The sequence below is a fragment of the Zootoca vivipara genome, chromosome W, assembly GCF_963506605.1.
Source record: "Zootoca vivipara chromosome W, rZooViv1.1, whole genome shotgun sequence".
Lineage (NCBI taxonomy): Eukaryota > Metazoa > Chordata > Lepidosauria > Squamata > Lacertidae > Zootoca > Zootoca vivipara.
In genome coordinates, this window is record NC_083293.1 from 2758947 (window position 1) to 2830074 (window position 71128).

General features: G+C 48.9%; 2 protein-coding genes across 2 annotated transcripts in view; both read right to left on the reverse strand.

Moving 5' to 3' along the window:
* Positions 1–10591, reverse strand: part of LOC118084226 (protein Shroom4) — a gene marked incomplete at its 5' end in the record, with an annotated part of 26792 nt that extends 16201 nt beyond the window's left edge. The window contains 2 exon segments of the mRNA XM_060270082.1: positions 1–2089; positions 10323–10591. The exon segment at positions 1–2089 is cut by the window's left edge and continues 36 nt beyond it. Coding sequence (XP_060126065.1) covers positions 1–2089; positions 10323–10591 — 2358 coding nt within the window.
* A 3604-nt stretch (positions 10592–14195) lies between these two features.
* Positions 14196–35647, reverse strand: LOC132591457 (protein Shroom4-like). Its single transcript, XM_060270083.1, has 2 exons — positions 35458–35647; positions 14196–14455 (listed from the first exon to the last, which is right to left on the reverse strand). The coding sequence occupies exons 1-2, from the start codon at positions 35617–35619 to the stop codon at positions 14300–14302; spliced, it is 318 nt and encodes a 105-aa protein (XP_060126066.1). The 5' UTR covers positions 35620–35647; the 3' UTR covers positions 14196–14299.
* Between the last annotated feature and the right edge of the window lie 35481 nt (positions 35648–71128).

Here is a 71128-nt window from a genome sequence, read left to right on the forward strand (position 1 = left end):
CTCCTCCGAGAACTTGTGCTGTGCTGGGCAGCAGCAGCAGCAGTCGCTGCAGCGATTCCAGGCGTGCGAGTGGCAGTGGTGGGCCCCCCAGGGGCCAGGTGCTGCCGGCATGTTCCTGTGATGAGTTGCGGGGCACCGATCCCCATAGCAACAGGCTTCCCGGGCTGCACGCGGGCAGGGAATGGGGCGCCAGCGATCACAGTCTCCCCCGCACTGGGCCAATGGCTTGCAAAAGGCAGGCCCCTCTGGAAGGAAGTCCTGGTAGGTGTGGGGTGGCGGGGGCTGCGGGAGCCTGTAGGGCTGGTCCGCAGAGTGGCGGCGCTGGTCCCTGTGCTCGGAGCTGGCTGGCTGGAAGGAGTCCTGGGCCACCACCCTGGGGAGGGGTACACCCACGGGCCTGTTGTTCTGGCAGCCGAAGCCCCCAGAGGAAAGGGGTCTGCTAGTCTCCTCGAAGAACTTCCTCCGGTCGGCGAAAGGCAGGAGGCCAGAGTCCTCAGGGGGCGGCAAGGGGCTCCCAGAACCAGCCACCTGCTGGCTCTGACGGTGGGGCTGCAGCTTGTGCTCTGGTGACCACCGCCAGCGGCCCCCTCAACTTCCTCCAGGCGAAGGAGCTCCCTGTGGCAGAGGGACCTTCCACTTGCTGGGGCCGGGAAGACCACCGTCCGCTGCAAGGACACTCAGCTCGGAGCCCCAGTGCCTGGGAAGCAGCACTCTAGGCTGAGTCAAGCCAGGAGGCTGGCCCTTGGGCAAGGGAGGCGGAGGAGAGCGGGGTAGGGAAGGAGGGGCAGGGGGGCTGCCGGGGGGCTCCCCCGCCTCCTGGCTGGGCTCCCCCGCCTCCTCCAGCAGCAGAGCAGAGCCCTTCGCCTTTTGCAGCTGCGCTTTGCGCCACTGGATCTCGTTCCGCAAGTTGGTGGCAAAGCGGTTGCTGCGCCGGCGCATGTGGGCCGAGCGGTGCTGAGGCGAGCCCCCCTTCCTGGTGCCCGCGCTGCTTCCTTCCCCCTCCTGCCCCGCCTCTGCTGATACCTCCATGCTGGGCGCCTCCTTCAGGCCTGTGCTGGCGTCTCCAGTGGGCTGCAGAAGCGGGGAGGATGCCAGTTCGACACTCCTGGGTCGTTCTGGCCTCATGTGGCAGCGGCTGCTTGTGGAATGGGCCTGGGGGCTTTGCGCCTTTCTGGGGGAGTCCTGACTCTGCTGGGCCCCTGGGGTGCTCCTTTGCTCCATGTGCAGCGGAGACACAGTCCAGTGGGAGCCCTCCTGGGGGCAGGAGACGTTCAGAGCCTGCAGCTGGGCCGCCAGTAGGTGCTCTGGGGCACTGCGACGATGGCTCAGTGCTCCAGCCCAGCAGGCCTTCCAGTGGGGCGGGCAGGCACCCTCGGGGGTGCCTGGCTTGGTCATGAAGGGGTCCTGGCTGCCCAAGGGGTGCTCCCCACTGCTCTCCTCACCCAGAAGGGAGCTGGCCCTCTGGGCTTCCTTCTCCATGGGGGTGGGCTGGTCGGCATGAGAACTCAGCAGGTAGTAATGCTCTGTGGGCGACTCCTTGCCCAACTCGGGGTCCCTGCCTTGTACAGAAAGGAGCGTGTCTGAGGTCCAGCGGGCCTTGAGGTGGTGGGGGGAGTCCTTCCTATGGCCGCCTGCATCGGTTGGGGGTGGGTTACAGGCTCGCAGGCTGTCCTGCCTCACTGGTGGCTGGGGAGGGGCGGACACGACAGCTCTGAGGAAGGGACTGTCCTGAGGGCAGGGGGGGGGGGCTGTCCTGGCACTGGGGGCAGGCCGGCTGGGCAAGGCGTGTAGTCCCACCACTGCCGCCGCAGCTTCCCCACTGGTCTGCAGGTAGCGGGGGTCCGGTGGGAGGCCTTCAGGGACACCGCCGTCCTCGGACCGCAGGGCGGAGTCAGAGGCGTTGGAGCTGGCCGAGAAGGAGCTGTAGGCAGAGTCCCGCTTGTTGTGGTACATGGTCTGGTCGATGGGAGAGAGGCTGCCCTCGTAGAAGGTCTGCCCACCCTGGTCCAGGCTTTCCATGCTCCCGAGGGAGCTAATCTTGTCTGTGCTGCAGTGGCGAGCGAGGGGGTTCCAGGGCAAGGGAAGGTCACTGCGGGGAGAGGGGGGAATCCAGGGTGGATAAAAATCAATGATTTTTTAAAAAAAAATCAAAAAAATCAGATTTTTTTTAATTTAAATAGGATTTTTTTGATTTAAATTGGATTTTTTTAAAATAAAATGCTTTTTGAGGAAAATATATTACCACCCAAAGGTTATTCCATCATGAAATGAAGATTAGTTTTTTAATTATGTAGAATAAGGTTGTATATATGTTTAATTTTGGGGGGTAAATGAATTCCATTAATCCATTCACAATGTCATGCTCTTCCAGAGGTTTTTGTAAGATTATTGGGCAGTTTCTCTGCCTGCAAGATATTATCACAGATGCTTGGTTTACTTTTGCAGTTCTCAAAACTGAATTTGACTCAACAGAGATCACATGCCTCTTCTTCACAGCAAAAATGTTATAACATGAACAGAGTTGAGAAAAAGACCTTAATCCTATTGTTCTACAAACCTATGAATACAGAATCAACCCCTTCAGTGCTAAGTTTCAAGAGGTTCAGTGAATAGAATAGAAACAATATTTTTCTGATTGTTTGGAGTGGACAGTATTTAAGTTTTTCATGTGTAGGCTGGGCTGACAGTCTAAGTTTCTTAATATATATATATATATATTGTTCTTGTTCAGCCAAATTACTTAACAAACGTGGGTTTGTTTAAGCAAATAACATATGCTGTAATGTTATTGTTTCAGTTGAATAAATCTATTTAAATTGTTATTATTAAGGTAATGATTATTTTTCTCCTTCCTAAGTACAACAGAAAAGTTGTCCAAATACAGTATGAATGATTAACCTATTAAACTGGGGATAAAAAAACTAATATGAAAAGTTGTTATTCTAAAAATCTTAATCTACCAGCATATTCAAGTTATACCAGCAAGGATTAGTCTTTATGTAGAAAACTATGATTTAAATCAAGCCTTACTGACTAGTGATTTAAATCGTGATTTAAATCAGTTTGATTTAAATCCACCCTGGGGGAATCCCTCATTAGGAGGTTCTAGGCAAAAGTACCTGTTGCCAAGTCCCTTTCTTATTCATTTCTAAGAATATTTCCATACTGCTCATTTATTTAATTATTACATTTATTCACTTGAAGATCACAGGGTGGCTCACAACAAAATGGGAACACAAAATACGTAACAAAAAACCACAACCAAAACCCTCCATTGAAACGAATCGAGAAAATTGGTTTCCTCCCAAGAACTTTGCCCAAGAAGGGGAGACTGGAAAGTCTGACAAAGGATACTGACAAATTGGAACGTGTCCAGAGGAGGGCAACCAAAATGGTCAAAGGCCTGGAAACGATGCCTTATGAGGAACGGCTTAGGGAGCTGGGTATGTTTAGCCTGGAGAAGAGAAGGTGAAGGGGTGATATGATAGCCATGTTCAAATATATGAAAGGATGTCATATGGAGGAGGGAGAAAGATTGTTTTCTGCTGCTCCAGAGAAGCGGACACGGAACAATGGATTCAAACTTCAAGAAAGAAGCTTCCACCTAAACATTAGGAAGAACTTCCTGACAGTAAGAGCTGTTCGGCAGTGGAATTTGCTACCAAGGAGTGTGGTGGAGTCTCCTTCTTTGGAGGTCTTTAAGCAGAGACTTGACAGCCATATGTCAAGAATGCTTTGATGGTGTTTCCTGCTTGGCAGGGGGTTGGACTGGATGGCCCTTGTGGTCTCTTCCAACTCTATCATTCTATGATTCTAAGTAGCCAGTAGTTAGCATTTTCAAATCCAGGGAGGATTTCTTGCCTGAGTGGTTTCACCACTGCCTCCTCGAAGCGGGCAGGGACCACCTCCTCTCGGTTATTAACCACCTCCCTGGCCCAGCCAGCTGTCCCTCCCCTGCTAGTTTCTATCAGCCAGGAGGGGAAAGGGTCCAGAGTGCGAGTGAGTGCCCTGACCAATCCCAGCACCTTGTCCAGGTCTTGGAGCCTTACTAACGGAAACTCATCCAACACAACAGGACGAGACTGTGCTCTGGACGCCCCTTGAGATCCATCTGCTGTTAACAGTGGCGTCAAGATCCTGGCAGATGTAAACGGTTTTATCCGATGCTTTGCAACCCAATCACAGTGAGCTACTGTTAGATCCATCAGACTGTAAGACCCAGAAAAGCTTTGCCAGACAGTCTACTAGAGTTTTCCTCCAATCACGTTCCAGCTGTCACCCAGGGAGGAAACAAACTGAGAGAGTTTCAGGGGTGATTGTGTCAATGGGCCAAGTCACCCAGATGTTCCACAAGTCAGCCAGAACATCAGTCATATCAGCCAGAAAGTCCCCCAGAGCTGTCTAAAAGGTAAAGAAGGTAAAGGACCCCTGGACGGTTAAGTCCAGTCAAAGGCGACTACGGGGCGTGGCGCTCATCTCGCTTTTCAGGCCGAAGGAGCTGGCGTTTGTCCACAGACAGCTTTCCGGCTCATGTGGCAAGCATGACTAAACTGCTTCTGGCACAACGGGACCAACGGAAACCGGAGCACACGAAAACGGCGTTTGCCTTCCCGCCGCAGGGGTACCTATTTATCTACTTGCACTGGTGTGCTTTCGAACTGCGGATTTGAACCGCCAGCCTTCTGATGGCAAGCCCCAGAGGCTCAGTGGTTTAGACCCACTCTCTCACCAGAGCTGTCTGGAAACCTATTAGATCCATCAGCTTCCGAGGGCAGACCACCCTCATCCATCCACCACCTCTGCAGAGGGGGAAAGGTGCTGAAAGCCTAGACTTCAACAGGAAGTGATCTATGACATGGGATGGATGTCAACGTCCCCCAATTTCAGATCACCTTCTTCCTGCCAATGACATGTTGGGGCAGCCCCATGGTTGTCATGGCAGCCATGAAGTCCCAAGTGACCGCAGAGCCAACTGCTTTGGTACGGATGTTGAAGATTCCACCTAAACATTAGGAAGAACTTCCTGACAGTAAGAGCAGTTCGGCAGCGGAATTTGCTACCAAGGAGTGTGGTGGAGTCTCCTTCTTTGGAGGTCTTTAAGCAGAGGCTTGACAGCCATCTGTCAAGAATGCTTTGATGGTGTTTCCTGCTTGGCAGGGGGTTGGAATGGATGGCCCTTGTGGTCTCTTCGAACTCTATGATTCTATGATTCTAAGTCCCCCAACACCAGCAGTCTAGGAGTCCTCAACACCATGCCTGAGCATGGGTGTGGTTTTTTTTGCCAAAATGTCTTGGGCAGGCCCTGACAGCGCGTCAGAAAATTCAGAAACGGCAAAACCCAGCCTTTTGGCAGCTTGTGCACCCCTCCCCACTCCAGCCTGGAGGGCGTTAGCAATCCTGCCCCCTTTTACTCAGGCAAGAGGCCTGCAACTCATTACCTCCTCCCTGCTGGCAGCCAGGATAGGTCCCAAGCCACCTCCCTTCCTGAAGGAAGATGAGCTCAAACCAAAAAAAAAAAAGCATCTGAGGGATTGGGGGGGGGGGGGAAATGCCAGGCTGGAGAGCTTCAGCACAAAGCCACTGCCATGTCCCACACCCAAGCAAGGATGGTTGTGCCACAGGAGCAACTCCAGAGCCCAACCCATGAGCAAGCAGTGGGTGGGTGTGGAGGTGGCAGCAGGGTATCGCAACTAGTAAGCAGGGTATCGCAACTGCTGTTGAACTCCAGTCCAACCCCCTGCCAAGCAGGAAACACCATCAAAGCATTCTTGACATATGGCTGTCAAGCCTCTGCTTAAAGACCTCCAAAGAAGGAGACTCCACCACACTCCTTGGAAGCAAATGCCACTGCCGAACAGCTCTTACTGTCAGGAAGTTCTTCCTAATGTTGAGGTGGAATCTTCTTTCTTGAAGTTTGAATCCATTGCTCCGTGTCCGCTTCTCTGGAGCAGCAGAAAACAATCTTTCTCCCTCCTCCATATGACATCCTTTCATATATTTGAACATGGCTATCATATCACCCCTTCACCTTCTCTTCTCCAGGCTAAACATACCCAGCTCCCTAAGCCGTTCCTCATAAGGCATCGTTTCCAGGCCTTTGACCATTTTGGTTGCCCTCTTCTGGACACGTTCCAGCTTGTCAGGATCCTTCTTGAACTGTGGTGCCCAGAACTGGACACAGTACTCCAGGTGAGGTCTGACCAGAGCAGAATACAGTGGTACTATTACTTCCCTAGATCTAGATGCTAAACTCCTATTGATGCAGCCCAGAATTGCATTGGCTTTTTTAGCTGCTGCATCACACTGCTGACTCATGTCAAGTTTGTGGTCTACCAAGACTCCTAGATCCTTTTCACATGTACTGCTCTCAAGCCAGGTGTCACCCATCCTGTATTTGTGCCTTTCATTTTTTCTGCCCAAGTGTAGTACTTTACATTTCTCCTTGTTAAAATTCATCTTGTTTGCTTTGGCCCAGTTGTCTAATCTGTTAAGGTCATTTTGAAGTGTGATCCTGTCCTCTGGGGTATTAGCCACCCCTCCCAATTTGGTGTCGTCTGCAAACTTGCTCAGGATGCCCTCCAGAACCAGCTTGCTGGCCAGTAGTACACGTGAAAAGGATCTAGGGGTCTTGGTGAACCACAAGCTGAACATGAGTGAAGCTGAACATGAGTGATGCAGCAGCAATCTCCAGGCTGCATTTCCAGAAGTTGAGTGCCCAGGTCAAAGGAAGTCCTAGTCTCTATTTTGCCTTAGTCAGACCACACCTAGAGTCCAGTGTCCAGTTTTGGGCTCCACCACTTAAGAAGGATATGGACAAGCTGGAAGGTGTGCAGAGGAGACTGGCCAAGAAGATCAAGGGTGTGGAAACCAAGCCTTATAAGGAGTGGTCGAAGGAGCTGGGTATGTTTAGCCTGGAAACGAGGATATTGGGAGGAAATAGAGAGGAGATATCTGAAGGGCTGTCCCACGGAAGATGGGACAAGCTTGTTTTCTTCTGCTGTGGAGGGCAGGACCTGATCTCATGGATTTAGGGCAGGGGTCAGCAAACTTTTTCAGCAGGGGGCCGGTCCACTGTCCCTCAGACCTTGTGGGGGGCCGGACTGTATTTTGAAAAAAAATATGAATGAATTCCTATGCCCCACAAATAGCCCAGAGATCCATTTTAAATAAAAGGACACATTCTAGTCATGTAAAAACATGCTGATTCCTGGACCGTAAGTGGGCCGGATTTAGAAGGCGATTGGGCCGCATCCGGCCCCCGGGCCTTAGTTTGGCGACCCCTGATTTAGGGAGACCTTTCTGACAGTAAGAGTTGTTCGGCAGTGGAACAGTCTCTCACGAGAGGTGGTGGGCTCTCCTTCCTTGGAGGTTTTTAAGCAGAGGTTGCGTGGCCATGTGTCAGGGATGTTTGGCTAGAGATTCCTGGGGTCCCTTCTGACTCTACAATTCTAGGAGTCTAAGATACTCACTCTTTCTTTCTTTCTTTCTTTCTTTCTCTCTCTCTCTCCATCTTTTTCTCACCCACTCAAACACTTCTGTCTCTTCTCTCCCACACCCAAAGCCATCTCAAGGCGCATGCCCCCCAACTGCCAACCTACATGCAAAATTTATACAAAATGTGCTGTTAGGCGGGTCTGGAGGTTGGCCAGAATTAAGCAAGAGCTCGTTCTGGCAGGCAGCATGGGGGCGGGTGGGGGGATGCCATGCAGAGATTGGGAGCTGGGAGCCTTTGTGTGTAGCTGCCACCCCCTGCAGAGCCCCCTCTCCGGGGATGGAGAGATTCCTATAACTTTGCTTGCTTGCTTGCTTTTTGCCCTGGCATTTTCTCTGTGAAAACCTATAACTTTGGAAAGGCTGCTTCTCAAGAGTATAATGACTCACACCAAACAAGATCGCTAAAATATATAAGAGTGGAGATAAAAATTGTTGGAAATGCCATAGTAAAATAGGAGATTATATACATTGCTGGTGGGGTTGTGAAAAAATTAACAAATTTTGGGGAGAAGTTTATGAAGAACTGAAAAAGATGGTAAGGGTTACCTTTCAAAAAAAACCAGAATATTTTCTATTAAGTCTTCTACCGGAAGAACATTTTTCTTTATGGTTGAGCAGCAGCAAGAGTGCTCATAGGTCAAAAATGGAAAAAAGGAGAGGCACCTAATGTAGCAGAATGGCAGATAAAACTGGTGGAGTTCATGAATTTGGATAGAATGACTGCCGCAATAAGAAATGTCTCGAAACAAAGATTAATTAAAAAATGGGAATATGTTGATGATTATTTCAGGAAGAAAAATATAAAAACAGAATTAGTGGTTTGCTTAGCTTAAAGGATCACAGGGGATTTATAAAGGAAATGGGATAAGAAAGACATGTATAAAAAGATTCTTCAGAATAATGGTAACGCAAGGAAGGAAAGAATTTAAGAGTTAAGCGATGGGTTAAAGTTTGGAAGTGGGTTTTATTTATATACGAAATTTTGATTTATGTAACAAAAGTGGGAAGACAATGTATGGATTTTTTTATTGTACTGTTTTTAAAGTGATTCAATAAAGTTTATTTTTTAAAAAAAAATTAAAAAAAGAGTATAATGACTGTGGGAGGGAGAGGATGGTTCAGAAAGATGCCTACGCAATGTTTCCTGTCTGTTGGAAGAGCCAATTTAATCAAAGAATTGTAGGGCTGAAAGGTACCCCCAAGGGTCATCTAGTCTAACCCCCTGCAATGCAGGAATCTCGGCTCAAGCATCCCGGACAGATGTCCATCCAAGCTCTGCTTAAAAACCTCCAAGGAAGGAGAGGCCACCACCTTCCATCCCCCCTCTCAAACAGCTCTTGCTGTCAGAAAGTTGATGTTTAGTTGGAATCTCCTTTCTTCTAAAGTGATGTAGCTCCTTTAAAAAACCCAAAAGACACAGGAGGGAGGGTTGGGAAAGGAAGGAGACCTTCAGAGGGAGGAAAGCTTCCATGCCTTTGCCCTTGCCTTATACAGCTGCAGCAGCCCCCCCCCCTCCCGTCCCCCCTTTTCACACATCGGACCTGGGAAGAGCTTGCAGTACACACACCCTCAAGATTTCATTTGGGGGGCAGGGTGGTGGTGACTCAGCCTTGTTCAGGCACCGGAAAATGTCAGGATAGGAGCTTTCCCTAATGGAACATAGGTAGCCCCCACAGGCAGAGCCAGGGCTTGCCCGAGACATTTTGGCACCCGAGGCAAATAAAAAAAATTGTTATCCCCTGCTCCACGCCAGGGAAGATCCACGTCAGGAACAAGGTGGGAGGAAGAAAGATTGGGATCCCCCGTGGCCCATTGCCTCAGCTGCCCTCATGGGATGGCCAGCCCTGTCTTCTCCCATCCAGGTCAGTACCACCTACACTGACTGGCAGCAATTGCTCTCCAGGGTTTCAGATAGGAGCCTCTCCCAGTGCTACCTGCAGATAGAATCATAGAATAGAATCATAGAATCATAGAGTTGGAAGAGACCACAAGGGCCATCCAGTCCAACCCCCTGCCAAGCAGGAAACACCATCAAAGCATTCTTGCCTCTGCTTAAAGACCTCCAAAGAAGGAGACTCCACCACACTCCTTGGTAGCAAATTCCACTGCCGAACAGCTCTTACTGTCAGGAAGTTCTTCCTCATGTTGAGGTGGAATCTTCTTTCTTGAAGTTTGAATCCATTGCTCCGTGTCCGCTTCTCTGGAGCAGCAGAAAACAACCTTTCACCCTCTTCCATATATATTTGAACATGGCTATCATATCACCCCTTAACCTTCTCTTCTCCGGGCTAAACATACCCAGCTCCCTAAGCCTAAGATGCTGTTGGCAGTTGCCAACAGGTGCCTGCAGACCCCAGAGAAAAGCAACACAGCATGCCTGGCAGCAAGCGTGTCTTCACCCACCCCAATTAGGTTAGGGCAGGGGCTCCCAAACTAAGGCCCGGGGGCCGGATGCGGCCCAATTGCCTTCTAAATCCGGCCCGCAGACGGTCCGGGAATCAGCATGTTTTTACATGAGTAGAATGTGTCCTTTTATTTAAAATGCATCTCTGGGTTATTTGTGGGGCCTGCCTGGTGCTTTTCATGAGTTGAATGTGTCCTTATATTTAAAATGCATCTCTGGGTTATTTGTGGGGCATAGGAATTCGTTCATATTTTTTCCCCAAAATATAGTCCGGCCCCCCCACAAGGTCTGAGGGACAGTGGACCGGCCCCCTGCTGAAAAAGTTTGCTGACCCCTGGGTTAGGGGATCCGTCCCACCCCTTCTCCTCCAGAAGGAGGGTGGCAAATGGGATCGCCCCATGCACGCCAGGCACAGAACACTCACCTGTCTGTGGGCAGTGTGTGTCCAGCAGGACAAAGGCGAGCCCCAGAACTCCAGCCCACACGCTGCTGGGAGCTGTGGGGAATAAGCAGCTGAGGGGCCGGGACATGGAAGCCATCCCTACTCAAGAGGGAGGGGCTTCTTACTGGGCAGGCGTTTCCTGCCGCCGTCCCCCTCCTGCACGCCCCAAGCCAGACCCATTCCCATCCCCTTCCAGCCAGGAAGCGGTGAGGAAGTGATGTCCAGGGAGATAAGGGAGCCCGTGGAGCAGGCAGTGGTCATGTTGGAGGCCCCAAACGATGCGAAGGAACGGCAAAGGGGCTTCCTGGCTCTGTGGAGCAACAGGAGTCTTGGGGAAGAAAACATCCGCCCGCCCATCAGGCCTTCGTGTAGGCAGGGCCGGCCCAAACTTGAGGCAAGGTGAGGTGGCCACTTCAGGTGGCAAGATAGCAAGGACAGAAGATAGAATCATAGAATCATAGAGTTGGAAGAGACCACAAGGGCCATCCAGTCCAACTCCCTGCCAAGCAGGAAACACCATCAAAGCATTCTTGACATATGGCTGTCAAGCCTCTGCTTAAAGACCTCCAAAGAAGGAGACTCCACCACACTCCTTGGTAGCAAATTCCACTGCCGAACAGCTCTTACTGTCAGGAAGTTCTTCCTCATGTTGAGGTGGAATCTTCTTTCTTGAAGTTTGAATCCATTGCTCCGTGTCCGCTTCTCTGGAGCAGCAGAAAACAATCTTTCTCCCTCCTCCATATGACATCCTTTCATATATTTGAACATGGCTATCATATCACCCCTTAACCTTCTCTTCTCCAGGCTAAACATACCCAGCTCCCTAAGCCAGTGGTTCCCAACAGGTGGTCCGTGGACCCCCAGGGGTCCGCGAGCTATGCCAGAGGGGTCCGCAAGATGCTATTAGAATAAAAAATATATTAAATATATTTCGTATGATAACAGATTTTTTGTTTTGGCCGATTCCTGCATGAGCAGAGTCTAGCGCAAAACTAGAATTAGATGAGGCAGTAGTTCTGCTGTATGCCGTTAGGTGGCGCTTTACAAACACTACTGTTTTGCAAAGAGGCAGCGCGCGCATTCTACTAACGCTCACCTCCCCAAGATGCTTTGCGCACGTCGGCTTCATTTGTGCGCTACTGCGCAGGTACCCTGTCTTCTCCAGTCCCCTCCCTCCTCCCTGGACTCTTATAAAAAGACTCTTAATTTGGCTCTCACTTTTTAATTTTAGGATTAGGAATTAATGGGGGTCCTTGTCACAATAGCGGCTCAATTAGGGGTCCTCGAGAAAATTTTGTTGGGAACCCCTGCCCTAAGCCATTCCTCATAAGGCATCGTTTCCAGGCCTTTGACCATTTTGGTTGCCCTCTTCTGGACACGTTCCAGCTTGTCAGTATCCTTCTTGAACTGTGGTGCCCAGAACTGGACACAGGACTCCAGGTGAGGTCTGACCAGAGCAGAATACAGTGGTACTATTACTTCCCTAGATCTAGATGCTATACTCTTTATGCAGCCCAGAATTGCATTGGCCTTTGAGCTGCTGCATCACACTGTTGACTCATGTCAAGTTTTTGGTCTACCAAGACTCCTAGATCCTTTTCACATGTACTGCTCTCAAGCCAGGTGTCACCCATCCTGTATTTGTGCCTTTCATTTTTTTTTTGCCCAAGTGTAGTACCTTACATTTCTCCTTGTTAAAATTCATCTTGTTTGCTTTGGCCCAGTTGTCTAATCTGTTAAGGTCATTTTGAAGTGTGATCCTGTCCTCTGGGGTATTACCCACCCCTCCCAATTTGGTGCCGTCTGCAAACTTGCTCAGGATGCCCTCAAGCCCATCATCCAAGTCGTTGATAAAGATGTTGAATAAGACTGGGCCCAAGACAGAACCCTGTGGTTCTTCCCACTAGTCACTACTCTCCAGGATAAGGAGGAGCCATTGATGAGCACCTTGTTCCTGAGCTAGCTCTTCACCCACCCCTTATTCCCTGGTGGGGAGGAGGGGATCTTTTTGTCTTAGAGGAGGGGAGCTCTCCTGCCCCCCCCCCGCCCCACAAGATGAAACAGTCAGCTCTAGCCTGGCCGCAGCCCTCCTTATCCTGCCTTCATCTCCACTCAGCCCACACAGGAAGCAGTAGTGACAGAGGGCAGGAAGAGTGAGGTCATTGGCCTTGGGACAAAGATATACCACTCTATTTTGCCTTGGTCAGACCACACCTGGAGTCCTGTGTCCAGTTCCAGTGTCCACAATTTGAAAAGGATATCGGCAGGCAGCAAAAAAGGTTAATGCTCTTCTAGGCTGCATCAACAGACGTCATAAGACCACTCTATTTTGCCTTGGTCAGAGCATACCTGGGGGTCCTTCATCCAGTTTTGGCACACTAATACTGTGTCCAGGTCTGACACCAGAGTTTAAAAAGGATATTGAGTCACATGGGCTGTCACATGGAAGACGGAGTAAGCTTGCTTTCTGCGTTAAATAGGTTTTCACAGAGAAAATGCCAGTGCAAAAAAGCCAGCCAGCAAGCAAAACACTCAGGCATGGCACTTTAAAGTGCAGGCATGTATCTAGACAGTGCGGGACAAAAGGTAAGTGTGGATGAGACCACACACTCACATACATGCACCTCTGAAACTAGTTCAGAGATGGGGAGAGGGAATATCTACCTCAGGAACAATGGGGGAAAGAAAGATCAACATTGGAACCTGCTGTTCCAGTGGATCCCTAAACAGGCAGCCCTCAGCCAATAACGTGAGATGAGCGCCGCAACCCCAGAGTCGGTCATGACTGGACCTAATGGTCAGGGGTCCCTTTAGTTTAGGCCAGTGATGGCAAACCTATGACACGCGTGTCAGACGTGACACGCAGAGCCCTCACTGCTGGCACGCACCCCATTGGCCCATTCACGCTGCTGTTGTCCCCCCCCCATTTGTTCTCCCGCTCCTCCTCTGCTACAGCTTGTCTCCTGTTAAAACCAGTTGTCTCCGCTGTTAAAGGATCCTTTTGTTGTTGTTGTTGTTGCTGGTAGCCAGAGATTGGTTTTTAACCCTTTCTGTGCTGTTTTTTCTGGTGCTTTGGCAGACGATGATTGGGTGTAACAGCATTCATTGTTTAACCTGTTCTGTGCTGGGGGTTTTTGGCGCTTTGGCAGACTACCGGTATGTCGGTGCTGCGTGTTAGTTCCAGCGAAGGTATGATTCGACATTTATTTCTGTTCTCTTTCTCCCCCCAAAAGCGCAGCAGCTTTGGAGCACCCCCCCAAAAAAGCAAAGCAACTTTTGCACCCCTCCAAAACTTTGGTCAGCAGCTCCCCCCAAAAAGCTCAACAACTCTGGGCACTTTGTGATAAATAAGGGTTTTTTTGTTTGGTTTGGTTTGGTTAAATTATTAGTTTTTGGTTTATTAAATACAGTTATATATTACAATTATACATTTTTGTTATTTAAACTATAAATACCGCGAAATTATGGTTTTTTCCTCGAAGTGACACACCACCCGAGTTATGCTCAGTTTTTTGGTGAATTTTGACATACCAAGCTCAAAAGGTTGCCCATCACTGGTTTAGGCTGGCTGCAAATAATAGGTGCAGGTCCTAATTCCTGCCACTGGAGGGCAGCAGCAAGTTAGTGAAAGGAGCCCCACATCTGACAAAGAAGCACAAAATCTGATAAGGATCCCTGTCAACTAACCTCTTCGGGTGTGCATTTCTCAAGCCCCCCCCCCCCCAAGGAGCACCATCAGCACCTGCAGGTCTTATAATGGAATCACAGTTAGAAGGGACCCCCAAGGATCATCTAGTCCAACCCCCTGCAAGGCAGGAATCTCCACTCAAACATCCATGACAAATAGTAATTCAACCTCTGATTTAAAAACTCCAAGGAAGGAGAGTCCATAACTTTAACAAGGGAGGAAGAGGAGAAGGATGACAGAATGTGAGACCAAAGGGAGCCCCACGAAGCTCTCACCTCCGGACGATCATTTTGAGGGTGCGGTAGGAGCCCTTGATGAGGATGAGGGCCTCCTGCCGAGAACCATACAAGGGCGTCCCGTTGATGTTCACCAGCTCGTCCCCAGGACACATATTCTGTGACAAGGATGCCTTCCCGCCATCCTCTACCTGTAAAGAGACATGGCTGTAAGCATGGATCTGTGGAGCGATCCAGGATTGAAAACTTCAAAGCCAAATTGAGAGTATCTGGGTCAAAATTAAGGGAGAGAAAAATAACAGTGATTTCATTGTGGGAATTTACTATAGATCCCCAAGCCAAACTGAGGACACAGATAATGCCTTCCTGGAACAGATGGCCAAGCATTCAAAAGGAAGTGAGATAGCCGTAATGGGAGATTTCAACTATCCTGATATTTGTTGGATGTCAAACTCAGCCAAGAGCATAAGGTCGAACAGATTCCTCACTGGCCTTGCAGACAATTTCATTGTCCAGAAAGTGGGAGAAGCAACAAGAGGATCAGCCATTTTAGATCTGGTCCTAACCAATAGTGATGACCTGGTTAGTGGGGTAGAAGTGGCAGGATCATTAGGTGGGAGTGACCATGCTCTTCTGAAGTTTATTATAAAGCAGAAAGGAGCAACCAAGCATAGTAAGACTCAAATCCTAGACCAGGGGGCCCCAAACTAAGGCCCGGGGGCCGGATGTGGCCCAATCGCCTTCTAAATCCGGCCCACGGACGGTCCGGGAATCAGCATGTTTTTACATGAGTAGAATGTGTCCTTTTATTTAAAATGCATCTCTGTGTTATTTGTGGGGCCTGCCTGGTGTTTTTACATGAGTAGAATGTGTCCTTTTATTTAAACTGCATCTCTGGATTATTTGTGGGGCATAGGAATTCGTTCATATTTTTTTTCCAAAATATAATCCGGCCCCCCACAAGGTCTGAGGGACGGTGGACCGGCCCCCTGCTGAAAAAGTTTGCCGACCCCTGTCCTAGACTTTAAGAAAGCCGACTTCAGAAAACTTAGGGAAACGCTGGGTGAGATCCCATGGACAGAAATACTAAAAGGGAAGGGAGTTCATGATGGTTGGGAGTTTGTTAAAAGGGAGATATTAAAAGCACAACTTCAGGCAATACCAATGAGACGGAAACATGGGAGGTGCCTAAAGAAGCCAGGGTGGCTATCTAAAGAACTTTTAACTGAGTTAAGATTTAAAAGGGATACGTACAAAAAATGGAAAAAGGGGGAAATCACCAGAGAGGAATTCAAACACCAGAGAGGAATTCAAAAATATAGCCAGCACGTGTAGAGACAAAGTCAGAAAAGCTAAAGCACAGAATGAACTCAGGCTTGCTAGAGAGGTTAAAAGCAACAAAAAGGGCTTTTATGGGTATCTCCGTAGCAAAAGGAAGAACAAGGAAACAGTGGGGTTGTGGCGGAATAGTGCCTGATGATGATTCCGGTTCAACATGGATTAACCTATCACTCCCATGATAGGCAGGTGTTCCCTGGGAGGCGGAGCTAGAAGGCATTCTAAATGGAGGGGGAATAACCCTTGAAAGGCAGTTGGGGGTTGGCAGTGGGGAGTGGAGAGTTAGACAGGGAGCAGGGGGTTAGGTTTGGGTGGATGGGAAGGGCAGGTTTGGGTGGATGGGAAGAAAGGATATAACGGTTATTATCAAGATGCAGAAGATGTATTAACAAGTCTATATTATATGAAAAGAAGATATGCACTTTTAAGAACCAGAGAAATCCATGTTTTCAAGTTAAATAATAAAGTTAAATGTGCCTAAACGTTCGTGGACTCGGGCAGTGTCTCAGTACCTGAATTTTAGTGTCCTAAATTTTCCAACATTCAGTTTCTTTGGATGTCGAAAACCATCCCAAGGAAAAGAAAATGCAAGAAAGCAAAATGGCTGTCCAACGAGGCCTTACAAATAGTGGGGGAGAGGAGGCAAGCAAAATGCAAGGGAGATAGGGAAAGATACAGGAAACTGAATGCAGATTTCAAAAAAACAGCAAGGAGAGACAAGAGGGTCTTCTTAAATGAGCAATGCAAAGAAATAGAGGAAAACAAGAGAATGGGGAAAACCAGAGATCTGTTCAAGAAAATTGGAGATATGAAAGGAACATTTCGTACAAAGATTACCATAATAAAGGACAAAAGTGGTAGGGACCTAACAAGCAGAAGACATCAAGAAGAGGTGGCAGGAATACACAGAGGAATTATACCAGAAAGATATGGAGGTCTCGTACACCCCAGGTAGTGTGGTTGCTGACCTTGAGCCAGACATCTTGGAGAGTGAAGTCAAATGGGCCTTAGAAAGCACTGCTAATAACAAGGCCAGTGGAAGTGATGATATTCCAGCTGAACTATTTAAAATTTAAAAAGATGCTGCTGTCAAGGTGCTACACTCAATATGCCAGCAAGTTTGGAAAACTCAGCAATGGCCAGAGGATTGGAGAAGATCAGTCTACATCCCAATCCCAAAGAAGGGCAGTGCCAAAGAATGCTCCAACTACCGCACAATTGCGCTCATTTCACACGCTAGCTAGGTTATGCTTAAAATTCTACAAGGCAGGCTTAGGCAGTAGGTGGACCGAGAACTCCCAGAAGTGCAAACTGGATTTCGAAAGGGCAGAGGAACCAGAGACCAAATAGCAAACATGCGCTGGATTATGGAGAAAGCTAGAGAGTTCCAGAAAAACGTCTACTTCTGCTTCATTGACTATGCAAAAGCCTTTGACTGTGTCGACCACAGCAAACTATGGCAAGTTCTTAAAGAAATGGGAGTGCCTGATCACCTCATCTGTCTCCTGAGAAATCTCTATGTGGGACAAGAAGCTACAGTTAGAACTGGATATGGAACAACTGATTGGTTCAAAATTGGGAAAGGAGTACGACAAGGTTGTATATTGTCTCCCTGCTTATTTAACTTATATGCAGAATTCATCATGCGAAAGGCTGGACTAGATGAATCCCAAGCCGGAATTAAGATTGCCGGAAGAAATATCAACAACCTCAGATATGCAGATGACACAACCTTGATGGCAGAAAGCGAGGAGGAATTAAAGAACCTTTTAATGAGGGTGAAAGAGGAGAGCGCAAAATATGGTCTGAAGCTCAACATCAAAAAAACCAAGATCATGGCCACTGGTCCCATCACCTCCTGGCAAATAGAAGGGGAAGAAATGGAGGCAGTGAGAGATTTGACTTTCTTGGGCTCCTTGATCACTGCAGATGGTGACAGCAGTCACGAAATTAAAAGACGCCTGCTTCTTGGGAGAAAAGCAATGACAAACCTAGACAGCATCTTAAAACAGTGGTTCCCAACAGGTGGTCCGGGGACCCCCAGGGGTCCGCGAGCTATGCCAGAGGGGTCCTCAAGATGCTATTAGATGCCAAGCCTCTGGCCCGCCGGAACCGGCGGAACTGCCGCCGCCGGTGCGCGGGCGCCAAGCGAGCCCGGTGGATCAACCGGGGAGCCGCTGAAGGCCCCCTGGCGGGGCTTCCGGGTTCAGCGCCAGCGCCGATCGGCGGGGTTTCGTCTCGTCTCCGAGACGGCCCGTCTCTGCTAGGAGTGGGGAGGGCAGCGAGAGCGACGCTGCGCCCCTTAGAACCTCGGGAAGGGCGTCCCGGGGGCAATTTGCTCGGCACAGACCCAATCCGGACTCCCCAACTCTTCGGTTAGCTCTAATAAGAGCTCCGGAGCGAGGAGGGTAGAAGTCGCGGGGGCCATTTTGAGCGGCAACGTTATTCTAGCAGGGAGAAGCTTCAAGCCGAAGGCGGAGAGCGCTGGATTCTTCCGAAAATAAAACGATTGGAAAAGACTGTAAGTAACCTCACGATTTGGATTATAAAACAATTTGGATCTGGGAGAGAGGGGAGAAAAGAGGAAGCCACCACCCCCCCCCACGGCAACAAAGAGACAGTAAATAGAAACCCGAAGCCATAAACAGAAGATTTGTAATTCAAAAGGATCCCTCAAAGGCATCAAAGAGAATCTCCCCTTTGATGCAGGGTGAAAAGGGGAGAGAGACTGTGGTTTATGACTGCCCTGCAGCAAGAGGTAAAGGCTAAGAAAAACCTCTTTCCCTCAGGAGCCGGCAGCCCAGACAACCCAGTGAGTTGATCAGGATTTATAAGTCAATTTTTATTTCACTTTGTATTTCTGGACTTTGTGGAATTTCTTTTTTGGTTTAAGTGCTTGTGAAATGTGAGTTCGAACTTTATTGTTAACAAGACTTGAAGAATGCAGCCAGCTTGTTAAAATGGAGTCGAGAAAATAAACTGTGATCATATTCCACCCCACGTGACAAGTTTTGACCTTGGCAGGATTGAATTATGTCAACAAAAAAGTGTTCCCCTGAGTTCCAGCGGTCTGTTTTGACCTTAATGTGGGAAACAAGAATAGAGCTATGTCAAGAGGAGACACGACGGCAAGAGTTACAGCAAAAATTTCAGACGGTGATGGCGGAATATGATTTTTTAGGAGATGAAGCTTTTGACACTGAAAAAGATGAATGTGAGAATGACAATGATGGTGACTGTGATTTGGAAGGAAAAGATGAAGATGAGGACTGTGATGATTCAACACAAAATGAAGCACACCACGAAAAAAATGATGACTCTACTCTACAAAAAGTTGGATGGAGTGCCCTGCTTTTGAGGGGGGCACGATTGGTATTATTGGAACTCCAGAACGCCCACAGGGAAGAAGGAAAAAATATGCAGAGAAGAGAAGAAATCCAGGGGTCTTGTATGGTGGCCTGGATGGCAAAAGACTGTAAACAGGGGGTGGGGTGAAGGGAAAGTGATGTTGTGATTATAAGGATGGATTAACAGGTTTATAACTGGTCTGCTGATTTTGGAATTTGCTGGATTGGGGGGGTGGAGCCGGTAATCGGGGATGTAAGGATAAATTGAGAATAGTTATAGTTTTAAAAGTGAATGGATTTTGGAAAATGTGAAAATATGGAGGCTTATAGAGGGAGAAAAAATTAGGCACGGGAAGAGAAAATGGGAGTTTGATTTTTCAGTGATTTGAATACTAGATGAAAATGTTAACAATTGATTTATAAGTTGTATAAGATACAAAGGTGTATTTTTATAAAGTAAGAAACTGTTGCAGATGATAAAAAAGGGATGAAAACCGGGGAAGGGGGGGGGAGGGGAAGCCCACAAAATATGGTTTTACAACTATGAATGCAAGAAAAATTTTTCTGTTTTGTATTGTTTTTTTGTTTTTTTTCGCCCTTTCTTTTTTCCCTTTTTTCCTATTTCTATTTTTCTCTTTTTTTGGTATGACAATAGATGGTTGGATGGATGTTCTCCTGCGTACTGCCCTGGTTTGCTGGAGCTCCCTGGTGGCAGGGGGGGGCTTTGGGGTCAGGGGGGGGAGGAGGACAGAAATCCAAGCATAAAATGGACCATCTCTGACTGTTCACATACATGGGATACTTCTGTGGCAGGGGAGGACCCATGTGGGTGGGTAGGAAGGAGGTGGAAAAGGGGCTTAAGTATGTACCGTTTTTTTGTTTTTTTGTATTTTGTAAAATTAATAAAAAGTATGTTCATTAAAAAAAAAAATGAAGGCCCCCTGGCGACCCCACTGGACCGAGGCTGAGTGCTCCCGGCCGGAGACTCGGCGGAACCCCTGGGCCTAGAGGCCCGAAACCACCTTCCAGGCCGCGGACCCCGCGGCGACCGCGTGGGCGTCGGAAACGTCTGGCGGAGCAAGCGAGGAGCCGCTGAGGTACCCCGCAGGCCCGCCGGGCCGAAGCCGAGAGCGCCCGGCCAACGGCCGAGCGGAGCTCCGTGGCCCGAGACCTCCCACCACGCAACGATCCTGGGGGGGCCTGCCTCGCGACTGCAGTCGCCATCACCCCTAGCTGCCCAAGAGGGGGAAGGAGCCCCCCCATTGAAGGCCCCCGATCCCGCAGCTCCTGCGCGCCACACGGGGAGCCTCGTGGGGACCCGAAGAACAAAGGCCACACCGAACCTGCTGCCGCTGGCGCTGCTACCGCCGCAAATACAGCTACCCCCAGAGGAGGAAAAAAGAAGAGGGGACGACAGGGAAGAGAGGGCCGCACCACCACCCTCAACCCAGGTGAAAGGGTAGAAACCTCCCCCCCTCCAGAGGGAAACCCCCCGACCCCCAGACGGCCATCACACTGCCTCCACCACAACCACCACAACCACCACCACACCAACGCCCCCCCCCAGAAGGATAAAGTAAAGAGGAAAACAACTGAAAAATAAATAAAACCACTTTTTAATTTTAGGATTAGGAATTAATGGGGGTCCTTGTCACAATAGCGGCTCGATGAGGGGTCCTCGAGAAAATTTTGTTGGGAACCCCTGTCTTAAAAAGCAGAGACATCACCTTGCCTACAAAGGTCCGTATAGTTAAAGCTATGGTTTTCCCAGTAGTGATGTATGGAAGTGAGAGCTGGACCATCAAGAAGGCTGATCGCCAAAGAATTGATGCTTTTGAATTATGGTGCTGGAGGAGACCCTTGAGAGTCCCATGGACTGCAAGAAGATCAAACCTATCCATTCTGAAGGAAACCAGCCCCGAGTGCTCACTGGAAGGACAGATCCTGAAGCTGAGGCTCCAATACTTTGGCCACCTCCTGAGAAGAGAAGACTCCCTGGAAAAGACCCTGATATTGGGAAAGATGGAGGGCACTAGGAGAAGGGGACGACAGAGGACGAGATGGTTGGACAGTGTTCTCGAGGCTACCAACATGAGTCTGACCAAACTGTGGGATGCAGTGGAAGACAGGAGTGCCTGGCGTGCTCTGGTCCATGGGGTCACAAAGAGTCGGACATGACTAAATGACTAAAGAACAACAAAAACATATCTCCTCAGTCTCCTCTTTCTTTCAGGCTAAACATACCTGTCAGGGGATTGTTGCGGCTACTCTCGAGTAAGGACGCTCCAGTCCGCTCTGTCTCCAAGAGCTTTATTGTGCATATTATTTACAGTGCAGAGACATCAGAAAACATGACTGCCTAGTGTGATTCAGAATCCGCCAATGGCCCTTGTCTGTGTCACAGTCCGGTCGGCGGGCGTCAGGACCAGAGGCAAGACGGTGGTGAAGAAGCAGGGTCGAAGGCAGAGGCGAAGGTCCACAGGGCACGAAGCAGGGTGAAGGCAAAGCGAGGGTCCAGGAACAAGAAGCAAGGCGAAGGTCCACGGGGCAAGAGCAAGGCGAAGGCGAAGCAAGGGTCCAAGGAGCAAGGTGAAGGATCCAGGAGCAAGAAGCAAGGCAAAGGTCCAAGGGTCGAGGAGCAAGGCGACGACGAGGCAGGGGTCCAAGAAGCACGGCAGGAACAAGGCAAGGGTCCAAGGAGCAGGAGGCCAGATGCAACCAGGCAGGGATAGCGTTGCTGTGGCAAAGAGCTGAAGGGAAATGCTGGGCTTTTATCCCTCCCAGCTCCTGCCACCAGGTGCAGTGAGATCTCAAGTGGCCTCACCTGGGTGACTACTCCTTGCCTCTCCAGCACAAGCTGAGGACTTCACCTGTGTGGCCACGCCTTGCTTCTCCAGCACAAGTTGAGGCATGCCCCAGTCCTGCAAAGCACTACAGGCCCCAGAGCCTGACTCCTGCCCATACTCCTGACAGTCTGCTCTTGTGCCAGCATAATAGTCTAGGAACCCCAAAACCCCGCCCCTTGCCCTACGTCTGGGTGCATGACCCAAAGTGGGCGCTGGAAGGCGTTGTGTGCCTTCTCCCGTCCTTTGGCTGGAGTGTTGCAGAGGCTCAGACACCTCGCTGCGCTGTCCTTCCTCCTCTGGCCAGCTGGGTCGGTGCCGAGGCTCTGACACATCTTGGAGCCCCCTCTCCACTCCGCTCCATTCCTCATTCCCTCCTCCTGACCCGCTGCTAGCGCTGTCGCCGGGCGAAATGCCTGGGGGAGGGTTCCTGTAGGGAGTCCCCCTGACAATACCCAACTGTTTCTGAAAAATAAGTCATGTCAGGCTAATCTGATCTCATTTTTTGACAGAATTACAAGCCTGGTAGATGAAGGGAATGCTGCGGATATAACCTATCTTGATTTCAGCAAGGCCTTTGACAAGGTGCCCCATGATATTCTTGTAAAGAAGCTGGTAAAATGCGGGCTAGACAATGCTCCCATTCAGTGGATTTGTAACTGGCTGACTGACCGAACCCAAAGGGTGCTCATCAATGGCTCCTCCTCATCCTGGAGAGTAGAGACTAGTGGGGTGCCACAGGGTTCTGTCTTGGGCCCAGTCTTATTCAACATCTTTATCAATGACTTGGATGATGGGCTTGAGGGCATCCTGAGCAAGTTTGCAGACGACACCAAATTGGGAGGGGTGGCTAATACCCCAGAGGACAGGATCACACTTCAAAATGACCTTAATAGATTAGACAACTGGGCCAAAGCAAACAAGATGAATTTTAACAAGGAGAAATGTAAGGTACTACACTTGGGCAAAAAAAATATGAAAGGCACAAATACAGGATGGGGGACACCAGGCTTGCCAGTAGTACACATGAAAAGGATCTAGGGGGTCTTTGTGGACCAAATGCTTAACGTGAGTCAAAATTGTGATGCAGCAGCAACAGAAGCTATTGCTATTCTTGTGTCCAGAACAAGGGAAGTTGCAGTATTCCTGCCTAATTATTCCCACTGGGGAGCTGATTCAAAGGTGCAAGCCTGCCAGGAGCGAGCTAGCAGTAAATCACACTGGGCAAGTTGGAATTAACTCTTTACTGGCAAAAACAAGATCTGCACAGGAGTGCCAGGCCTAGTGAGCACAGCAACTCATCTCTGACAAGTCTTGCCTCCATGAAGCAGTTGCTGAGACTGAAGGTCCCCACCTCCTCAAAGTTGCTTAAGTCCCCTCCTTTCCAGGGTTTCCCCCAAGCAATCTGAAACTCTGTCTGCGTGAAGCTGACTTCTCCACCCTCTTCATGCCTTTCCTGGCTCTGGGAGACCGGGGGGGGGGGGCTTGTCACAGCAGGAGGAGAAAACACTCGGGACTCTTCACCAGTCTGACTAACCCAGTGATGGGCAACCTTTTGAGCTTGGTGTGTCAAAATTCGCCAAAAAACTGAGCATAACTTGGGTGGTGTGTCACTTCGAGAAAAAAATCCATAATTTCACGATATTTATAGTTTAAATAACAAAAATGTATAATTGTAATATATAACTGTATTTAATAAACCCAAAACTAATAATTTAACCAAACCAAACCAAAAAACCCTTATTTATCACAAAGTGCCCAGAGTTGTTGAGCTTTTTGGGGGGAGCTGCTGACCAAAGTTTTGGAGGTTTTTTGGGGGTGCAAAGGTTGCTTTGCTTTTGGGGGGGATGCCCCAAAGCTGCTGCGCTTTTGGGGGGGAAAGAGAACGGAAATAAATGACGAATAATACCTTCGCTGGAACTAACACTCAGCACCGACATAGTCTGCCAAAGCACAAAAAAACCCAGCACAGAACGGGTTAAAAAACCAATCTGGCTACCAGCAACAACAACAACAACAAAGGATCCGGGTTTTAACAGCGGAGACAAGCTCTTGCGGAGACAAGCTGTAGGGGGAGCGGGAGAACAAATGGGGGGAGGAAACAACAACAACAGCGCGAATGGGCCGATGGGGTGCGTGCCAGCAGTGAGGGCTCTGCGTGTCACGTCTGACACGCGTGTCATAGGTTCGCCATCACTGCACCAAACCATGGGCGTAGGCAGGGGGGCAGGAGGGGGCAATTGCCCCCCCTAGAAGCAGGGGCGCTGGCCAGTCTGCCCCACTGCCCGCCCGGTGCCGTCTCCCTTCTCCCTGGCTGGATGTGGGACGGGCGGAGGGAAAGCCCCAGAGCCGCGCAAAGCGTTTGGCTGGCTTTCCCTCCGCCCGCCCCACAGCCAGCAAGGGAGAAGGGAGACGTCCCTTCTAGCCGGCTGGCTGTGGGGCGGGCGGAGGGAACGCCAGGCAAACGCTTTGCGCCGCTCTGGGGCTTTCCCTCCACCTGCCCCGGCGATTGCAGAGGGGGAGGAGGGGATCGGAGCAGCCCGATTTCGGGCTGATCCTGGCTCCCCCTCGCCCCTGCCGATCGCGGAGGGGGAGGAGGGAGTCGGAGCAGCCCGATTTCAGGCTGATCCTGGCGCCCCCTCGCCCCTGCCGATCGAGGAGGGGGAGAAGGGAAAGCTGGCAAGGGAGAAGGGTGCTTTCTTTGCCCCGCTGTGGCCCCTCCCCCCGCCCCTTGGCCCCGCCCCTTGGCCCCTCCCTGATTTGGTCCCTCCCTGCACCACCAACCCCTTGGCTCTGAGCCTTCCTCCCTTGGGGTTCCCCAGCTGGTTCCCTGCACCATTCCTCTTCGTCCAACCAGTCCATGATAAAGCCTAGCTCGGATCCAGCCTCCTGGGCACTTGCCACAGGGGCTGGTCAGGAGATTCACACACACCAAACTGGGGCAGCTTCCTCAAAGGGCTCACTGCACAAGGAACAAGCCCTTCCCTTTAGCCCAAGCACTTGCATGACGAGCCACACAAACCTCAGAAATGAGGCTGGGGCAAATTCCAGCTGCAAAATTGTTTCACCAGGCAGAATTAGAAGGGTTCTAGAGAGAGAGAGAGAACGCGCCCCCCCCCATTGTTCTCCCACTTCCTTTAATCAGTGATTTGAGTACAGGTTTTGAGGACTCGAAGTAGCAAGGCAACTAGGGCCGGCCCACCCATGAGGCCATGTGACGCAACTGGCTTGGGTGGCAAGATCCACAGAGGCAGGGGGTCCCAATGTCAGATCTTCGCTCACCCCTCTTCGGTGGCGGGGAGGAAAGGGCACCATTTTGGGGTTTGCCTCAGGTGGTAAAATGCATTAGGCTGGCCCTGAGAGCAACAACAAGCAACAGGTCACGATCCTTGCAGATGTCTGCTTAGACCTTTCCTCAAGCAGTGCAGACAGCAGCAGCATCTACACCCATGCAGACGGCAGCAGGGCTCCAAACCCTTCTGTTTGCAGCAGGATTGGTGCAAAGCATTCATACAGTGTTGCCCCTCTTTCATAGAATCATAGAATCATAGAGTTGGAAGAGACCACAAGGGCCATCCAGTCCAACCCCCTGCCAAGCAGGAAACACCATCAAAGCATTCTTGACATATGCCTGTCAAGCCTCCGCTTAAAGACCTCCAAAGAAGGAGACTCCACCACATTCCTTGGTAGCAAATTCCACTGCCCAACAGCTCTTACTGTCAGGAAGTTCTTCCTAATGTTTAGGTGGAATCTTCTTTCTCTTTGCTAAGTTCCCCACAGCCACAGAGTACCCTTCATTCCTAAAAACAGGCCCCCGCCAACAAGCCCTGCAGCAGTCCCATCTTACAGCCAGGGAGAGCGACACACCCATCGACCCCCACGAGCATGACCCCACCATTTGCACTTCAGGAACTGAAAAACGAAGTGCTCACCTGGACTTTGACCCCTTCCCTCCGCTTGCCTCCCCCCTTCCACTCACCCTCAAAGCCCCAGCAAGGGAGCAGGATGCCAATGGGTGCGGCAGAGAGGAGTCCTGGGGAAGGTTGGCCGGCTGCGGAACTAAGAGAGGCCCCCATAGCCAGCCTGTCCTCCTGCCATGGTGCACTCTCTCACCTCGGGACCAAAGACCCCCCCCCCCAAACCAGGCAGCTCTGCCCAGGAGAAGCTCCAGGGCCAAGCTGGGACAGAGGGGCTGGGCTGGGCCGGGCTGCCCTTCCCTGCCAGAGTCACATGAGCCCGAGAGCAACTGCAGGGAGGTTCCCCCAGCTGTTTCCCTGGATGAGACAAGGGCCCTTTGTGCTGCTCAAATGCCAGCAGGGTGGTCCAGAACCCACAGAGCCCTTGCACAGCCGCCGGCAAAGGGCTCTGTCCATGCCAAGGCCACGCATGGCAGCCTGCACCAGGGATAAAAGTGGAGGGGGTGGGTGGCAGGCTGCAGGCACGCAGCAGTGGCGGGGGGGGCTCCCCCAAACAAAGCACAGAGCCCACTGCCCTTTGTGCTAGCGGTTCAGTTGCCAACATGCAGGTTTGAGGAGATGGTCTAGTCCACTGCAGGGGTGGAGGCACTTTGAGGAAAGAAGTGGCAAGCTCCTCTTAGGAGTTTCCACCTGCGGGGAGGAGGGGGCTGCCCTGTGCTCCCAGGCTGGGGTCTCCCTCCAGCAATAAGGCGAACACGATGGCCGTTGAAAGCAGCCTTGGAATCGCTGGGAATCACAAGTGGGGAGGGGTCTGCTGTGGAGCTCAGGACCTCCTTGTGGCATTCCGAGAAGAGGCACCTGGCTAGCCTCTGTGAGAACAGGATGCCGGTTAAGACTGATCCAGCTCCACAGATGAGCCTTTGGGCGTGATAAGGCTACAGGGCTGCTCCTCTCAATACCTGTTCTCTGTAGAGAGGGCCACTACCCAAGGCAAGCGTTTCTCTTTCTCCTTGACAGAAGCACAGTGCAGTGGGCAAGTCACGGGAGAGAATCATAGAATCATAGAGTTGGAAGAGACCACAAGGGCCATCCAGTCCAACCCCCTGCCAAGCAGGAAACACCATCAAAGCATTCTTGACATATGGCTGTGAAGCCTCTGCTTAAAGACCTCCAAAGAAGGAGACACAGTACTCCAGGTGAGGTCTGACCAGAGCAGAATACAGTGGTACTATTACTTCCCTAGATCTCGATGCTGAGGCAGACCGCCACCCCCCCACCCCCCAAGGAGCACTTCACAGAAAGGAGAGGCCTCTTCACATCCAGCTCCACCCCCCTGGCTTCTTTCCTTGGGGACCAATCCAGCCATGGGGCATGCAGGGCATTCCACTTGGAGAAGCAGCCTCTGGGAGACCAAAGCCACCAGAACTGGTGAGGTCTGACCAGAGCAGAATACAGTGGTACTATTACTTCCCTTGATCTAGATGCTATACTCCTATTGATGCAGCCCAGAATTGCATTGGCTTTTTTAGCTGCTGCATCACACTGTTGACTCATGTCAAGTTTGTGGTCTACCAAGACTCCTAGATCCTTTTCACATGTACTGCTCTCAAGCCAGGTGTCACCCATCCTGTATTTGTGCCTTTCATTTTTTTCTGCCCAAGTGTAGTACCTTAATTATGCACACAACCAGGAGTAACCAGCTGCACAAATATAAGATGAGGGGCACTTGGCTTGCCAGCAGGACATGTAAAAAGGACCTAGCACAAGTCAACAATATGATGCAGCAGCAAAAAACAAAACAAAAAGCCAATGCAATTCTAGGTTGCATCAACAGAACTCAAGGGAAGCCATAGTCCCGCTCTATTCTGCCCTGGTCAGACCACACAGAGGAGGGCGACCAAGATGATCAAGGGTCTGGAAACCAAGCTTTATGAGGAACAGTTGAAGGAGCTGGGTGTGTTTAGCCTGGAAAACAGGAGACTGGGAGGAGATATGATAACCACCCTCAAATATCTTAAGGACTGTCACATGGAGGAGGGAGCAATCATCTTTCCTCCCACTCTGGAGGGGAGGACCCAGTGTTAGAAATTCATCAGGTACCAAGTGTGTTTTGTGACTGGTGTGGGTCCAATTGCGAGCAGGTGGAGAATTCTGGATGCCAGGTTTGTGACTGACATCTCCACCTGGCTGCTCCCTCCAGCTTTCTTAAGCAGGTAAACGGAAGAGCTTATTTGTTGCATTCTGTCACAGTGGCCTGGGTGGGCTACTTCAGAGTAACGACTCCACACAGCTCTGCATTTTATCTTTTTATTGGTGCTGCGTATTTACAGTGCTAAAGGCAGTGCTATTTACAGAGACACATCTTATCCGCTTGAGTCAGAACCTCCGAATGGCGTTTGGCGCGTCTTTCTCCAACATAACAACTTGGGGAGACCCAGCCTCTTCCCCCGACGCTTCCTGCGCAATTCCGGAGTTGGGGGGATCGGTCTACCCCCCTTGCTTCCCCCTTCCTGTCCCACCTGGGACGATGGCTCCGCTACCTTGCCTGAGCCTCGGACACCACTTCCTGCTTCCCCACTTGAGTCGGAACTCTCCCTGCTTTCCCCCGTGTTCGGGGATGGGCTGGACCTCAAGATGGGAGGGACTTCGCGATATCCCTTGTCCCTCACACATTCACATCCCAACTTTTTCTCCAAGGAGGAGCCAAACCCATGGCTTCAAGTTACAAGAAATGAGACTCCACCTTTCCACATCAGGAAGAACTTTCTGAGAGTAAGAGCACTGTGACAGCGGAAAATATTCACTCAGGAGGTTGTGGACTGTCCTTCCTTGAAGGTTTTAAGCAGAGTTTGGATGGCCCTCTGTCCTGGATGCTTGAGCTGAGTTTCCTGCCTTGCAGGGGGTTGAAACCGATGAGCCTTGGGGTCCCTTCCAACTCTAAGATTCTATTATTCTGTTGTTGTTTAGTTGTTTAGTCGTGTCCGACTCTTCGTGACCCCATGGACCATAGCACGCCAGGCACTCCTGTCTTGCACTGCCTCCCGCAGTTTGGTCAAACTCATGTTCGTAGCTTCGAGAACACTGTCCAACCATCTTGTCCTCTGTCGTCCCCTTCTCCTAGTGCCCTCAATCTTTCCCAACATCAGGGTCTTTTCCAAGGATTCTTCTCTTCTCATGAGGTGGCCAAAGTATTGGAGCCTCAGCTTCACAATCTGTCCTTCCAGGGAGCACTCAGGGCTGATTTCCTTAAGAATGGATAGGTTTGATCTTCTTGCGGTCCATGGGACTCTCAAGAGTCTCCTCCAGCACCATAATTCAAAAGCATCAATTCTTTGGCGATCAGCCTTCTTGATGGTCCAGCTCTCACTTCCATACATCACTACTGGGAAAACCATAGCTTGAACTATACGGACCTTTGTCGGCAAGGTGATGTCTCTGCTTTTTAAGATGCTGTCTAGGTTTGTCATTGCTTTTCTCCCAAGAAGCAGGCGTCTTTTAATTTTGTAAAGTTATCTGAGTTATTCAAGCCCCTTGATCCAAGGCATTGATCCATGAAGGGGATCCATGAAACTCCATGGACAAAGACAACAGGCATATAAAAGTTATGATGCTGGAAGATGAGCCCCTCAGGTCGGAAGGCGTCCAACATGCTACTGAGGAAGAGCGGAGGACAAGTACAAGTAGATTCAGAGCTGATGAAGCGGCTGGGCCAAAGCCGAAAGGACGCTCAGTTGCGGATATGCCTGGAAGCGAAAGGAAAGTCCGATGCTGTAAAGAAAAATATTGCATAGGAACCTGGAATGTAAGAACCATGAATGGAGGTAAGCTGGATGTGGTCAGAAATGAGATGACAAGAATAAATATCGACATCCTGGGCATCAGTGAACTAAAATGGAAGGGAATGGGCGAATTCAGTTCGGGTGACTATCATATCTACTACTGTGGGCAAGAATCCCGTAGAAGAAATGGAGTGGCCCTCATAGTCAACAAAAGAGTGGCAAAAGCTGTAATGGGATGCAATCTCAAAAATGACAGAATGATCTCGATACGAATCCAAGGCAGACCTTTTAACATCACAGTAATCCAAGTTTATGCACCAACTACCGGTGCTGAAGAAAGTGAAATTGACCAATTCTATGAAGACCTACAACACCTTCTAGAAATGACACCAAAGAAGGATGTTCTTCTCATTACAGGGGATTGGAATGCTAAAGTAGGGAATCAAGAGATAAAAGGAACAACTGGCAAGTTTGGCCTTGGAGTTCAAAATGAAGCAGGGCAAAGGCTAATAGAGTTCTGTCAAGAGAACAAGCTGGTCATCACAAACACTCTCTTCCAACAACACAAGAGACGACTCTACACATGGATATCACCAAATGGGCAGCATCGAAATCAGATTGATTATATTCTCTGCAGCCAAAGATGGAGAAGCTCTATACAGTCAGCAAAAACAAGACCTGGAGCTGACTGTAACTCAGATCATCAGCTTCTTATAGCAAAATTCCAGCTTAAACTGAAGAAAGTAGGAAAAACCACTGGGCCAGTAAGATACAATCTGAATCAAATCCCTTATGAATACACAGTGGAAGTGAGGAACAGGTTTAAGGATTTAGATTTGGTGGACAGAGTGCCTGAAGAACTATGGATGGAGGCTCGTAACATTATACAGGAGGCAGCAACGAAAACCATTCCAAGGAAAAGGAAATGCAAGAAAGCAAAATGGCTGTCCAACGAGGCCTTACAAATAGCGGAGGAGAGGAGGCAAGCAAAATGCAAGGAAGATAGGGAAAGATACAGGAAACTGAATGCGGATTTCCAAAAAACAGCAAGGAGAGACAAGAGGGTCTTCTTAAATGAGCAATGCAAAGAAATAGAGGAAAACAATAGAATGGGGAAAACCAGAGATCTGTTCAAGAAAATTGGAGATATGAAAGGAACATTTCGTACAAAGATTACCATAATCAAGGACAAAAGTGGTAAGGACCTAACAGAAGCAGAAGACATCAAGAAGAGGTGGCAAGAATACACAGAGGAATTATACCAGAAAGATATGGAGGTCTCGTACACCCCAGATAGTGTGGTTGCTGACCTTGAGCCAGACATCTTGGAGAGTGAAGTCAAATGGGCCTTAGAAAGCACTGCCAATAACAAGGCCAGTGGAAGTGATGATATTCCAGCTGAACTATTTAAAATTTTAAAAGATGATGCTGTTAAGGTGCTACACCCAATATGCCAGCAAGTTTGGAAAACTCAGCAATGGCCAGAGGATTGGAGAAGATCAGTCTACATCCCAATTCCAAAGAAGGGCAGTGCCAAAGAATGCTCCAACTACCGCACAATTGCGCTCATTTCACACGCTAGCAAGGTTATGCTTAAAATTCTACAAGGCAGGCTTAGGCAGTATGTGGACCGAGAACTCCCAGAAGTGCAAACTGGATTTCGAAAGGGCAGAGGAACCAGAGACCAAATAGCAAACATGCGCTGGATTATGGAGAAAGCTAGAGAGTTCCAGAAAAACGTCTACTTCTGCTTCATTGACTATGCAAAAGCCTTTGACTGTGTCGACCACAGCAAACTATGGCAAGTTCTTAAAGAAATGGGAGTGCCTGATCACCTCATCTGTCTCCTGAGAAATCTCTATGTGGGACAAGAAGCTACAGTTAGAACTGGATATGGAACAACTGATTGGTTCAAAATTGGGAAAGGAGTACGACAAGGTTGTATATTGTCTCCCTGCTTATTTAACTTATATGCAGAATTCATCATGCGAAAGGCTGGACTAGATGAATCCCAAGCCGGAATTAAGATTGCCGGAAGAAATATCAACAACCTCAGATATGCAGATGACACAACCTTGATGGCAGAAAGCGAGGAGGAATTAAAGAACCTTTTAATGAGGGTGAAAGAGGAGAGCGCAAAATATGGTCTGAAGCTCAACATCAAAAAAACCAAGATCATGGCCACTGGTCCCATCACCTCCTGGCAAATAGAAGGGGAAGAAATGGAGGCAGTGAGAGATTTTACTTTCTTGGGCTCCTTGATCACTGCAGATGGTGACAGCAGTCACAAAATTAAAAGTTACAGGTAGGTAGCCGTGTTGGTCTGAGTCGAAGCAAAATAAAAAAATTCCTTCAGTAGCACCTTAAAGACCAACTAAGTTTATATTTTGGTATGAGCTTTCGTGTGCATGCACACTTCTTCAGATACACTAGAAACAGAAGTGTCAGACCCTATATATATACAGAGGGTGGTGGGGGTGGGTGGGAATGGGAGATGGGCTGATGGGAGTGGTAAACCTGTAGATGGGTGTTAATGGCTGCTGATGGCTGCAATTAGTCCTGGGCTGAGGTGCTAAAGAAAGCTTGATCATGCATAATGAGATAAGAATCCGATATCTCTATTCATCCCAGGTGCTTCCATGGTTTTAAGCTTGGTAATGATTTCCAATTCAGCAACTTCCCTTTCCAGTCTGTTCCTGAAATTTCTCTGTAATAAAACAGCTGCTTTGAGATCTTGTATAGAATGTCCTGGGAGATTGAAGTGTTCTCCTACTGGTTTTTCAGTCTTATGGTTCCTGATGTCAGATTTATGTCCATTTATCCTTTGGCGTAGGGTTTGGCCTGTTTGTCCAATATAGAGAGCTGAAGGGCACCGTTGGCATTTGATGGCATACACAATGTTAGAAGATGAGCAATTAAATAGTCCTGAGATGGTATGTTGGATGTTGTTGGGGCCAGTAATGATGTTGTCCGGGTGTATGTGGCAGCAAAGTTGGCATCTGGGTTTATTGCAGGCTCTGGTACCAGTGTCCATGTTAAGTCTGGTGGTTGTATTATTGTGGGTGAGGAGTTGTTTAAGATTGGGTGGCTGTCTGTAGGCAATGAAAGGTCTTCCTCCCAGAGCTTGAGAAAGGGAGCTGTCATTGTCCAGGAGAGGCTGTAGATCTCTGATGATGCGTTGTACTGTTTTAACTTGGGAGCTGTATGTGATGACTAGTGGTGTTCTGTTATTTTCTTTTTTGGGTCTGTCTTGCAGCAGGTTCTCCCTAGGTATCAGTCTGGCTCTGTTGATCTGTTGTTTAACTTCATCAGGTGGATATTTTAGTTCTAAAAAGGTTTGCTGTAGATCTCTTAGGTGAGATTCTCTGTCTGTAGAGTTGGAACAGATACGGTTGTAACGTAGGGCCTGGCTGTATACGATGGATTGTTTGGTATGTTTGGGATGGTAGCTAGAAGCATGTAGATATGTTTGTCGGTCAGTTGGTTTTCTGTATAAGGTGGTGTCTATACGTCCATCCGGTAGTTGGTGCATAAACTTGGATTACTGTGATGTTAAAAGGTCTGCCTTGGATTCGTATCGAGATCATTCTGTCATTTTTGAGATTGCATCCCATTACAGCTTTTGCCACTCTTTTGTTGACTATGAGGGCCACTCCATTTCTTCTACGGGATTCTTGCCCACAGTAGTAGATATGATAGTCACCCGAACTGAATTCGCCCATTCCCTTCCATTTTAGTTCACTGATGCCCAGGATGTCGATATTTATTCTTGTCATCTCATTTCTGACCACATCCAGCTTACCTCCATTCATGGTTCTTACATTCCAGGTTCCTATGCAATATTTTTCTTTACAGCATCGGACTTTCCTTTCGCTTCCAGGCATATCCGCAACTGAGCGTCCTTTCGGCTTTGGCCCAGCCGCTTCATCAGCTCTGAATCTACTTGTACTTGTCCTCCGCTCTTCCTCAGTAGCATGTTGGACGCCTTCCGACCTGAGGGGCTCATCTTCCAGCATCATAACTTTTATATGCCTGTTGTCTTTGTCCATGGAGTTTCATGGATCCCCTTCATGGATCAATGCCTTGGATCAAGGGGCTTGAATAACTCAGAAAAGCTATGAGCTATGCCATGCAGGGCCACCCAAGATGGACAGGTCATAGTGGAGAGTTTTGACTAAACGTGATCCACCTGGAGAAGGAACTGGCAAGCCACTCCAGTATCCCTGCCAAGAAAACTCTATTATTCTATGACCAGCCCATTCTCCATGAAGGCCACTGGAACCGAAAAAGAAAACACAGCACTCACAGATGTTGTACCTTCCTTTATTTGGGGAATAAATTCCATATGGGGAAGAGAGATAGGCTGTCTGTCCTTGACACTGCACCTCCTGCATGCCTGTACTCTTTCCTCAGCTCCCAGCTGGAGGTCCTCAAGAGCCCAGAAGCAGCTGCAATGGAGGAGGAGAGGAACGGGACTGCAGAAGACTCAGGGTGTGGCAGCAGAGGCTCTTTTAAGCTCTGGCCAAGCCTGCCTTATAGAATCATAGAATCCTAGAGTTGGAAGAGACCACAAGGGCCATCCAGTCCAACCCCCTGCCAAGCAGGAAACACCATCAAAGCATTCTTGACATATGGCTGTCAAGCCTCTACTTAAAGACCTCCAAAGAAGGAGACTCCACCACACTCCTTAGTAGCAAATTCCACTGCCGAACAGCTCTTTTAAATTAAATCACATCCCTGCTTTTCTGCACTTTGCTGCAAACATCAGATGTGCCCCTCCAGGAAACAGCTGCTGGCTTGCGGCTCGATGAAGCCCACAGACACCATGCTGTGGGAGGAAAGGCTGCCTCCACCTTCTCCCCACATTCTGGACCATGCTCCTTCTTGGCAGCCAGAGAGTGCCCTTGGAGGCAGCAGCACAGACTGACCCCCCTATCCAGAGGCCTTCCAGGTGTTTGGACTACAACTCCCATCCGGCCCAGCCATCACTGGCATGTGCTGATGAGCTGTGGTCCAAAACACACAGAGGGCGCCAGGTTGGGGAAGGCTGGTCTACTCTAGGATGTTGTAGGGAAGTGACAAATCAAGGTGGATGCTCAGCTCCATCCATGCTTCACGCCTCTCCCTCTGCAGCCCAATCTTAGGACTGTTTTCTGCTGCTCCAGAGAAGCGGACACGGAGCAATGGATTCAAACTTCAAGAAAGAAGATTCCACCTCAACATTAGGAAGACCACAAGGGCCATCCAGTCCAAGGGAGGGAGATGGCGGCAGCGGGCAGCAGGGCAGGCTGGCCACCAGTGGCCCTGCTTCTAGGGGGGGCAACTGCCCCCTCCTGCCCCCGCTGCCTACGCCCATGCTACAAGCTGGAACTTATTTTTTTACGCACAAACTTCGTCCAAAGTTGTTCGCTGAGCCTATGACTTTTGCAGTAGCGAATGGTTTGGAGCTTGCTCTGCTTCTAGGTGGTCAAAGGTTGCAGGTTCAATCCCCGTAAGGGACAGCTCCACATTCCTGCACTGTAGGGGGTTGGACTAGATGATCCTCAAGGTCCCTCCTAACTCTATGATTCAATGAGATATCTATGAGATTTCTGAAATAAATCCTTGCATCCAGTTGGCGCTACCTTCCAACCCTTTGCCGGGTGTGGCCCATGGAAGGCACAGAGCATGGCTCCTCTGATGTGCCACCTTTTGCCAGGGGTCTAGTACAGCGAGTGAGGCCGCCAGGGGGTGCCATGCTGATGCGCAATTAGTGGGCAGATTTTCACAACAACGATCACGCCAATCGTGAAAATCAGCCTGGTGACTTGTACCGCGAGCAAGATCCACACACGTTCCGCTGCGTGGACGTCCTATCAGATTCCCTACAGGCAGGGAGAAAAAGCGGGGGGATCTGGGCGCCCGGAAGGCGCGCCTCGCCCGGACGGCGACCCCCGAGCGGGGAAGGAGGAGCGCGGAAGGGGGCTCACCTTGGAGACGACGAGGGGCTTGCCGTGCTCCAGCCCGCCCTCGAGGGTGAAGCCCCAGGGCGCGCCGCCGGCCAGATGCACGGGCACGTGCTGGTAGGAGAGCAGCGGCAGCGGCGGTTGCTCGGGCTCCTGGCGCTGCGCGTCTCCCGACGGCCGCGCCATGGCACCATCCCGTATGGCGCCCAGGCGGACGCAGCCAGGCGTCCCTCGGCCGACGTGTCTGGCGGCTGCGAGGGCGGGCGCGGGGGCGGGCGCTCAGGGTGGGCAGGCTCCGGCGCGCGCTCCAGCACAGGCAGCCTTTCTATCCTTGCGGTTAGCCTCTCCTCCGATGGCCGGAGCGGCTGCTTCCCGTACACCTCCTTAACATGCGTGCCGCTCAGTAAGCATGGGACGGGATGTCTGCTCCAAAGCCCAGTTGGCGAAAAGTAGTTTAAAAAGCATCTCCTCTGAATCATTCTTCCTTGGTCAAACCCGACCTGGAGTCAAACCCGACCTTTGAATTATGGTGCTGGAGGAGACTCTTGAGAGTCCCATGGACTGCAAGAAGATCAAACCTCTCCATTCTGAAGGAAATCAGCCCTCAGTGCTCCCTGGAAGGACAGATCCTGAAGCTGAGGCTCCAATACTTTGGCCACCTCATGAGAAGAGAAGAATCCTTGGAAAAGACCCTGATGTTGGGAAAGATTGAGGGCACTAGGAGAAGGGGACGACAGAGGACGAGATGGTTGGACAGTGTTCTCGAAGCTACGAACATGAGTTTGACCAAACTGCGGGAGGCAGTGCAAGACAGGAGTGCCTGGCGTGCTATGGTCCATGGAGTCACGAAGAGTCGGACACGACTAAACGACTAAACAACAACAACAGTTAAAAAGCATCTCCTCTGAATCATTCTTCCTTGGTCATACCCGACCTGGAGTCCTTTGTCCCGTTCTAGGAACCGCCATTTAAGAAGGATACTGTATTGACAAAGTGGGTTATGGGTAGGGTAGAGCGACGAAGGCAGACCCTCCATGTGTCCCTATTTTCCAGGGTAAAGGTAAAGGTAAAGGGACCCCTGACCATTAGGTCCAATCGTGACCGACTCTGGGGTTGCGCGCTCATCTCGCATTATTGGCCGAGGGAGCCGGTGTACAGCTTCCAGGTAATGTGGCCAGCATGACTAAGCCGCTTCTGGCGAAACCAGAGCAGCACACAGAAACGCCGTTTACCTTCCCGCCGGAGCGGTACCTATTTATCTACTTGCACTTTGACGTGCTTTCAAACTGCTAGGTTGGCAGGAGCTGGGACCAAGCAACGGGAGCTCACCCCGTTGCAGGGATTCGAACCGCCAACCTTCTGATCATCAAGCCCTAGGCTCAGTGGTTTAACCCACAGCGCCACCTGGGTCCCTACACCCCTGATTTAAAGAAGCCATCCCAGTTTCTGATTTGATCCTGGATTGTCCCACTTTTCTTTAGGATGTCCCTGTTTTCATTGGAGAAATGTCGGAGGGCATGGATGGAGTTATCCCACCCCCAAGCCAGTCTTTTTTTAATGTTTAATGTTTTGTTCTGTTTTTATATATGTTGAAAGCTGCCCAGCGTGGCAGGGGCAACCAGTAAGGTGTGTGGGGAATAAAGAGTAAAATTACCATTATGGAATGGGACGTCCCTATTTTCATCGGAGAAATTTTGGAGGATATGCAAAAGTGATTAAGAATAATCACTTGGGTTGGGGATATCTCAGATTTCCCTAGAAAGGGAGGAGTGGGAGAAAGGTGTGTTCCTCTCTGCACCATATCATAGAATCGTAGAGTTGGAAGAGACCACAAGGGTCATCCAGTCCAACCCCCTGCCAAGCAGGAAACACCATCAAAGCATTCTTGACATATGGCTGTCAAGCCTCTGCTTAAAGACCTCCAAAGAAGAAGACTCCACCACACTCCTTGGTAGCAAATTCCACTGCCGAACAGCTCTTACTGTCAGGAAGTTCTTCCTAATGTTTAGGTGGAATCTTCTTTCTTGAAGTTTGAATCCATTGCTCCGTGTCCGCTTCTCTGGAGCAGCAGAAAACAATCTTTCTCCCTCCTCCATATGACATCCTTTCATATATTTGAACATGGCTATCATATCACCCCTTAACCTTCTCTTCTCCAGGCTAAACATACCCAGCTCCCTAAGCCGTTCCTCATAAGGCATCGTTTCCAGGCCTTTGACCATTTTGGTTGCCCTCCTCTGGAGAAGTTCCAGCTTGTCAGCATCCTTCTTGAACTGTGGTATCTAGAACTGGACACAGTACTCCAGGTGAGGTCTGACCAGAGCAGAATACAGTGGTACTATTACTTCCCTTGATCTAGATGCTATACTCCTATTGATGCAGCCCAGAAATATATCCCATTCAAGTGTGGAGAGAAGGCTTGACATCTGCAATCCAGTCATCAGACTTACAGAAACATAGAATTGTCAAGTTGGCAGGGAACCTGAGGGTCATCTAGTCTAATCCAGGAATCAACTGGATCCAGGGAAGTAGTGACTGGTGCCTTTTTGGCTTTGGGGCAAAGCGCTGTTAGCTGAGACTGGCATTACCCCAAACCTTTGCCCACTGCCCTGGCTCTCAATTGGTTTGTGGACCCCATTCAGAGAACTGGCCTTAGCTGCTAAAGTTCCCATCACACTTTGAGATGCCTTTTTAGTGAAGGGGCGGACCCAGCGGAGGGTGTTGCTCACCAGCTGGCTCAGCTGGCGCTCACCACCCTTGCCAGCCACGCTGCCGTCTAAGTTGTGTAGTGTCTTCTTTTTTGGCGATCCCTCTTAGCTGAGTAAGATTGTCTCCCATGAACACGGTTTTAACAGTGAGTCTGTAAGTGACTGTGGAGGCCAATTCTGGATCCACACGTCCTTCCACAGTGGGGACCTTTGTTGAGTGTAGCAGTGCCCCAAACCTGGGCTGTGGGCCTGCGTGGAACATCTGGAGCATCCAGATGAGGGGGAATCACAGACTCATAGAATGGTAGAGTTGGAAGGGACCTCAAGGGTCATCTAGCTCAATTCCCTGCAATGCAGGAATCTCAGCTAAGGCATGTGTGACACATGGCCATGCAGCCTCCCCTTAAAAACTTCCAAGGAAGGAGAGCCCACCACCTCTCGTGAGAGACTGTTCCACTGCCAAACAGCCCTTCCTGTCAGAAAGTTCTCCCTAATGCTTACTTGGAATCTTCTTTCTTGTAACTTGAAGCCATTGGTTTGAGTCCTACCTTCCAGAGCAAGTTTGCTCCATCTTTCATGGGGCAGCCCTTAAGATATTTGGAGATAGCTCTCCTATCTGCTCTCAGTCTCCTCTTTTTCAGGATGAACATACCAAACTCCTTCCACCCTTCCACATAAGACTTGGTCTTATGTAAGGTACTACACTTGGGCAAAAAAAATGAAAGGCACAAATACAGGATGGGTGACACCTGGCTTGAGAGCAGTACATGTGAAAAGGATCTAGGAGTCTTGGTAGACCACAAACTTGACATGAGTCAACAGTGTGATTCAGCAGCTCAAAAAGCCAATGCAATTCTGGGCTGCATCAATAGGAGTATAGCATCTAGATCTAGGGAAGTAATAGTACCACTGTATTCTGCTCTCTTCAGACCTCACCTGGAGTACTGTGTCCAGTTCTAGATACCACAGTTCAAGAAGGATGCTGACAAGCTGGAACTTCTCCAGAGGAGGGCAACCAAAATGGTCAAAGGCCTGGAAACGATGCCTTATGAGGAACGGCTTAGGGAGCTGGGTATGTTTAGCCTGAAGAAGAGAAGGTGAAGGGGTGATATGATAGGCATGTTCAAATATATCAAAGGATGTCATATAGAGGAGGGAGAAAGGTTGTTTTCTGCTGCTCCAGAGAAGCGGACACGGAGCAATGGATTCAAACTACAAGAAAGAAGATTCCACCTCAACATTAGGAAGAACTTCCTGACAGTAAGAGCTGTTCGGCAGTGGAATTTGCTACCAAAGAGTGTGGTGGAATCTCCTTCTTTGGAGGTCTTTAAGCAGAGGCTTGACAGGCATATGTCAAGAATGCTTGGATGGTGTTTCCTGCTTGGCAGGGGGTTGGACTGGATGGCCCTTGTGGTCTCTTCCAACTCTATGATTCTATGAACCCACAGCGCCACCTGCGTCCCTCACATCCATGGTACTCTCCATTATAAAATGCCGTGCAGTATTTTCAGTAAAAGGAACCAGGAAGGCTCCGCTGCAGGAGCCTCGCCCCCGCCCTTTGCAACACCCACGGGGAACTACATCTCCCGTCATGACGAGCGACAGGAAGTCCGTTTGGAAACGTGCCCAGCCTGCAACAGGCTCCTAGAAGGCCGGTTCCTTCATCTCCTCCGCCGCCGCCGCCTTCCCACGTGCACGGCGTCGGGTGCTTTGCGCGATGTGGAGCCCTCTGCAAAGTGCATGGCGAGGAGGGTTGCGGGGAGACTGGGGAGGGAGCCCGCTAAGGCGCTAGTCCTCAGCCTCCTCGCAGCGCCTCCTCGGGGCAAGAGGCAAGCCGTTCGGCGGTGGAACAAATTGCCCCGAGAGGTGGCGGCGTCCGCTCGTTCCTCGAAGGAAATTTAAGTCGCGATTGTGCCGTGTATTATCCCAGTGTTTCCCAACCTTGTGCCTCCAGCCGTTTTCGGACTACAATTCCCATCATTCCTGACCACTGGTCTTGCTAGCTAGGGATGATGGGAGTTGTAGTCCCAAAAACATCTGGAGGCACAAGGTTGGGAAACACTGTATTATCTAGTTGAGATTCCTTCATTTTAAGGGTTGGACTAGATGACCCTTGGGGAACACTTCCAACTCTGCAATTCCTATTCTGTGTGAAGGAATAAAAGGACTGCAATCTGCATCCCAGCACGAAGCAAAATCTCCCTCCCCTTTTCTCTCTCACTCCCCGTCACTTGACCCCCACAGGTAGCAAATTCCACTGCCGAACAGCTCTTACTACTGGACAGCCCCCCCCCTCCCCCCATCTCAAGCGAAGCACGCTTTCCGCACCCCACCCTCCCTGTTGGGGTTGCCAAAAGATCTCTGCACTTCAGGAGGTTGGACTAGATTAGCTTCCAACTCCCATTTCCTTTGTCATTGGATGTTTCTAGGCAGAAGTTAGATGGTCACCTCTCACATATGCTTTACTTGGCATTCCTGCATAGAATCATAGAGTTGGAAGAGACCACAAGGGCCATCCAGTCCAACACCCTGCCAAGCAGGAAACACCATCAAAGCATTCTTGACATATGGCTGTCAAGCCTCTGCTTAAAGACCTCCAAAGAAGGAGACTCCACCACACTCCTTGGCAGCAAATTCCACTGCCGAACAGCTCTTACTGTCAGGAAGTTCTTCCTAATGTTGAAGTGGAATCTTCTTTCTTGTACTTTGAATCCATTGCTCCGTGTCCGCTTCTCTATTTAAGACCCGCTAAAGAGTTCAAGTGTTTAAAGTGGTCTTTCAAATATAATATAAACCTCTCCCATTTTTTATTGAAGTTTTCATCCTCCTAGTTTCTGATTTTCCCAGTCAATCATGCCATTTCTGCATAATCCAATAATTTCATGTGCCAGTCCACCCTGGCAGGTATCTTGCCGTCTTTCCAACTCTGGGCAAGCGGCATTCTTGCAGCTGTTGCAGCGTACGTAAACAATATTTTCATTTCCTTCGGTATCTCTGCACCTACAATTCCTAACAAAAAGGCTTCTGGTTTTTTTTTTAACAAAGGGTATTTAAAACCATTTTTTTTTCAGTTCATTATATATCATTTCCCAGAATTCTTTTATTACTTTCCAGTTCCACCACATGTGGTAAATGGTGCCTCCCCTTTCTTTACATTTCCAACAAATATTTGAACTAGTCCTGTACATTTTTGCTAATTTACTCAGAGTTAAGTACAGCGATACATCATTTTCATATAATTTTCCTTTAGTGTATAACATGCTGTAAATTTCAAATCCTCTCTCCGCAATTTCCCATGCTGCAAGCTGTATAAAGGTCAAGGTAAAGGGACCCCTGACCATTAGGTCCAGTCGTGACCGACTCTGGGGTTGCGCGCTCATCTCGCATTATTGGCCGAGGGAGCCGGCGTATAGCTTCCAGGTCATGTGGCCAGCATGACAAAGCCGCTTCTGGCGAACCAGAGCAGCACATGGAAACGCCGTTTACCTTCCCGCTGTAGCGGTTCCTATTTATCTACTTGCCTTTTGACGTGCTTTCGAACTGCTAGGTTGGCAGGAGCTGGGACCAAGCAACGGGAGCTCACCCCAACACAGGGATTTGAACCGCCGACCTTCTGATCAGCAAGCCCTAGTCAGTGGTTTAACCACAGCGCCACCTGGATATATTATACCCAAGCTGTATATTGTACCCAAAATCTCTTGCCCATTTTATCATAACCGATGAGACTTCTTCATCTTTACTAAACCATTCCAATAGCAGTTTATACATTTTGGAAAGTAATTTCACCTTATTCTCCAACAATTCTTTCTCAAACCTCAATATTTCATTAGAAAAAAACCTTTCTTTTATCTATTTTAAAAACATCATTCAACTGGTGATACTGTGGCCAATCTGTCAGGGTTGAGACAGACAAGGAGGAGTGGTGGCTAGCTCCCCCTGACAAGCCCCCACAGAGGAATCTGAGGAATTCACACCTGGGGAAGACTGGTGGAGGCACTCCTCGGAAGAAGAGCAATCTGACAGGGAGGAGGGAGGATCAGAACTGCAGCAACAAGTCGATCCAGAACCAGGCCCCAGTCAGGCAGGTTATCAGATGGCCCCTTCCCCCCCCTCCCTTCTCTGCAAGGGAACGCAGAGCTGAAAAACGCCGGCTGGAATTAGAAACAGCTGCAGCTCATAAAAAGCGGGGGAGGGAACCTGCTACCTAAGAGAGAGGTCAGCTGGCCACTCCTCAGCGTCTGCAACGTCGGACTGAAGTGCCTAGTTGCCTTGCTCATCTTGTCCTTGGTTCCTGTAATCTTGATCTGGCTTTCCTGACCCCGGCTTTTGGACTTCTGGCTTGAACTGACTTTGGCTACTCTTGACTCCACGTAAGACTTCTGGCTTCCCTGACCCCGGCTTTTGGACTTCTGGCTTTAACTGACCTTGGCTACTCTTGACTCCCACGTACTGTCTGACTGCAACTGGCTCTGACCGGACTGCTGACCTTGGCTGATCCAACCCTGTCTGCTGCTCTTCAGTGTGCCTACTTGCTGGCACCCTAACACAATCCATTAAGAGATCTCTTACGTCATCAATGTTTTAAAGCAGGTATCCCCAGACTCGGCCCTCCAGATGTTTTGGGACTACAACTCCCATCATCCCTAGCTAACAGGACCAGTGGTCAGGGATGATGGGAGTTGTAGTCCCAAAACATCTGGAGGGCTGAGTTTGGGGCTGCCTGTTTTAAAGTTTCAACTGGTGTTCTTCTTCTACTAATAAATCCCTATATGTTGCCCAACCTTTTCTCATATTCAGTTTCTTCACAGAAGTTGCTTCTAATGGGGAGAACCACCATGGTGTTTTTTGTTCTAACAAATTTTTATATTTGTCCCATACCGCATATAGTGATTTTCTTATTATATGGTTCAAGAATCCTCTGTGTACTTTAACTTTTTCAAACCATAAATACACATGCCAACCAAATCTATTATCATAACCCTCCAAGTCTAAAATATCTGTATTTTGTAATGTTATCTATTCCCAAAGCCAGCAAAGACACGACACCTCATAATCTCACCATGGGCCCCATAGGAACTCTGGGCTTGAACGACCTGGGTGTCTTGACCAGTGGCTCCTGATTTTTCTGTCATTCTTGATGGGAGATGGATGTCTGAATTTGGGCCTTCTGTGCAGGTCACTATTTAAGAATATTCTTTGTTGCCAGAGTGAGCTGGATTCCTCTGTTTCCATTTGCTTAATGCCACATTCCTCAGACCTGTTTCATTCAAGACCAGTGATGGGCAACCTTTTGAGCTTGGTGTGTCAAAATTCACCAAAAAACTGAGCATAACTCGGGTGGTGTGTCACTTTGAGAAAAAAACCATAATTTCGCGATATTTATAGTTTAAATAACAAAAATGTATAATTGTAATATATAACTGTATTTAATAAACCCAAAACTAATTAACCAAACCAAACCAAAAAACCCTTATTTATCACAAAGTGCCCAGAGTTGTTGAGCTTTTTAGGGGGAGCTGCTGACCAAAGTTTTTTTGGGGGGGTGCAAAAGTTGCTTTGCTTTTTTTGGGGGGGGTGCTCCAAAGCTGCTGCGCTTTTGGGGGGAGAAAGAGAACAGAAATAAATGACGAATAATACCTTCGCTGGAACTAACACGCAGCACCGACATACCAGTAGTCTGCCAAAGCGCAACCCCCCCCCCCCCCAGCAAAGAACAGGTTAAAAAATGAATGCTGTTACACCCAATCATCGTCTGCCAAAGCGTCTGAAAAAACAGCACAGAAAGGGTTAAAAAAACCAATCTCTGGCTACCAGCAACAACAACAACAACAAAAAAGGATACTTTAACAGTGGAGACAACTGGTTTTAACAGGAGACAAGCTGTAGCAGAGGAGGAGCGGGAGAACAAATGGGGGGGGGGGGACAACAACAGCGCAAATGGGCCGATGGGGCGCGTGCCAGCAGTGAGGGCTCTGCGGGTCACGTCTGACACGCGTGTCATAGGTTTGCCATCACTGTTCAAGACCAAGGGGCTCCTACTCCCTGCCTGCCTCCCACGAGTATCCTGGGCTAGCAACCAGCCTGTTGCCCAGTGCCACAGAACCACAGAATTTGAGAGCTGGGGAAATGGAAAACGAGCGAGGTCCCGTCCCAACCAAAGAAGAATGGTGGCAGCTTGACAGAATATGCACAACTTGCAGACTTAACATATAGAATAAGAGAACAAGAACATACATTTAAAGGAGATTGGAAAATGTTGATTGAATATATGGGAGGTAACTGTGTACAGCTGAAAACACTGGCAGCGTTAAGATAAATTCAACAGGGTAAGTTCTGATGGATGCAATAATGCCCACGACAGAGGAAAGTCAAAGCGGAACCTCTCTCTTCTTCCCTGCCAGCGTGGGCTGCGCTGGGGGCACTGACATACAGTGGTTCCGCTCCTTCCTCCTGGGCCGTGTTCAGAGAGTGGTGGTGGGGGATGAGTGTTTGGACCCCTGGGCTCTCACTTGTGGGGTGCCTCAGGGTTCTGTCCTCTCCCCCATGCTTTTTAACATCTATATGCAGCCGCTGGGAGAGATCATCAGGGGGTTTGGGCTGGGTGTTCATCAGTATGCGGATGATACCCAGCTCTACCTCTCTTTTAAATCAGAACCAGTGAAGGCGGTGAAGGTCCTGTGTGAGTGTCTGGAGGCGGTTGGAGGATGGATGGCGGCTAACAGATTGAGGTTGAATCCTGACAAGACAGAGGTACTGTTTGTGGGGGACAGGAGGTGGGCGGGTGTGGAGGACTCCCTGGTCCTGAATGGGGTAACTGTGCCCCTGAAGGACCAGGTGCGCAGCCTGGGAGTCATTTTGGACTCACAGCTGTCCATGGAGGTGCAGGTCAATTCTGTGTCTAGGGCAGCTCCATCTGATATGCAGGCTGAGACCCTACCTGCCTGCAGACTGTCTCGCCAGAGTGGTGCATGCTCTAGTTATCTCTCGCTTGGACTACTGCAATGCGCTCTACGTGGGGCTACCTTTGAAGGTGACCCGGAAACTACAACTAATCCAGAATGCGGCAGCTAGACTGGTGACTGGGAGCGGCCGCTGAGACCACATTACACCGGTCTTGAAAGACCTACATTGGCTCCCAGTTCGTTTCTGAGCACAATTCAAAGTGTTGCATGTAAAGCCCTAAACGGCCTCGGTCCGGTATACCTGAAGGAGCGTCTCCACCCCCATCGTTCTGCCCGGACACTAAGGTCCAGCTCCGAGGGCCTTCTGGCGGTTCCCTCGCTACGGGAAGCCAAGTAACAGGGAACCAGGCAGAGGGCCTTCTCGGTAGTGGCACCCACCCTGTGGAATGCCCTCCCACTAGAGGTCAAAGAGAACAACAATTACCAGACCTTTAGAAGGCATCTCAAGGCAGCCCTGTTTAGGGAAGCTTTTAATGTTTGATGGATTTCTGTATTTTACTGTTTTGTTGGAAGCCGCCCAGAGTGGCTGGGGAAACCCGGCCAGATGGGCGGGGTATAAATAATAAATTATTATTATTATTATTATTATTATTATTATTATTATTATTATTATTCGTCTGCCGGGCGTTGCTGCACCACCTCTCCTCCTCCCAAGAGTCCCAGGGCAGCTGAGTTTCTGATGGTGGGAAACTCCGGGGGCTCGCCCGGCTTCAGAGTTGTCTGGCTCCTTGCCCCAGCTTTGCCAGCGAGCGCTTTGGGGGTGTCAGGCCGGCTCTGGACGTCGGGGGTACTCAGGGAGGAAAACCTTCGTGGCTTCCCTAAACATTAGGAAGAACTTCCTGACAGTAAGAGCTGTTCGGCAGTGGAATTTGCTGCCAAGGAGTGTGGTGGAGTCGCCTTCTTTGGAGGTCTTTAAGCAGAGGCTTGACAGGCATATGTCAAGAATGCTTGGATGGTGTTTCCTGTTTGGCAGGGTGTTGGACTGGATGGCCCTTGTGGTCTCTTCCAACTCTATGATTCTATGATTCCCGAGGAAGGAAGGGCTGTTTGGCGGGGCTGGAGCAGCTGCTTGGCTGGCAAAGGGGGCAAGAGGGGCACCTCACAGTCAGGATTGGCAGGACTGAACGAGATGAATCTGAGGTGTAGTCACTGCTACAAAGCAGCCTTCTCTGGCCCCCTGTCTGGTCCCCTCCACCCTCAGGGAGAAACTTACGTTATTTTGCATGCTACAATTTTAATAGAAACAAATAAGCTAAAATATATTTGAAAATTGCTTGTTAATTTCTGAGAAGAACACTGTTCTACTGGTGGGAGGGGTGGAACAGGGAGGAAAACTAGGAGAAAACACTGTTTCACTGGTGAGAGAAGTGAAACAGGAGAGGGTGAAAACAAAAAAGCACCCCAAAAAAGAGGCTGGAAAAATCAGCACCCCGGTGGGAGAGGGGAGGATGCAAACAGCTGGGGGGCAGAAAGAGGATGATAATGTGCAAAAATATAAAGTGATGGGATTACAGAAGAGGAGGGCAAGAGTTCGGCAAAAGTTGGAATGGGACAGACTAGGGGTGGGTTGAAGGGATTTGGATTATTTGGCATTGATTGATATAATATGGTCTGACCTCGGAATGTATTAAGGATTGTATGAAGAATCTGGCTGATACATCTGGAGACTTCGACTTCAGGGAAAGGGGGGCGGGAATTCTGTTGTGTGGGTGGAAGTAAATGGGTAAAAGATTTGGATGTTAACTTTATATATTTTTGGGTAAGGGAAAGAGACTAGGGGTTAGATAATAGTAATTTTGGAGAGAGGATGTTAGTAAAAAAGTGGTTAAAGTATAAAGAGAATGGATAATAGCAATGAAAAAGTTGAAATTTAGAAAAAGAATGTGAAGTTAGATTGGGAAAATGCGAGAATTATTTTTACAATAAGAACTCAAGAAGGGGAAATGAGGAAGTCTGAATCTTTTTGTCTTTTTTGATTGTTGTATTTCTATTTTTTGAGCTTTTTTCTTTTTTTCTGTATTTCTTGTTAAAATCTAATAAAAATTATTATTAAAAAAAGGAAAATTGCTTGTTAGTAAGCAGCCTTTAAATCCTCCTCTTCAGCTTTATTGTAAGGGACAAAACAAAACAAAAGCGGGTATTTATGGGTGAATTTGGGCAGTATTAAATTTATTATCACCATCACCACCATCATTTCACGAGGCCATTGCAAAAGAATGAGAGTGCAGGTATTCTGTGTGGCATTCTTAGCAAGGTCAATGAATCATTGTAGAAGGCAACATTGAAGTTTGGCGTGTATTGTTCTAAAGAGGCAGAAAGAGCGATAACAGATCATACAATCATAATATTGTAATACCGTATTGGCCTGAATATAAGACACGTCTACAAATAAGCCACACCCTTAAAATTGAGGGCTTATTTGTGGGCGCAGCCCGCCTCCCGGCACTACCTCCCCGAGCCAGTGGCACCCACGCCACACACGCCCCATTCAGGGAGGTATTGTGGGGAGGTGGGCATGCAGCGCTTGGTTCCAAATATAAGTCGCACTTTAACTTTTCACTGCCGGAATTTGGGAGAAAAAGTGCAGCGTATATTCGGGCCAATAGGGTATCATGCAATCATATCATTCCACAAGCATTCATGATACAGGTAAAGGTAAAGGGACTCCTGACCATTAGGTCCAGTCGTGACTGACTCTGGGGTTGCGGCGCTCATCTCGCGTTATTGGCCGAGGGAGCCAGCGTACAGCCTTCAGTAAATATGGCCAGCATGACAAAGCCGCTTCTGGCGATCCAGAGCAGCGCACGGAAACGCCATTTCCCTTCCTGCTGTAGCGGTCCCTATTTATCTACTTGCACTTGGACGTGCTTTCGAGCTGCTAGGTTGGCAGGAGCTGGGACCGAGCAACGGGAGCTCACCCCGTCGCAGGAATTCGAACCATAGAATCATAGAGTTGGAAGAGACCACAAGGGCCATCCAGTCCAACCCCCTGCCAAGCAGGAAACACCATCAAAGCATTCTTGACATATGCCTGTCAAGCCTCTGCTTAAAGACCTCCAAAGAAGGAGACTCCAACACACTCCTGGCAGCAAATTCCACTGTCGAACAGCTCTTACTGTCAGGAAGTTCTTCCTAATGTTTAGGTGGAATCTTCTTTCTTGTAGTTTGAATCCATTGCTCCATGTCCGCTTCTCTGGAGCAGCAGAAAACAACCTTTCTCTCTCCTCTATATTACATCCTTTTATATATTTGAACGTGGCTATCATATCACCCCTTAACCTTCTCTTCTCCAGGCTAAACATACCCAGCTCCCTAAGCCATTCCTCATAAGGCATTGTTTCCAGGCCTTTGACCATTTTGGTTGCCCTCCTCTGGACACGTTCCAGCTTGTCAGTATCCTTGAACTGTGGTGCCCAGAACTGGACACAGTACTCCAGGTGAGGTCTGACCAGAGCAGAATACAGTGGTACTATTACTTCCCTTGATCTAGAATTGCTATACTCCTATTGATGCAGCCAAGAATTGCATTGGCTTTTTTAGCTGCTGCATCACACTGTTGACTCATGTGAAGTTGGTGGTCTACCAAGACTCCTAGATCCTTTTCACATGTACTGCTCTCAAGCCAGGTGTCTCCCATCCTGTATTTGAGTCTTTCAGTTTTTTTTGCCCAAGTGTAGTACTTTACATTTCTCCCTGTTAAAATTCATCTTGTTCGCTTTGGCCCAGTTGTCTAATCTGTTAAGGTCATTCTGAAGTGTGATCCTGTCCTCTGGGGTATTAGCCACCCCTCCCAATTTGGTGTCGTCTGCAAACTTGCTCAGGATGCCCTCAAGCCCATCATCCAACTGACCTTCTGATTGGCAAGCCCTAGGCTCTGTGGTTTAACCCACAGCGCCACCTGCGTCCCCACCATTCATGATATAGCCATCATGAAATCATATAATCATAAAATCATGATTGTGTGAAATCATGAATTTGTGGAACCATGATTTCATGATATCATTGTGCGAGTTCAAGATATCATGATTTCATGATTGTGTGTTATCGTGATTCATGAAATAGTGATTCCGTGGTATCATAGCGCAAAATCATGGTATAATGAAACCGTGATATCGTGCAATTGTGATATACAAGGGGTGTATGTGGTGTTATAGGAGACGCACCTTTAAAATTGAAGGCTTATTTGCGGGTGCAGCCCACCTATTGGCACTACCACCCTGAATGGGGGACGGGGGGGGCAGCAGACGCTGTCATTTATTCCGAGCACACCGCACGCACGCCTCCCAGCACAACCGCCTCCTGGCACTACCTCCCTAAGCCGGCGCTGGCCACCCTCATCCCCCATTCAGGGCGGTAGTGTTGGGAGGTGGGCATGTAGTGCTTGGTTCCGAATATAAGCCGCACTTTAACTTTTCGCAGCTGGAATTTGAAAAAAAGTGAGGTTTATATTTGGGCCAGTATGGTGATACCTCTGGTGGGGGACATGTCATGCTCCTTCTGGAGTAGTCTGTCACGTTTGGACCCCACCCTGCACTCAACTCTCACCTGTGGCTCCTAGAAGTTGTCAACATGCGACAGTGGCCACACCTGGAAATAGCTTCGACTGGCTGGCTAAGCTGGGTGAGAGCAGCCGACGAGGGAACAAAATTCATTGACTTTAGTTTCATTGTTGGCTTCTGTGGTTTGTTTCAGGGAACTTGTCACAAAACTGAGAGCCCACAGTGGTTTCTACAACAGTTTGCCAGAATACAGCTGAAGCCATAGCTCCACCGCGTAGAGCAATACCCTTTGCTGGAATGACCAAGAAGTTGTAGAAAAAGGAAATGAGCCCGTTTCTTCCCCTTCTCCTCTAGTATTGCTGGTTTTTTTTTAATCATTATTATCAGCATAATTTTATATGACCCCAAACTTGAAATTCTTATTACAGGTAGGTAGCCGTGTTGGTCTGGTGTAGTCGAAACAAATAAAAAGATTCCTTCCAGTAGCACCTTAGAGACCAACTAAGTTTGTCATTGGTGTGAGCTTTTGTGTGCATGCACACCTCTTCAGATACACTGAAGCAGAAGCAGGGCCGGTGCGTCCATTAAGGCGAACTAGGCAGCTGCCTAGGGCGCCAAAATGGAGGGGGCGCTGGCCAGCCTGCCCACCGCCCACCTGAAGCCGCTGAGTGAGCCTGGGCCTAGGGACGGCCTTGGAGGTGCTCGCTCGCTCGAGCCGGACCTACCCCTCCAGCAGCTAGCAGTGCCGAGATTGGGCTCCAGAGGAAGCAGGGGAAGGCCGCGCCAGAAATAGGGGAGGCCGCTAGCTGACAAGGTCAAGGGACTGCTTTTTGCCCCTTCCCCTCACCAACAACCAAGGAACTCTCTTTTATTTTTTATTTCATTTTTTCTACTTTTCTACTTTTTTCTCTTTTTATTTTCATTGATTTCTTTTTGTTTTTTATTCCACTTTTTATTTTTTCTTAAAAAAGGTCAACAACTCTGGAAAATGGGGGGCGGGGGGGCGGGGGCGCCAGAAGGTTGATCTCGCCTAGGGCGCAAAAAACCCTAGCGCCGGCCCTGAGCAGAAGTCACCAGGCCCTTATAGATAGTGAGAGGGTGTTATTCTTAGTTAATTCTTAGTTGATTATGCTGTCCATCTGTAGCAGTTCTTCCGTGTGTCTTTGGACTCCAAATCCCATCCTGAGAAGAGCTTGGATGCTGGATTAGGCTAAAGGCCCACTTTGTCCAGCATCCTGTTCTCCAAATGGCCCAGCAGGTGGGAAGCCTGCAAGCAGCACCTGAGAGCAGCAGGATTCTCCCCTCCTGCGTTTCCAGCAACTGGTACTCAGAAGCATGACTGTCTCTGACAATGGAGGAACAAAATAGTCGTTGTGGCTCATAGCCATTGATAAGTCTTCATCCTCCATGAATTTGTCTGATCCTCTTTTAAAGCCATCCAAGTTTGTGGCCATCTGTACCTTTTATGGAAAGGAATTTCATATTTAACTTTGAGCTGTGTGAAGAAGTACTTTTGTCTTAGAATCATAGAATCATAGAATCCTAGATTTGGAAGAGACCACAAGGGCCATCCAGTCCAACCCCCTGCCAAGCAGGAAACACCATCAAAGCCTTCTTGACATATGGCTATCAAGCCTCTGCTTAAAGACCTCCAAAGAAGGAGACTCCACCACACTCCTTGGCAGCAAATTCCACTGTCTAACAGCTCTTACTGTCAGGAAGTTCTTCCTAATGTTTAGGTGGAATCTTCTTTCTTGAAGTTTGAATCCATTGCTCCGTGTCTGCTTCTCTGGAGCAGCAGAAAACAATCTTTCTCCCTCCTCCATATGACATCCTTTCATATATTTGAACATGGCTATCATATCACCCCTTAACCTTCTCTTCTCCAGGCTAAACATACCCAGCTCCCTAAGCCGTTCCTCATAAGGCATTGTTTCCAGGCCTTTGACCATTTTGGTTGCCCTCCTCTGGACACGTTCCAGCTTGTCAATATCCTTCTTGAACTGTGGTGCCCAGAACTGGACACAGTACTCCAGGTGAGGTCTGACCAGAGCAGAATACAGCGGTACTATTACTTAAATACAGTGGTACTATTACTTAAATATAAAGTGGTACAGTGGTACTATTACTTAAATATAAAGAATTAAGTAGGAAATTTCTATTGAAATGGCATAGAACCCCGGCGCAACTGGCATATATTGTGAAAGAATTGAGCCCTAAGTGTTGACACTGCGGTGAAGAGTTAGGGATATATGCACATATGTGGTGGGAGTGTATCTTTGTAAAGGAATATTGGCAAAAGATTTTAAGGGTTATTTCTGATCTATTTCATGTTAAGATAGAAGTTGATAGAGAAATGCTTATGTCTGGAATAGTGGGGAATAGTTAATAGTTATTTATTTGTATCCGCCCCATCTGACTGGGTCTCCCCAGCCACTCTGGGCGGCTTCCAGCAAAGATTAAAATACAATAAAATGTCACAGATTAAAAACTTCCCTAAACAGGGCTGCCTTCAGATGTTTTTTAAATGTCAGGTAGTTGTTTATCTCTTTGACATCTGGTGGGAGAGCGTTCCACAGGGCAAGTGCCACTACCGAGAAGGCCCTCTGCCTGGTTCCCTGTAGCTTTGCTTCTCGCAGTGAGGGAACCGCCAGAAGGCCCTTCGCACTGGACCTCAGTGTCCGGGCAGAAGGATGGGGGTGGAGATGCTCCTTCAGGTATACTGGCCCGAGGCTGTTTAGGGCTTTAAAGGTCAGCACCAACACTTTGAAAGAAAATAGAAAGAAATGAAAAATAGAATAAAATAGAAAGAAAAATAGAATAAAATAGAAAGAAATGAACAAGATTGGTATAAAAATATAATTTTAGCCGGTATGCTGGTTATTGCATCAGGATGGAAAGAAAAGGATAAATGGACAATGGAGAAATGGGATGATTATGTTTTTGAATATGTACAATCTGAGATAACTGAACAGGTAATGATGGAAGATACATGGGGAAACGTCCAAAGATTTTGAATAAATGGACAAACTATAGGAATTGGATAGCATGGGAGGAAGCCAACCCAAGCATCCAAATTAGAATGAATAATCTGTGCACATGGTTAAAGATTTGAAGAGAGAACAATTTTTTGGGGGGGGGGTTAAAGGGGAGGTAGAAGGGGGAAAACAACAACAAAAGCACTTAGGATAAATGAGTAGGGACAGAGGTATTGTATTTGTTGTGTTTAAATTGTTGTGTTTATTTGTAAAACCAATAAAAATCACTTTAAAAAAAGAAGTATATACTGTCGAGTAAAATGATTTTCTGTAACCTATTCAATGTCCCTGGGTAAAAGTGTGATTATAAAGAATGTAAATAAATAGATTTTTATTTTATTTTTAAGTACCGTACTTGTCTTTTCTGAACCTTCCAATGCTCAGTTTCTTTGGAGGACCCTGAGTTCTCATTTCATGGGAGAAATAAAAAAAGCTTTTGTCTAGCCACTTGATCTCATTATGCTTAATTTTGCAAACCTTATGATGTCTTCTTTTACTCACCTTTTACTCATAGAGCTATCAACTGCAACCCCAAGGTCTCACCACCAGTTCAGATACAAATATACTGTGTTTCTCCGAAAATAAGACACCGTCTTATATTTATTGTTCCTCAAAAAAACACACTATGGCTTATTTTCAGGGGATGTCTTATTAAACACAAAGGAAATTCAAATGCAATGGCAAGTATTTTTTTTTGGGGGGGGGGAGTAATTTAGTCCCAATCCCTATAGTTTAACCTACAAGGATAGGGTGAACAGCCTAGCAAGTCCCCTGTCCAAAGTGTTGTGTCAAAGTGGTGAAAGAATATAAAATACAGAAATTAAAAACCGTTTAGCCATGGGGGGGGGGAAGATACCCACTTCACTACTGGGCATAGCTGCCAAGTTTTCCCTTTTCTCGCGAGGAAGCCTATTCAGCATAATGGAAAATCCCTTAAAAAAAGGGATAACTTGGCAGCTAAGCTACTGGGACTGATAATAGGTGAAACCTGCTGGGTCCCGCTGGCTCGCCGTGGCGCTGCTGGGCGCTTTGTCGGCTCTGCAGCAGCAGTCGGTTCCGGGCCAGGAGCCGGCAGGACTCCTCCTCTTTCCTCCTGCCGCAGCCGGCGTCGCTGCTGCGCCTATCACTATGTCTTATTTTCAGGGTATGGCTTATATTCCTTGAATGCTTAAAAATCCTGCTACGGCTTATTTTATGGCTACGTCTTATTTTTGGAGAAACAGGGTAGGTATGCATATGTGGAACTGGGGGCAAAAATCCACTCCTAATGTGCATCACTTTACATTTGCTTGCACTCAGGGCCGGCGCTAGGGTTTTTTGCGCCCTAGGTGAGATCACCTTCTGGCACCGCCCCCCCCCCAGCCAATCATATTTCAAACATAAGTATATATGAGTAGGCATATATAGGATTGCACTGTAAGCCGGCCCTTCTCTCACTTTCCTGGGAGTAAGTCCCATTGGACTCAGTGAGACTTACTTCTGAGTAGAAATACTTGAACACACGTTTGCTTTTTTAAAAAATTGTGGGTTTGACTTTCGAGTAGACATGCTATCAGCAACCCGATAGCAAACACCTACGTGCGGCATCTCTCCGTCCTACGCGAGCTAATTTTGGGGAAAGCCCCCCCCCCCGATTTCCACGGGGCGCCTCTCCCACCGGCCCTTTCTGCCTGAGGCTGCGCTGAGCCGGCCCTGCACACGAGGTGGCGCTTCAAGGCCCCGTCTGGCAGCCGTCAGGGTCTGGGAGGCAACGGAGCCGAAACGCCGTGCTTGCACTCAGGAGCAGCAGCGGCGTGGGCGGAGAGGCGGCTTCAGAGGCTAAAGGTCCCTAGAGTGAGTAGCGGTGGCGGCGGCAGCAGCAGCAACAGGAGGAGCAGCAGCGCCCGCAGGAGCCTTCGCTTTGTCGCCAAGATGCCGGCTGTGTCGAAGGGGGACGGGATGTGCGGGCTGGCTGTCTTCATCTCCGACATCAGGAATTTTAAGCGCGGCAGCCCCGAATGAGGCTGGCCAGCACCCCCTCCATTTTGGCGCCCTAGGCAACTGCCTAGTTCGCCTTAATGGACGCACCAGCCCTGCTTGCACTGAACCACATTTGTGCTTTTACTGCCCATTCACCCCGTTTGGGAGATTCCTTTGGAGCGCCTCACAATCACCTTTCAAAACAAAAACAAAACAAATAAACAACGCCATCTTGAACAATTTCGCGGCAGTGTCCCTGGGTACTGGCCATGCTGGCTGGAGATGATGGGACTGTAGTCCAACAATATCTGGAGGGCTGTATGTTCACCCCCCCCCCTGTTCCATGGAGAAAAAAATCATATGTGTCACAGTGGCCTGGGTGGGCTACTTCAGAGTAACGACTCCACACAGCTCTGCATTTTATCCTTTTATTGGTGCTGTGTATTTACAGTGCTGAAAACAGTGCTATTTACAGATGGTAGTACATGTTGTCAGTCTCCCACAGAACCTCCGAATGGCGGTTCGCGCGTTTTCCTCCAACAACGTAATCTTGGCATACTGAATCTCCTCCCCCGGCGCTTTTTACGCAATTCCGGAGTAGCTGGGATCGGCCTCTTTCCCACCGTCTCCCTGCTTCCCTGTTCCTTTCCCCGGCGGTGCCTGTGCTCCGCTAAGGTACTCAAGCTCCTGTTTCCACTTCCTGAATCACCACTCGAAGTCTCCCCCTCCCCGCTGGGGGAGGAGCTGGTGTTCAGGATGGGAGGGGGCTGTCGGTAGCTCTTATCCCTCACAATATGCAATGCAACTTGCGCACAAATGTCATTGTAGTTGCTATATTTGTTCATTATTTGGCTGTATCAATAGCCATTCTTAAGATTATGAGGCTGTAGAGAAAATGGGTGCATTGAGAAGTGGAGAGCATAGGGTGAGTTCTTCTAGGCTCAGCGCTGGTGCTGGTGCCCTGTTTTCTCATATTCCTTTCACACTGCCACAGCCATTGAGTTATATTATACTAGTGTCGTTCAGCCCGTTAAATAAACGGGCGCTATAACATATGTGAGCGCTGCGCGGAGCACCGGATCGAGGAGCCGGTCTGCAGAGTCAGCGCCCAGCAACGCCGTGCTGGATTGAGGAGGCGATGCTCCGTGCGGCGCTGCTGGGCGCTGAGTGCAGACCGGCTCCTCGATCCGGTGCTCCCGGGACCTGTCCTTCCTGTCGGCGGCAGGGGGACAGAAACGAAGGAGGAGAAAGCAGCCCTTTCTCCTTCTTCCTTCCTCTCCCCCAGCCACCAACAGGAAGGAGACATCCTGGGGTTTGGAGAAGCGCTTGTGCAGCGCTTCTCTGAACCCCGGGACCTGTCCTTGCTGGACGCACGCACGCTCTCCCCCCCCCCCCCCGCCAACGCTCAGTCTGGCCGGGAGCGGTGGTTGGCGGCCGCAGGGAAACGGTAGGTGGGGGGTGGGGAGAGTGCGCGCACATGTGCGTTCCAAGTCTCTGCGTCCAATCCCTGTGTCCGTGGGGCACATGCACAGTAGCGCAAACCCAGGGACACAGGGAATACTGGGCGCAGAGACACTTGCACTTTATTATATAGGATACTTAACAGTTTTTTTAGCCTGAGCTTCGTCACAACTTGATCCAAGTGGGCAGAGCTCCATCAGCATTTAAAACCAGAAACTGCACTTGACAGAAACACAGCCACAATTAGAAGAGCAGATGAAATCTGCAAAGAGTCGTAGAACTGTAGATAGGTGTGGTTGTTTTCATGGGTGTACCCAGCATGGGGCAGGGGGGGTGCAGCTGCCCCTCCCTAGAGAAGTAAAAAGAGGGGGGGGAAGGTCCCACGCAGCAAAAAAAGAAAACAGCCGGCAGCGGAGAGCGGAGTTGCAGTGTTCATCCTCAGTGTGGACCATTCCCTGGGACAGGGAAGGATTGCTGGGTCACCTCTGTTGGTTTTTGCATCGTAAAGGTTCCCTCTAAGTCCCTTTCTAGCCAGCAGCTAAATTACCCTAATCCTACCCTACCCTACCCCCTCTTTGTGCATAGCCTCGGGCCCCTTTTATCAGATTTGTTTTGGCAATTGCTCTTTCACCATATGAGAAAGCTGCATATTATTGTGGTACAGGGGGTTGGACTAGATGACCCTCAGAGTCCCATCCAAACTTTGAGGTACTATTCCTGGGTTGACAGGATAATAGTGCTGATAACCCCTATGATGCAGGTTCAATCCCCGTTTGGGCAAGCTGCATATTATTGGTTGGCAGGATAGTAGTGCTGATAAAGCCAAATTTTTGCAGGCCCAATCCCCATATGGGATAGGTGCATGTTCTTGCATTACAGGGGGCGGGACTAGATGACCACCAGGAGCAGATGTAGCTTGGGGGTCGCTTAACACTATAATCTTCAACATTTTCTGAGGGAAAGAGGGGCACCCTACCATACTCTCCTCCGGTGAGAGTACTCCTTAATTTTCCTACATCTTTAAAAGATGTGGTTATTGAATTCAGTTTTGTTCCCGGTGAAGAGTTTGTGTAGCACAGTAGTCTGCTTTAACCAGTGTACATGGTGGCAGGACTGTATATGCATTACTATAACCACACAACTGCTGGTTTGTTTAGTCCAGGTACGTAAAAAGGCCGCACCAAACAAACCTCAACATTTTCTTCAAACCCAAGAAAAATGATATTAGTATAAGACATGTAATTAGAATAGAAATTTTAAAAAAATCAAGCAAATAATTGTAATAACTACCGTAATAAAACACTGCTATAATTATATATAATAAAATTTTGGTTTCATTCGCCTTTTCTGTGCTGAAATGTCACAACCTGGACGACCATGGCTGCCCCCCCCCCCAGATTTGTTCCTGGGTACGCCCATGGTTGTTTTACAGCCTAATTCAGCCATTCTGGTTAAAGCTGCGCGCTGTGGAAATTCCCTCCTCCCCTGCCCCACCCATTTTCATCATTGCTAGAGACACAGATGCTCCAACTGCCCCTGGTCTCTGGTTCCTGCTAAATCTCCATTCCTAATGCAGGGATGGGGAGAGGGTGGCCCACCAGAGGTTACAGGACTCCAACTCCCACCAGCCCCACCAGCCCCACCTGCCAGCACAGCCAATGGGAGTCCAGCAACACCTGGAAGGCCTCAGACCCCACCCCACCCCACCCCTTCCTTCCTTCCTTCCTTCCTTCCTTCTCTTTGTACAGTGATGGGCAACCTTTTGAGCTTGGAGTGTCAAATTTTGCCAAAAAACCGAGCATAACTCGAGTGGTGTGTCACTTCGAGAGAGAAAAAACATAATTTCGTGATATTTATAGTTTAAATAACAAAAATGTATAATTGTAATATATAACTGTATTTAATAAACCAAAAACTAATTATTTAACCAAACCAAACCAAAAAACCCTTATTTATCACAAAGTGCCCAGAGTTCTTGAGCTTTTTGGGGGGGAGCTGCTGACCAAAGTTTTGGAGGTTTTTTTGGGGGGGTGCAAAAGTTGCTTTGCTTTTTGGGGGGATGCCCCAAAGCTGCTGCGCTTTTGGGGGGGGAAGAGAACAGAAATAAATGGCAAATAATACCTTCGCTGGAACTAACATGCAGCACCGACAGTCTGCCAAAGTGCCAAAAAAACCAGCACAGAACGGGTTAAAAAATGAACGCTGTTACACCCAATCATCGTCTGCCAAAGCGCCAGAAAAAACAGCACAGAAAGGGTTAAAAAACCAATCTCTGGCTACCAGCAACAACAACAAAAAAGGATCCAGGTTTTAACAGCGGAGACAACAGCGCGAGTGGGCCGATGGGGCGCGTGCCAGCAGTGAGGGCTCTGCGTGTCACGTCTGACACGCGTGTCATAGGTTCGCCATCACTGTCTTTGTATATCTTCTGCCCACCCCTGGGGCAGATAGCGCATTCCACGTGCAGGCTCATTCCCTGGCAGCATCTGCACTGAGATAGATCTGGGTGTTGGGGAAGGGAAGGAGTCTCTTCCCAGAACCGGGAGGGCAGCCTCTGCCCAAAAGCAGATCGTTCTGGTCTGGATGCACAAATCCCATGTGGATATCCCATCTGGGATAAGGCAGCAGCTTGATGAGCAGGCTGTGTGTGCCATAACAAATGTGTTGGTCTTCGGGGTGCTGTGGGGCGCTGTGTGGGTTCTGCTGCAACAGGGAAACTTAGCTACGTACTTTTTCTGTAGTTGACATTTGCTATGTGCTTAATGCTACTTTTCTGCATACTCTGCCTATTGCAGAAGCCAAAACTGTCGTCCTTCAGCAGATCCTTCAGCAATCCTTCAGCAGCACCTAGCAGCAGAGGAAAACAATACAATGTTGTTGCACCTCCAGGGCTGAGGAGAAACCGCTGCATTTTTTGTTGTTGTTTCGTGACCCTGTGGACCAGAGCACGCCAGGCCCCCCTGTCTTCCACTGCCTCCCGCAGTTTGGGCAAACCCATGTTGGTAGCTTCGAGAACACTGTCCAACCATCTCGTCCTCTGTCGTCCCCTTCTCCTTGTGCCCTCCATCTTTCCCAACATGAGGGTCTTTTCCAGGGAGTCCCCTTCTCCTTGTGCCCTCCATCTTTCCCAACATCAGGGTCTTTTCCAGGGAGTCCCCTTCTCCTTGTGCCCTCCATCGTTCCCAACATCAGGGTCTTTTCCAGGGAGTCTTCTCTTCTCATGATGTGGCCAAAGTATTGGAGCCTCAGCTTCAAGATCTGTCCTTCCAGTGAGCACTCAGGGCTGATTTCCTTCAGGAAATCCTTGTCCATGGAACTCTCAAGAGTCGCCTCCAGCACCATAATTCAAAAGCATCAATTCTGATGGAAGTGTGGCCTTCTAGGATGTGGACAACAGCCCTGACTGAAAAGTTAAAGTGTCAGATTAGAATGGTCCACGGGAACTCCCAATGTCATCTTTTTCATAAAGCATGGCAACCTTTTTTGGGGGGGGATTAAACGCCTCAAGGGGACTGTTTGTTACCCCTGAAATATCATGGTGATATGTGGAAATATTTTTGGGGGGAATGACTTGTCAGAATCTGATTTGATATTTCCAAGCAAAGTGGTGGTTGATGTGTTTTATGTATTGTCTAAGTGGAAGCACTGGTGGGGGGCGGGGGAACCGCCCCACCCCCGGCACCATCTGGGAGGGGGTACCATTGTGGCCGCCCCACAACACATGCCGCGCGCACCCCCACCGCACCAGCACACCACGCCCCTGGGATGCGCGCCTCTGTAGGAGACGTACCACGCCCCTGGGATGCGTGCCCCTGCCTGCTCCCCCCCCCAGTGCCAGAGCATGCAGCTTCGCCACTGTCTGGAAATGACCCTCCAGGGCACAACTGCATCATGACCTCCCTGGGGCACAAGCCTGGGCAGTTTTATGTGTGATGTGAAAAAATAAGATTAATAAAAATTAATTAAAAATTTAAAACGTGAAAAGAAGAAAAACGCTTCATTGAAACACTTCATTGGCCTTCATTGAAATGTAAGAAGCTGATTAGAACAATCTGTGAGCAAAGGGATGGATTTAGGAGAGGATATTTTATTTAGTAATGTGGTGGACATGCCCCAAGATAAAAGGCGATTTATAACGAAATGAAAAAGATATACAAAAATACATTTTTGAAAAAAACAGAGGCCTTTTTACTTGGAATAGTTGGGGAAGAAATCCCCAAAAAAGATGTTAACTTGTTTATGTACGCCACCACTGCTGCGAGGATCTTAATTGCGAAATACTGGAAGAAAGAAGAATCACCCTCTCTACAAGAATGGCAAATGAAAATGTTGGACTTTATGGAACTAGCAGAATTGACAGGAAGACTCCGAGACCAAGCGGATGAGAGAATGGAGGAAGATTGGAAAAAATTCAAAGTGTATTTAGGGAATTATTTCTGAATATTAAAAGACTGAACATCTAGGGAAATACTGAAGTTAAGGCATTAGGGGGGAAAAGATAAGATTATAAAGCAGGAAAATGAGTTATAAATAAAAGACTGAGATTAAGATGAACCAAGAAAAATATGATGAGGAAAAGTAAAAGTAATGATTTAGAAACTGTTACAGATGATTCTAAAATGAAAATCAGATAGAGGGGACTTGGGGAAGCAAAAGAGACAATGATTCAAAGGAGGATATAAGATGATATGTGTTTTTTGTTTTTATTGTTGTGTATTTTTTACGTTTTGTAGTGTTACATTGTGAATTTGTTATGTTTTTAAGTGTTTTTATAAAAACCTAATAAAAATATATATATATATTTTAAAAAGTAATTATCCTTCCTCTTTTTCTCACTTGTGTGAGAAAGCAAATATCTATTTCAGCAGAGAAAGTCACCATCTGCAAACAGCTTTTCTCCAGAAGCTTTTGGGACAAGGTTGCAATAACCTTCTGGAACAATTAGGATATCCAAGGATGCTTTAGAGCGGCAGACTTGGATTACCTTCTCCCTGTTTTATGTTTCCCTTTTAACAAAGAGCCCACTCTCAGGCTGATTAAAAGGTAAAGGGGCCCCTGACCATCAGGTCCAGTCGTGTCCGACTCTGGGGTTGCGGCACTCATCTCGCTCTATAGGCCAAGGGAGCCGGCGTTTGTCCGCAGACAGCTTCCGGGTCATGTGGCCAGCATGACAAAGCTGCTTCTGGAGAACCAGAGCAGCGCACGGAAACGCCGTTTACCTTCCCGCCGGAGCGGTCCCTATTTATCTACTTGCACTTTGACATGCTTTCGAACTGCTAGGTTGGCAGGAGCTGGGACCGAACAATGGGAGCTCACCCCGTTGCAGGGATTCGAACCGCCGACCTTCTGATCAACAAGCCCTAGACTCTGTAGTTTAACCCACAGCGCCACCTGGGTCCTCAGGCTGATTAGGAAACAAGAAAATACAAGGGTTAATGACATCAAAAGTCTTGCCAGGATTGAACAGATACAGTAATGAAAACCAGGCAGGTAATAATCCTTAAAGGTTACAAAAATCCATAGTCCAGTTCAAAAGGGAGTGTGGTCCACAGACATCCTATCCCATTGCAGGTAAGAAGAAGCAAGAACAAGATTAAATCCCTATTGTTCCCCTTCCCACCACATCACACAGCCCCCTGTTTGCAACTCTCTAACATTTATGCATTTGGGGTATAGCTGCAGATCCCCACACACAAAGAAACCGTTATAAACCCACATAAGAGAAAACAAAGTTAATTTATCGATGGCCTCAAATAACCTTAGCAACATAGAATCATAGAATCATAGAGTTGGAAGAGACCACAAGGGCCATCCAGTCCAACCCCCTGCCAAGCAGGAAACACCATCAAAGCATTCTTGACATATGCCTGTCAAGCCTCTGCTTAAAGACTTCCAAAGGAGGAGACTCCACCACACTCCTTGGTAGCAAATTCCACTGGCGAACAGCTCTTACTGTCAGGAAGTTCTTCCTAATGTTGAGGTGGAATCTTCTTTCTTGAAGTTTGAATCCATTGCTCCGTGTCCGCTTCTCTGGAGCAGCAGAAAACAATCTTTCTCCCTCCTCCATATGACATCCTTTCATATATTTGAACATGGCTATCATATCACCCCTTAACCTTCTCTTCTCCAGGCTAAACATACCCATACATAGACAGAAATGTCTTCACCAGCAGGCTGGAGGGGGTGCTGGCCAATGGCACAACATTCCTGATGTAGTGGACAATGAGCTATACAACTGTTGGGGAAAGGAATAATAATAATAATAATTTTATTATTATTTATATCCCGCCCATCTGGCTGGGTTTCCCCAGCTACTCTGGCCGGCTTATAACATATCTAAAAACTTAATAAAAACATTCCCTGAAATAAGTAATATTTCTCTTGCACTCCTTCCTCTTGGAGGTCCTCTTGCCTCCTTCCCAAAGCCTAGTTCAGTGGTGGCGAACCTATGGCACGTGCCAGAGGGGACACTCAGAGCCCTCTCTGTGGGTACATGTGCCCTCGCCCCAGCACAGAGTTCGTTACTAGAAAGCCAGGAATTGAGGCTCGCCGTCATGATGCAAGCACAGGGATAGATTTGTATTGTATTGGGTGCTTCATTATTATTTTTAATATTGTGTTTTTGTAGACTCCAACTCAGGAACACCCAAAAAGGAATACAGAGAAATGGGGGGGGGGGGGACAAGAACAGAGAGTGGAAGATCGCTGAACGCAATGGGAAAGTGTGCTGTCTTCTGTGCAATGGAAGTGTTGTGTGTCGCACACCGAGTGTCAGGTGGCACTTTGACACCTACCACAAAAGTGTTGCCCAGCTTGTGAAACTGAAAGAAAAGAGTTTCTCAAAGAGAAATTGAGGAAATACCATTCCCAGTATCTTCGTTTTTGCAACTCTATTTCTAGAACAAATCACCTGACAGCTGACAGTTTTCAAATTTCACTGTGCATAAGCCCCTCTCTGATGGGGATATTATCAAAATGGCCATGTTGTCTGGGAGTAATTCCCTTTTTCATGATTTCCCAAATAAGGATAAAATTACTGAACAGACAACCACAAGATGTAGGGAAAACGGCAGAAAGGATGTTTTGTGATAGCAAACAGGGCCGTCTTAAGGTCATCGGGCGCGCTGGTGCAGGGGCCCCTCGGGCGCCCCCCCCCAAACTCTTTTTTTTAAAAAAAGGAAAACTCTTACCTGGCGTGCCAGGCAGCGGGAGCCTCACGGTGGCCCCCGCACCTCACAGCAGAGCCATGCTGTGCCGGAGGCCGCCTGCCTGTCCGATGCCGCCGGATTGAGTGGGGGAGGGGGCGCCGCTGCTCCATGCGGCTTTCCTCCTTTCTCCCAGCGGAGCGGGGTGCCTGGGCAGGCCGGGCCACGCCGGGTTCCTTCCCGCCAACAGGGCGCTGCGTTTCATTGGTAGAGGTGCTGCCATGAAACGCAGCGCCGGGGTGAGGGATGACCCTGGCGCTGCATTGCGCCACTAGAGCCAATGGGCGAGCCGGGCCTGATAGCAAAACCTTGCAGAGAAAACTGCAGGTTTTTGAAAGAGACCTTGGGCAGCTGAGATATTTTCCAAATCGAAAAAATGCATTTAGAAAATTCCACAATATTTGCAGACAATCCTACAAGCCATCGAGAAATCTACAAGGCGTTTCCTAGCATTGGAGCAGTTGTTTTTTTCTAAACTGAAACCTCAGTATTCCAGTTAAATTGCCATGTTGGCACTTGGCGATCAAGAAGCGGGTTTTGAGTTCCTGTCTCTCAGAGGCTTGCCATCACTGGCCTTGTTAGTGTTTGCCCGCTTTGCGAAAGAAGTAAAAAGGCTCTAGGACCTGGGCAGAGCCTCCTGCCTCATTCCCAAAGCCCCTCCCTTACCCGCTTTAGAAATGTGAGTTCTGGGGGTGTCAAATTTTGGCTTTGCAGAGTGCCATATTAGGAAATTGCCTCCCCAATCGGTGTACCTGGCTTATTTAGACTGTTTGTTGGCTCCCATCCAGTCCACTGCCAAGCCAATACAGTAATACCTCGGGTTACGAACGCGATCCGTTCCGGATCGCAGTTCGTAACCCGAAAAGTTCGTAACCCGAACGCTGCGCAAAGCGCCATTTTGTACATGCGCAAAGCGCGATTTTCGCGCTTTGCGCATGCGCAGACCGCGTGCGCCGCTTCTGCGCACACACGCGGCGAAAACACTTCCGGGTTTGCGCAGTTCGTAACCCGAACTGTTCGCAAACCGAGGTGTTCGTAACCCGAGGTACGACTGTACAACAGTTCAGCTGCTGCATTGTAGGTGCATTCTGTAATTGACCTCCCTTGTAATTTTTCATTTTGAAATATTTAAGACAATGTTTTAGTTTCCTGTTAATCATGTTGCTTTGAAGGTACACTTTAGATTTGACTTTCTTCAGTTATGTTTTCTCCTGGGTTGTTTTACTGGATTTTTAAAATGTAGATTGTAAACTGCTTCAAAATTCCCTCCCCCCTTAACAATATCACAACGGTATAAAAACTAAATAAATAATAGTAATGCACAGCAGGGGGTTGGACTAGACCAGGCACCCCCCAAACGTCGGCCCTCCAGATGTTTTGGACTACAATTCCCATCATCCCTGACCACTGGTCCCAGGGCCGTCTTAAGCGCCCCTGGCGCCATGGTGCGCCGGATCTCTCCGGCGCCCTCCCGCCCCATTTCCCAGCGTGGTGGGCAGGCGGGCAGGCACAGCGCAATCTCTCCGGCGCCCTCCCGCCCCGTTTCCCAGTGCGGTGGGCGGGTGGGCGCAGCGCGCAGCTGCGCGGCGGGCCGGCCGGCCAGCGGGCGGGCGCAGCTCGTGGCGCCCTCCTGGCAGGCCGGCACCATGGTGCCCTGCGCCACCTAGCCTACACGTAGGGCCGGCCCTGACTGGTCCTGTTAGTTAGGGATCATGGGAGTTGTAGGCCAAAACATCTGGAGGGCTGAAGTTTGGGGGTGCCTGGACTAGACAACCCTCAGGGTGGGTCCCTCCCAACTCTGCAATTATTTGAATAACAGTAACACCCCAAAGCTGCTCCCCAAGTCGTATACAGAGGGCGGAGGCGTCCTGGCTCCAGGGTTGAGAATATACTGGTCCTTGAGAAGCTGCCCAGCGACCTCCCCGCCGCTCAGGGGGTTCCGAGCTGGGCTTGGAGCGAGGCCCAAGCAAGCCCAGGAGGAACGGGACCGCAAGGGGATTTGCAATGGGAGAGAGATTCCTGCTGGATGGTAGCCAAGCACCACCCCCGTGAGCCCTTTGCCTTCGCCTCCTCCTTCACTCGCCTCCTCCTTCACTCACCTCCTCCCAGGACAGGGCCAGGGTGCCAATTTGAAGAAAACTGGGGAGGGGGCCCCCTTCATGGATCAATGCCTTGTCGTGGCAAAGGGGCTTGAATAACTCAGAGAAGCTATGAGCTATGCCATGCAGGGCCACCCAAGATGGACAGGTCATAGTGGAGAGTTTTGACTAAACGTGATCCACCTGGAGAAGGAACTGGCAAGCCACTCCAGTATCCCTGCCAAGAAAACTCCATGGACAAAGACAACAGGCATATAAAAGTTATGACGCTGGACGATGAGCCCCTCAGGTCGGAAGGCGTCCAACATGCTACTGAGGAAGAGCGGAGGACAAGTACAAGTAGATTCAGAGCTGATGAAGCGGCTGGGCCAAAGCCGAAAGGACGCTCAGTTGCGGATATGCCTGGAAGCGAAAGGAAAGTCCGATGCTGTAAAGAAAAATATTGCATAGGAACCTGGAATGTAAGAACCATGGATAATGGTAAGCTGGATGTGGTCAAAAATGAGATGGCAAGAATAAATATTGACATCCTGGGCATCAGTGAACTAAAATGGAAGGGAATGGGCGAATTCAGATCGGATGACTATCATATCTACTACTGTGGGTAAGAATCCCGTAGAAGAAATGGAGTGGCCCTCATAGTCAACAAAAGAGTGGCAAAAGCTGTAATGGGATGCAATCTCAAAAATGACAGAATGATCTCGATACGAATCCAAGGCAGACCTTTTAATATCACAGTAATCCAAGTTTATGCACCAACTACCGGTGCTGAAGAAAGTGAAATTGACCAATTCTATGAAGACTTACAACACCTTATAGAAATGACACCAAAGAAGGATGTTCTTCTCATTAACAGGGGATTGGAATGCTAAAGTAGGGAATCAAGAGATAAAAGGAACAACTGGCAAGTTTGGACTTGGAGTTCAAAATGAAGCAGGGCAAAGGCTAATAGAGTTCTGTCAATAGAACAGGCTGGTCATCACAAACACTCTTTTCCAACAACACAAGAGACGACTCTACACATGGATATCACCAAATGGGCATTCATACACTAGTTATTCATACACTAAATATTGGCTGATAATCAAGAGGAAGGCAAAACGGACTTGCTCGCCTCTGGTCTGTTAGGACTTTAAACCTAAGACGCTGGCAAATTAGCAAGGTCATGTGATTTAAGTTGTTAAGTTGTTAAGATGCTCAGTATATATAGAGCGTTTGTTTTGTTTGCTTGTGGGGTGTGGAGCAGTCATGTCTGAAAGCTCTGGAGATGTTTCTGTTATCTGTTTGCAATAAAACTGTCTTCGAAAGTTGGGCTTCCGTGGGTCGTTTCTGCTGCAAAGCTGCAAGGATTTTACCACAAGAAGAATCCAGCCGCTGTGCTTAATGCTCTGCAAAGAGAACAGTTTCTGGTCTGTGCAGCGCAGCAGAAGCATTTTACTGGACCAGAACAGGAAAACCTCTTATGGACAAATGGCAATACTTTGAACTGGGATTTAATGTGACTTCAGGACTCAGCCAGAACCATTTTTTTCAGTGTCAGGGTTTGACCCTGGGTCATGCGAAGGAATGAGGAATGAGAGTTTCTTTGTGCATGGGCAGAGTGCTGAACGGCTACAACCAGCCTCTGCACATCTGAGCTGAAAGGGAACGGCTTTTGGGAGAGGCATGTATAGGTGCGCTTAAACCGAAAGAGGTCGCTTTAGAAATTCAGCACCATTTCTTACATGTTCATAATAAGTAGAACTTAAAAATATATGCATCTTGATTTTAGGAAAAGGGGGTTTTAAGTGCTCAGGCTCACAATGTAAAAAAAAGAAAAAGAAAATAACACTTGCAACTGTAAGTATCTTATTTTTCCTTATTTTAATAATTTCAATGGGGGGTGTGACAAAAAAAATCCGCACCAGGTACCACCTGACCTTGCTGGGTCGACAACTCTGGGAAACAGAGGGGGTGGGGGGCTGGAGGGATCTTTGCACTACAGCGCTGGATATGCTTAAGACGGCCCTGGCTAAACTGGTGACTGGGAGTGGCCACTGAGACCACGTACCACCGGTCCTGAAAGACCTACATTGGCTGTGCCCCTGGGCATTTTAAGTGATTTGACAGCTGTAGCGCGGCAAAAAAAAGGCAAAGAAGATCAGCTGTCAGCCTTCTTGTCGCGCTACAGCTGGTTCCCCTTTGCGTTACGCTGGTCTCCGCTGGTTGCCCCTCACCGCTCACGGCAACTGGCAGAGACCAGCAGAACACAAAGGAGAACCAGCTGTAGCATGGAAAGAAGGCAAAGGAAGATCAGCTTTCCGCGCTGACAGCTGATCTTCCTTTGCCTTCTTACCACGCTACAGCTGGTTCCCCTGTTGTTGCCGCTCGCCGCCGCTTCATAGAAAACCTCGTTGTCTTGCGAGTCCCTCGTGCAAAGCAAAACGCTTTCATCTTGCGGGTTTTTTTGTTGCGCGAGGCATTCGTCTTGTGAGGTACCACTGTAAATAATAATAATAATAATAATAATAATAATAATAATAATAATAATAATATAAATAATTTATTATTTATACCCCGCCCATCTGGCTGGGTTTCCCCAGCCACTCTGGGCGGCTTACAACAGAAAAATTAAATAAAACAATCAATTAAACATTAAAAGCCTCCCTAAACAGGGCTGCCTTCAGATGTCTTCTGGTAGCTGTTTTTCTCTTTGACATCTGATGGGAGGGCGTTCCACAGGGTGGGCGCCACCACCGAGAAGGCCCTCTGCCTGGTTCCCTGCAACTTGGCTTCTCGCAACGAGGGAACTGCCAGAAGGCCCTCGGTACTGGACCTCAAAGTCTGGGCAGAACCATGGGGGTGGAGACACTCCTTCAGGTATACTGGACCGAGGCAATTTAGGGCTTAAAAGGTCAGCACCAACACTTTGAATTGTGCTTGGGAACGTACTGGGAGCCAATGTAGATCTATCAAGACCAGTGTTATGTGGTCTCAGCGGCCGCTTCCACTCACCGGTCTAGCTGCCGCATTCTGGATTAGTTGTAGTTTCCGGGTCACCTTCATAGGTAGCCCCACGTAGAGCGCATTGCAGTAGTCCAAGCGGGAGATAACTAGAGCATGTACCACTCTGGCAAGACAGTCTGCAGGCAGGTAGGGTTTCAGCCTGCGTACCAGACATAGCTGCCAAGTTATCCCTTTTTTTAAGGGATTTTCCCTTATGCTGAATAGGCTTCCTCGCGAGAAAAGGGAAAACTTGGCAGCTATGGTACCAGATGGAGCTGATAGACAGCTGCCCTGGACACAGAATTGACCTGTGCCTCCATGGACAGCTGTGAGTCCAAAATGACTCCCAGGCTGCGCACCTGGTCCTTCAGCGGCACAGTTACCCCATTCAGAACCAGGGAGTCCTCCACACCTGCCCGCCTCCTGTCCCCCCAACACAGTACTTCTGTCTTGTCAGGATTCAACCTCAATCTGTTAGCCACCATCCATCCTCCAACCGCCTCCAAGCACTCACACAGGACCTTCACCGCCTTCACTGGCTCTGATTTGAAAGAGAGGTAGAGCTGGGTATCATCCGCATACTGATGAACACCCAGCCCAAACCCCCTGATGATCTCTCCCAGCGGCTGCATGTAGATGTTAAAAAGCATGGGGGAGAGGACAGAGCCCTGAGGCACCCCACAAGTGAGAGCCCAGGGGTCCAAACACTCATCCCCCACCACCACTCTCTGAATACGGCCCAGGAGGAAGGAGCGGAACCACTGTATGACAGTGCCCCCAGCTCCCAACCCCTCTAGACGGTCCAGAAGTATGTTATGGTCGATGCTGTCAAAAGCCACTGAGAGATCCAGCAGAACTAGGAAACAGCTCTCACCTTTGTCCCTAGCCCACTGGAGATCATCAACCAGTGCAACCAAGGCAGTTTCAGTCCCATGATGAGGCCTGAATCCCGACTGGAAGGGAACCAAATGGTCCGCTTCTTCCAGGTGTGCCTGGAATTGTTCAGCAACCACTCGCTCAATCACCTTGCCCAAGAATGGAAGATTTGAGACTGGGTGATAGTTGGCCATATTGGCCGCATCTAAAGATGGTTTTTTAAGAAGCGGTTTAATAACCGCCTCTTTCAGCGGGTCTGGGAAGGCTGCCTCACAGAGAGAAGCATTCACCAACCCGCAAAGCCCATCGCCCAGCCCTTCCCGGCTAGCTTTTATAAGCCAGGATGGGCAAGGATCAAGGAGACAGGTGGCTGGTTTCACTCGTCCAAGCAGCCTGTCCACATCCTTGGAGGTAACAGATTGGAATTGATCCCACGCAACTGGACCAGACAGACCTCCAGCGCTCCCCCGCCCCAGTCCTGCTCCCACAGTGGAGTTTACCTCTTCCCGAATCTGAGCGACTTTATCTGCAAAAAAACTTTGCAAAATCGTTGCAGGAGATCATGGGGCCCGTACTGGGCCCCGATGGAGCAGGTGGTTTCACTAAACTGCAAACCACCTGAAAAAGTCTCCTGCTGCTGTTTTCCACAGATGCAATAGAGGCGGTGAAGAAAGTCTTCTTCGCGGTCGCTACCGCCACTTCGTAGGCTTGACATTGAGCTCTAACCAGTGTCTGGTCAGCTTCAGAATGAGTTATCCACCACCGGCGCTCTAGCCGTCTCAACGATTGTTTCATTGCCCTCAGATCCATGGAGAACCACGGGGCTGTCCGGGCTCCATGCAATTGGAGAGGGCGCCTCGGAGCCATACAGTCAACAGCCCTGGTCAACTCGACATTCCAGCGGGCCACCAGGGAATCGGCTGTTGAGATTAATAGCCCGTAATTGGCTAATTATCGATAACACAGCTTTGTGAGAAAGAAAGATAGCAGCGAAATCTATCTGCCTACGAACAAATTCTTAGCTGCGTTGCAGACGTACCAAAAATACTCGCCCAGTACGCTCCGTCACAAATGCCCAGCCTCTGTTTCTAAAAACCGCAGAAACATAACCCCCAAGTCCGAATTGGTCCCACCTCCCTGGAGAGGGGAAGAGTCGTGGAGAAGTCCAGTTGCACCAGGTAGTGATCTGACCATGGCACTTCTTTCGGTTCGCTTTTACTTAGTGTCCGATCACCAACATCCATACTTGATCTGTCAATATTTTCATCTTCTGCCGTTCATGTTTTTGCGCCCTGGTATCACCAGGAAGCTGTGGATCCTTGGTTTTTGTGTTGCAGGCTGTGCCCTGGGCATGATGTGTGAGTTAGTGGCGGCTCCATGCAAAAAGGTGACGATCCGTGAGGATCCGTGCTTCAAAACCACGTTTTTGGGCCACGGTGTCACCAGGAAGCTGTGGAACCTTGATTTTTGTGTTGCAGGCTGTGCCCTGGGCATGATATGAGATTTGAGGCTGAATTTGGGGGGCCCCCATGCAAATAGGTGAAGATTCGTGAGGATCCGTGCTTCAAAACCACGTTTTTGGGCCACGGTGTCGCTGGGAAGCTGTGGATCCTGATTTTTGTGGTGCAGGCTGTACCCCTGGGCATGATATGTGATTTGAGGGTGAGTTCGGGGGGGGGCATGCAAAAAGGTGTAGATTCGCGAGGATCCGTGCTTCAAAACCGCGTTTTGGGGCCACGGTGTCGCCAGGAAGCTGTGGAACCTTGATTTTTGTGGTGCAGGCTGTACCCCTGGGCATGATATGTGATTTGAGGGTGAATTTGGGGGCCCCCATGCAAATAGGTGAAGATTCGCGAGGATCCGTGCTTCAAAACCACGTTTTTGGGCCACGGTGTCGCCAGGA

Coding starts and splice junctions, on each gene's coding strand:
- LOC132591457 (XM_060270083.1), bottom strand. CDS start 35,619: ATGGCGCGGCCGTCGGGAGACGCGCAGCGCCAGGAGCCCGAGCAACCG. Junction 14,456..35,457: donor AGCCCCTCGTCGTCTCCAAG/GTGAGCCCCCTT, acceptor GTCTCTTTACAG/GTAGAGGATGGCGGGAAGGC.